The sequence below is a fragment of the Syngnathus floridae genome, chromosome 7 (assembly GCF_059516105.1).
Source record: "Syngnathus floridae isolate MCC-2025c chromosome 7, RoL_Sflo_1.0, whole genome shotgun sequence".
Classification (NCBI taxonomy): Eukaryota; Metazoa; Chordata; class Actinopteri; order Syngnathiformes; family Syngnathidae; genus Syngnathus; species Syngnathus floridae.
The window spans coordinates 4,187,098-4,259,186 of record NC_142419.1 but is presented as its reverse complement, the minus strand read 5'-3'; the positions used below and the strand labels follow the sequence as shown (position 1 = coordinate 4,259,186).

Genomic DNA, 72,089 nt, shown 5'->3' with positions numbered 1-72,089 from the left:
TTTTCCACCGATTCAACTCGTTCCAACTTTCAACTGTTCATCTTTTGCCTACCTATTCCACACCTTCCCACTTACCAAAATTTCCAAATTTTCAATTTTGAAATTCACACCAAATTTTCCCAAAATTTAGTTTTTCCCTTCTAATTTCTACATTTTTTCAACCGATTCAACCCATTCCAACTTTATTCACTTTGTTCACCTTATGCTTACCATATTCACCCCCTTCACCCCCACTTCCACAATTCAACCCTTGACCCCCACTTCCAGAGCCATCTTGGATTGACCCTGAAGTGCCCCAATGAACTCGGAATGAACCGGAAGTGCCCCAAATCAAACCGGAATTGACCCCAAATGAACAGGAAGTGACCTCAGGTAAACCGGAAGTGACCCCAAATCAAACCGGAAGTAACCTTTTAAACCGGAAGTGACCTTTTTAAACCGGAAGTGACCCCAAATAAACCGGAAGTGACCTCAGCTAGACCGGAAGTGCCTCTAATCAAACCGGAAGTGACCCAAATCAAACCGGAAGTGACCCCAAATGAACCGGAAGTGACCTCAGGTAAACCGGAAGTGACCCCAAATCAAACCGGAAGTGACCTTTTTAAACAGGAAGTGACCTTTTTAAACCGGAAGTGACCCCAAATAAACCGGAAGTGACCTCAGCTAGACCGGAAGTGCCTCTATTCAAACCGGAAGTGACTCAATTAGACCGGAAGTGACCCAAATCAAACCGGAAGTGACCCCAAATGAACCGGAAGTGACCTCAGGTAAACTGGAAGTGACCCCAAATCAAACTGGAAGTGACCTTTTTAAACCGGAAGTGACCTTTTTAAACCGGAAGTGACCCCAAATAAACCGGAAGTGACCTCAGCTAGACCGGAAGTGCCTCTAATCAAACCGGAAGTGACCCAAATAGACCGGAAGTGACCTTATTTCAACATTAACTGCCCTAAATAGCTACATTAGGCGCTAACTTTTGCATTTATTGTCCGATTGAACCCGTTTCAACATTTTGACCCCAAAAGTGAACCTCCTGAAGCCGTTTTTTTTTGTTTTGTTCCAAATTTCAAAAAATTTTGGCGCAATTGCTTTTTCTTTTAATTCCCACTCATTCTCTATAGGGATTCAAGATTTGCTCTAACTTCTACATTATTTAACCGTTTCAACCCATTCCAACTTTCAACTGTTCATCTTTTGCCTACCTATTCCACAACCTCCCACTTACCAAAAATTCCAAACTTTCAAATTTGAAATTCAACCAAATTCTCCAAAATTTAGTATTACACTTCTATTTTCCACATTTCTCAAGAAATTCAACTCATTTCAACATCATTCGGCATCATTCCCCAAGAAGTGATTCAAAGTATTCGCCTTCACACGCAATTTCCCCAGAAATTGCATTTTCTAGTTATTGTGTGAAGGCGATGGCCTTCACACATATGTTATTCTACACCATTCTCTATTATTATTATTCTTCTATTTTATTCCCGCCACTTTTTTGTCCCGCTTCTTCTTCCACATAATTCATCCGATTCACTCCGTTCCACTTTTGACGTATTCCAAATATTCACGAGATGAGCGCTTCCATTTTTCTCGTTCCGAAAATTTTCCGATTTCGCAAAATTCGCGAATTTACGACAAATTTTTCCCCATTCATTCTCAATGGCAGATTCGACATTTCACATTTACGTCATTCCCCTTTTAAATTCACCTCATTCAGCACATTCAAACCACATTCGGAATGATTCTCGACATTCCCAAAATTCCCAAATTCAAAAATTTCACGTTTTCACGTTAAAAATTTCGACAAAATTTCACAAAATTCCGTTTTCACCTCTAATTTGTACAATTTTTGACCGATTCAACCCATTCCAACTTTCAACTGTTCATCTTTTTCCTACCTATTCCACACCTTCCCACTTACAAAAATTTCCAAATTTTTTATTTTGAAATTCACACCAAATTCTACAAAATTTCGTTTTTCTACTCTAATTTCTACATTTTTCAACCGATTCAACCCATTCCAACTTTATTCACTTTGATTACCTCATCCTTACCGTATTCACCCCCTTCACCCCCACTTCCACTATGCTTACACAATTCAACCCTTGACCCCCACTTCCAGTGTGGCGGCCATCTTGGATTGAGCCTGAAGTGCTCCCAATGAACCTAGAATGAACCGGAAGTGCCCCAATTCGAACCGGAAGTGACCTTAGGTAAACAGGAAGTGACCTCAGGTAAACCGGAAGTGACCCCAAATCAAACCGGAAGTGACCTTTTTAAACCGGAAGTGACCTTTTTAAACCGGAAGTGACCCAAATAAACCGGAAGTGACCTCAGCTAGACCGGAAGTGCCTCTAATCAAACCGGAAGTGACCCAAATAGACCGGAAGTGACCCAAATTAAACCGGAAGTGACCATATTTCAACATTAGGTGCCTTAAATACCTACATTTGGGCTAACTTTTACAAATTTTGGCCGATTAAACCCGTTTCAACATTTTAACCCCAATAGTGAACCTCCTGAAGGCATTTTTTTTCCTTTTGTTCCAAATTTCAAAGAATTTTGGCGCAATTTTTTTTCTTTTAATTCCCATTCATTCTCTATTAGGATTCAAGATTTGCTCTAACTTCTACATTTTTTAACCAATTCAACTCGTTCCAACTTTCAACTGTTCATCTTTTGCCTTCCTATTCCACAACTTCCCACTTACCAAAAATTCTCTGCAATTTTGTTTTTCTACTCTAATTTCTACATTTTTGAACCGATTCAACCCATTCCAACTTTATTCACTTTGTTCACCTTATGCTTACCATATTCACCCCCTTGACCCCCACTTCCAGTGTGGCGGCCATCTTGGATTGACCCTGAAGTGCCCCCAATGAACCCAGAATGAACCAGAAGTATCTCAAATCAAACCGCAAGTGACCTCAGGTAAACCGGAAGTGACCTTAGGTAAACCGGAAGTGACCCCAAATCAAACCGGAAGTGACCCCAAATCAAACCAGAAGTGACCTTTTTAAACCAGAAGTGACCTTTTTAAACCGGAAGTGACCCCAAATAAACCGGAAGTGACCTCAGCTGGACCGCCTTCGGGTGGGGGGACGGGTCCTGACTGTTGTTTGTGTCTATGCACCAAACGGCAGCTCAGAGTACCCACCCTTCTTGGGGTCCCTGGAGGAAGTGCTGGAGAGCGCTCCTTCTGGGGACTCCATCGTTCTACTGGGTGACTTCAATGCTCACGTGGGCAATGACAGTGAGACCTGGAAGGGCGTGATTGGGAGGAACGGCCCCCCCGATCTGAACCCGAGCGGTGTTCTATTGTTGGACTTCTGTGCTCGACACGGATTTTCAATAATGAACACCATGTTCAAGCATAAGGGTGTCCATGTGTGCACTTGGCACCAGGACACCCTAGGCCGCAGTTCGATGATCGACTTTGTAGTCGTGTCATCGGATTTGCGGCCGCATGTTTTGGACACTCGGGTGAAGAGAGGGGCGGAGCTGTCAACTGATCACCACCTGGTGGTGGGTTGGCTCTGATGGTGGGGGAAGATGCCGGTCCGACCTGGCAGACCCAAACGCTCTGTGAGGGTCTGCTGGGAACGTCTGGCAGAATGTCCTGTCAGGAAGAGCTTCAACTCCCACCTCCGGCAGAGCTTTTCCCACGTCCGGGGGGAGGCGGGGGACATTGAGTCTGAGTGGCCCATGTTCCGCGCCTCCATTGTTGAGGCGGCCGACCGGAGCTGTGGCCGTAAGGTCGTTGGTGCCTGTCGTGGCGGCAATCCCCGAACCCGCTGGTGGACACCAGCGGTAAGGGATGCCGTCAAGCTGAAGAAGGAGTCCTATCGGGCCATTTTGGCCTGCGGGACTCCGGAGGCAGCTGACAGGTACCGGATGGCCAAGCGGAACACGGCTTCGGCGGTTGCTGAGGCAAAAACCCGGGCGTGGGAGGAGTTTGGTGAGGCCATGGAGAACGACTTCCGGACGGCTTCGAGGAAATTCTGGTCCACCATCCGGCGTCTCAGGAGGGGCAAGCAGTGCAACTTCAACACTGTTTACAGAGGGGATGGCGTGCTGCTAACCTCGATTCGGGACGTCGTGAGTCGGTGGGGAGAATACTTCAAAGACCTCCTCAATTCCACCTTCACACCTTCCATTGAGGAAGCAGGGCCTGGAGACTCTGAGGCGAATTCTCCAATCTCTGGGGTCGAAGTCACTGAGGTAGTTAAAAAAACTCCTCGGTGGCAAGGCCCCGGGGGTGGATGAGATCCGCCCTGAGTTTTTGAAGGCTCTGGCTGTTGTGGGGCTGTCATGGCTGACACGCCTCTACAACATTGCGTGGACATCGGGGACAGTGCCTCTGGATTGGCAGACTGGGGTGGTGGTTGCCCTCTTTAAGAAGGGGGACCGGAGGGTGTGTTCCAATTACAGGGGAATCACACTCCTCAGCCTCCCCGGTAAGGTCTATTCAGGGGTGCTGGAGAGGAGGGTCCGTCAGGAGGTCGAACCTCGGATTCAGGAGGAGCAGTGTGGCTCTCGTCCTGGCCGTGGAACAGTGGACCAGCTCTACACCCTCGGCAGGATCCTCGAGGGTGCATAGGAGTTCGCCCAACCAGTCCACATGTGTTTTGTGGACTTGGAGAAGACGTTCGACCGTGTCCCTCGGGACACCACAGGTTCTGTGGAGGGTGCTTCGGGAGTACGGGGTGCCGAGCCAACTGATAAGGCCGGTTCGGTCCCTGTATCACCGATGCCAGAGTCTGGTCCGCATTTCCGGCAGTAAGTCGGATTCGTTCCCAGTGAGGGTTTGCCCTTTGTCACCGATTCTGTTCATAATTTTTATGGACAGAATTTCTAGGCGCAGCCGAGGCGTTGAGGGGGTCCGGTTTGGGGACCTCAGCATCGCGTCTCTGCTTTTTGCAGATGACGTGGTGTTGTTGGCTTCTTCAGGCCGTGACCTCCAGCTCTCGCTGGAACGGTTCGCAGCCGAGTGTGAAGCGGTCGTGATGAGGGTCAGCACCTCCAAATCCGAGTCCATGGTCCTCGATCGGAAAAGGGTGGAATGCCCTCTCCGGATCGGGGATGAGATCCTGCCCCAAGTGGAGGAGTTCAAGTATCTTGGAGTCTTGTTCACAAGTGAGGGGAGGATGGAGCGCGAGATCGACAGGCGGATCGGTGCAGCGTCGGCAGTAATGCGGACCCTGTACCGGTCTGTTGTGGTGAAGAGAGAGCTGAGCCAAAAGGCAAAGCTCTCAATTTACCAGTCGATTTACGCTCCTACCCTCACCTATGATCACGAGCTATGGGTCGTGACTGAAAGAACGAGATCCCGGATACAAGCGGCCGAAATGGGTTTTCTCCGCAGGATGTCCGGGGTCTCCCTTAGAGATAGGGTGAGAAGCTCGGTCATCCGGGAGAGACTCGGAGTAGAGTCGCTACTCCTCCACGTAGAGAGGAGCCAGATGAGGTGGCTCGAGCATCTTATCAGGATGCCTCCTGGACGCCTCCCTGGGGAAGTGTTCCGGGCATGTCCCACCGGTAGGAGACCCCGGGGACGACCCAGGACGCGCTGGAGAGACTATGTCTCTCAGCTGGCCTGGGAACACCTTGGGATCCGCCGGGATGAGCTGGATGAAGTGGCTGGGGAGAGGGAAGTCTGGGAGTCCCTCCTAAAGCTGCTGCCCCCGCGACCCGACCCCGGATAAGCGGAAGAAGATGGATGGATGGATGGATGGATGGATGGATGGATGGATGGATGGATGGATGGATGGATGGATGGATGGATGGATGGATTGTCTCTCCTTAAAGTCAGACATTACAAAAATCATATTTCACAGCAATCCATTTTATAAATAATCTGCTTCAGATGAGTGACTGTAAAAACAGGGCAGGGAGTATACATATCTTCCAAGCAGTACATAAAACAGATAAAAGGAGCAGATATAGTAACTGAGTTGGTGAAAGATGAACAAAAAGTGACACATGTATAGCAACCAAGCTGAAATAGCTGCAATGACAAACGAGTTGGCTACTAGGGATGAGTGAGTACACCATTATCGGTATCTGTTCAATCAACTAGATTATCAACATCCGTACTCTGAATGGGGCTAAACCCGGAAGTGGGTGTGGTTCAACCCAGAAATAGGCTGATCCTGCCCCACGAGTTGTCTTTTTTGCCGGAAATGTATACGAGTTGATCGAGCTGACATAAAGCCACAACCTTCAACAGTGGAAGCCAAGTCAACTCCATCAATTTGCCTTTCAAGTCCTGGTTTAGCTGTCCTCTTGTGAGAGTGAACTTGAAGGGCGCCACGTGTGTAAAAAGTGGCAAAGCATTCTGCTATCCCACATGGCAATGTGAAGTTAGCTAAATTTCTGTGAATCCTCAAATGACGAACTAATGCAGGGATTGAAGCTATGGTGAAATTACAGTACTTGCATGAGTAATTCATTTTGATGGCAAGCAAACTGATTACTTCCTGTGTATTACTATTTTATTTTATTACTTTTAGTGATAGTAGGCCTACTTACCGAGTTTCTGGACGTCGCAACGTGTGCTTGGTGATGGAGCCGCCAGGAGGAAAATCAACACAGAGGCAGAAGGTGGAGAAAAAAAACAGGCGGGAAAATAATCTCCCGCGCGCAGCAGAAAAATATAAAATAACGACACAGTAACGACCGTCGTACTGTCGCTGCTAGTGCTTCAGTAAGTTTTAAAAAAAAGAGAATCTGGTCAGTTAAAGAAAAACAGCGCTCTCTCGGGGCCGTTTTCGCTGCCAAACTGAAACAAATGAATACAGACGACGCAAACACATAGAAACACAACAAAAAACACACAGCACAAAACAAAGCCTTGTGTAAGAAATGTTGTTGTGGGAGCTAGAGGTGCAATCTCTGTGATCGCGATTTGTCCCGTTTACTTTGACGTGATTGGCCATTCGAAGCAAGACCGTTGAACTTTCTTGATCCTCATTGGATAAATCACGTCACCCATGTCAGCCCGTGTACGCCAGTGAAAAAGAAAAGGGAAAAAACTTAATGTTGGGAATAAAACAATGCCATGGTAAGTCATTATGAGTTAAAACTCATAATGATTATGTGATAATTAAATGACAATCATTAATTTTATTATGAGATATTTTATATCTAATATGTATCTGTATACATATATATGTATATATATATATATATATATATATATATATATATATATATATATATATATATGTATATATATATATACATATATATATATACATATACATATATATATATGTATACATATATATGTATATATTTATATATATATATACATATATATATAAATTTAATTAGGAATTTTCAATGTTCATTCATCAACAACATTGACAATAAAAATACAGTAGTTTACCTTTCTACTTACAGTACTATACCGGCTATTGTGATTTTTTTACAGTAATGCTTCGACTACTGTGTTTTTCACTGTAATACTTATCCTACTGTGATTTTGTCATGTTTACAAAGTTTAACTGTAACAATTACAGCAAGCTAATGTAAAAATCATACACAATAAGGTCACTGTGTTTAATACAGTAAGTAACTGTGGATTTCACAGCCATTTTTAACAGTCGACATTGACAATAAAATTACAGTAAGTTTACATTACTATTTACAGTACTATACTGGCTATTGTGATTTTTTTACAGTAAAGCTTCGACTACTGTGTTTTTCACTGTGGTGTAACTGTAACAATTACAGTATTCTACTGTAATAATCATACACAGTAAGGTTACTGTGTTTAATACAGTAAGTAACTGTAGATTTCACAGCCATTTTTAACAGTGTAAATTAATAGTATAAATACCATACAGAAAATTTTGTATAAATCTTGAAAATATAAATATTATACGCGTGTGCGTGTAACATGTTAACAAGAAGTACTGGGCAGGCTAACGGGTTAGCGGAAAGATGCTAATTCGCGATCGTGCTAACACGCGAAAACGGACCTCTAAAGCAATTTAAACGAACATTTGGAGCAATACTACATTGTCCTAAAGGTTAGACACATGTGATCGTTCATTTCTCTTGTTAGGAAACCCACTTACATCGTCAAAGACTCCTGTACCACTGTAACAGACATGTACGCGAACGTAAAACAGGAAGTGGTATCGCCTGAAAACGGCCTCCAAAATAAATCACCCTACCTCAAATCAAAGCACGGCTGAATAACATAAATAACATGGAGAATTCTTAACACATACTGTGAATATGTTTTTAGAACAACTTTTATTATTATAAATTGTTTATAACAAGGTACAAGTGGAAATACTGTAAATATGTTTTGAGAACTATTTTATTATTATAACAAATTTTCTATAACATGGTACAACACTGTAAATATGTTTTTAGAACTCTTATTATTATAACAATTTATTATAAAAAGGTACAAATGTACGCACTGCAATTGTGTGGGCACTCCTTGCCTTCTGCTGGCGTGTGGGCAAGTTTTGTGCCATAATTCCTCAATTTAGAAGTTTTATTTTGACTTTTACATTTTTTTTTTTAATTTGGAAAACAAATCCGCGCTGCAGTGAAATCACGATAAACGAACCACGATGTAGCTAGGGATTACCGTACTGCAGATTCTTTCACTTTTATTACGGTACTGTTTCATTTTTTTACTATTATTACTGTTTTATCACTATTATTTTTTATTTGTTATTATTTTATTACGACCAAAATTCGGTTTACATCGCATACATAGGAACGGATCGACGTCGTAAACCGAGGACTCCCTGTTCAGCAGTAACAAATAAACTGTATGTCTGAATAAAAGTTGAAAACAAAGGAAAACAGAAATTTTACGAGTATAACATATGATTTGAATACAGCAATACCTATATAAACTGGAAGCTTGAATAAAAATGTATATTGATTGTTTCAAACACGGATGGCTCGATGGTGCACTGGTTAGCACGACCGCCTCACATCCCAAAAACATGCTTGGTAGGCCAATTGATGTTACAGGGTGATTGTATTGACATACTGCGCTACCCTGTGGCAGCCACAAAGCCCTCACCTATAATATGGCTGTGTCACGTGTGGTTACTCCAGTTGTATTTCCTACCTGCAGCACGAATACACATTACTGAGACATAGCTGGACTCGTGTCTTCCTTATCATGCACCACACTTTATAACATGGAGACAGAAGTCCAAGTTAGCAGTTTCAGTTAGCCTGTTAGCTTTAGCACCGCGTTGGTAACGTTAAGTTAATGATGGGTTCCAAGATCCCGCCTCCGGAGCCCATGAAGATGGCTGGGGACACTCACGGCAACTGGAAAAACCTCCGAGCAGAGTTTGAAGATTATCTGCTGGTGACCGGGCTCAACGAGAAGGAGTCCAAGCAGTGGCGCTGAGACGGCTAATGGGAAACGACTGCCTCCATATTTACAGATACAACCTGGGACTCAGTGCCGACCAACAGAAGGATGTGGGTGCTATTCTGGAGGCACTGGAGAGATACTTTACCCCCGCAATGAACGTCACATTCGAGAGGTACATTTTTGGAAATTTAAAGCAAGAGGAAGGAGAACCCATTGATGCTTTTGTTGCAAGGCTAAGAGAAAAGTCTGCCTCTTGTGAGTACAGACCTATAAAAGATGAACTCTGAAAAGATGAAAGATGAAGGCTTGTCCTTGGCATTGCTGATGGGGGCGCCAGATGTCGTTTACTAAGAGAAAATGATCTCAAATTGGATCAGGCAATCATGATCTGCCGTGCAGCCGAGGTCATGGACAACAAATTAAAGACTATGTCACTGGGACACTCTGGACCTGGAGAGAGCGTCAATGCCACACAGGGGGGACAAAGATATGGACGCAGGTCTGCCAGGAGGCCATCTGAGCCCACCAACACCAGGTCTTCCGGTAGGCCATCTGAGCCCACCAACACCAGTTCACAGCCCCAGGCCATGAGAGACACTGGGGAATGTAAGTACTATGGCACAAGGCACAAATGCGGGCGAGACCAGTGCCCTGCATTTGGTAAATCCTGCCGCTCTTGTGGCACTGCCAACCATTTTGGTAAAGTATGCATGAAGAGAGGTCAGCACGCACGCCAGTTGAACGCTATGGATGACCCGTCGGCATGGGAACAAGAGGTCAGTGATGGAGATGAGAGCGTGGGGGCTGTGAACACGCAAGGGAAGAAGTGGTTTGTCAATCTGCCATTGCAACAGGGGGTCCAGAGGTGCCAGCTCGACTCTGGTGCCACCTGCAATGTGATGAGCATGAAGGACAATATGAGACTGGCGCCCAGAACGACTCTTCAGAAGTGTCTCACCAGATTGAAGCTGTACAACAGTGAGTGGATGAACTCGCTAGGGTTGTACAGCACACGGTGTGTCATTAGGGGCAGAACACACAAGCTGGACTTTGAGGTTGTGCATACAGGCCAGAGGCCCTTGCTTTCAGGGGAGACATGTGAGAGACTGGGCCTGATACGATTCACCATTCCTGAGGAGCTAAATAAAGTGGAACATTGCAGGGAGTCCTGACCAAAGAATGTCTCATCAACACATAGCACGACGTGTTCACCAGCCCAGTTGAGTCCCTGCCAGGTTATGTTCACTTTGAGCTGGACAGCAGTGTGGCGCCTGTGCAGTGTGTCCCCAGGAATGTTCCAGTGTCCCTCAAGGCAGCTGTTAAAGCACAGCTCGATCAATACGAAAAGGACGGACATTTGGCCACAGTCACACAGTCCACAGACTGGATCAATCTGGTCATAGTGCAAAAGCCGGACAAGTTGAGACTTTGCATTGACCCAAAGCCACTCAACCAAGCCCTGAAACGGTCCCACTACCTTATGCCCACTTTAGATGACTTGCTGTACAAACTGCCAAAGACAAGTATATTCACGCTAGTGGATGCACGTGATGCATTCCTGCAGTGCTGATTGGATGAGGAGAGCAGCCGGATGGCAGCGTTCTGGACACCATGGGGCAGAAAACGGTGGCTGAAGCTCCCATTTGGTGTGTCAGTTGCTCCGGAACTGTACAAGAGAAAGCAACATGAGCTCCTAGCTGGATTAACAGGGATTGAGCCCATAGCCGAAGATATTCTCATAGTCGGCTGCGGGGATACGGACGTTGAAGCCAACTGTGACCATGACACAAACCTCATTTTCCTGATGGACAGATGCAGGGAACTTAAGCTCAGGCTGAGCCTGAAAAGGTTGTAGTTCAGAGTGAAGGAGGTCCGCTTTAACAACCACATACTGTCCGCCAGGGGCCTCAAGGCTGACCCTGAAAAGGTCAGGGCGGTTCTGGACATGCCGAACCCCACAGACGCTAAAGGGGTCCAGCGGTGTGTCGGATTTGTGAACTATCTCTCCAGATTTATGCCCCGCCTGTCAGAGGTATGTGAACCATTAAGGAGGCTGCTGGATAAAGATGTGCCGTAGCACTGGCTGCCAAAACATGATGCTGCCATGAAGGAAATGAAGACACTGGTCACCGCAGTACCGGTCTTGTGTTATTATAACGCCAACAAGCCAGTCACCATACAGAGCGACTTCAGTCAGACAGGCCTGGGCTGCTGCCTGCTACAGGAAGGGCAGCCTGTCACTTTTGCCTCCTGCGCCCTGACCCAGGCGGAACAAAACTATGCACCGATAGAAAAGGAGTACCTGAGCATCGTGTTCACCTGTCAACACTTCCACTAATACCTATATGGACGTGGTGATGTGACAGCAGAGACCGGCCACCGCCCGTTAGTGTCCTCAGCGCGCCTAAGCGCCTACAGAGCATGCTCCTGACACTTCAGAGCTACTGCCCTACGGTGGTGTACAAGCCAGGCCCTGAAATGTACATCAGTGACACACTTAGTAGAGCCACCACCCCGCCATGGAAAACAGACACACTGGACCGGCGAGAAATGGTCTGCAGCATGCAACAGGAGCAGTGTGACGCAGCGGCCATTCAGCAGGCAGACTACCTCAATGTCAGCAGCCAGCGCCTGGCACAGATCCAAGCACACACAGAGGAGGATGTGTGTCTCCAAACGCTCAAGGCAGTCGTACTGCAGGGATGGCCAGAACACAAAGAGGAGGGCCCCGTGCTCATCAGGGACTACTGGGCCATCAGAGATGAACTAAGGACACAGCATGGCGTGCTCTTCAAGAGCCAGCGCGTCATCATTCCGAAAGCTATGCGTCCGGAAATGCTGAGCAGGATCCACTACAATCATGTGGGTGCCGAAGCATGCTACAGACATGCCCGCGATACATTGTACTGGCCCAGCATGCAAAGAGAAGTCAAAGACTATGTACAGCAGTGCTCTGTGTGTAACGAGTACATGCACAAGCAACAGAAAGAGACCATGATGTCACACCCGCTCCCCACGCGTCCATGGCAGCTGGCAAGCATGGACTTGTACAGCTACGCAGCACAGAACTTTTTGCTTGTCGTAGACAACTTCTTCGACTTCTGGGAGATCGACCTGCTCCCCGACTTGTCGGCCGACACCACAATCCAACAAATCAAGGCACAGTTTGCACGTTATGGTGTCCCGGACAGGGCCATTTTGGATGTGGGGAGCCAGTTTGCGTGCAGCGAGTTCCGTACATTTGCGAGGGAGTGGGGCTTCGAACACGTCATGTCCTCACTGCGGCATCCAAAAGCTAATGGCAAAGCGGAGTCAGCAGTAAAAAATGTGAAAGGCCTGTGCAAAAAGGCTGACCGTGCCAAGGAGGACCCCTGGAAGGCCATTCTGCATTGGCGAAACACACCCACTGAGGGCATGCATTGCAGCACAGCACAGCGGCTCATGTCATGAAGGCTGAGAACCCTTCTTCCGGTGGCCGACCAGGTCCTTGCACCTCAGGTCATCACAGGGGTTCCCAACAAGCTAAGGGGGAAGCATCAGGCGGCGAAGTTAGTGTATGACAAATCTGCGAGGGATCTGCCGGAACTGAACATCGGCCAGCCCATCAGGATGAAGCCGCTCCCGGGAGACAGGACGGGCAGATGGAGGGGTTTGCCTGCAGCAGTTGGGACTCCAGTCTTATCTGGTCGACGTGGAGGGGACAACATATCGACGCAACAGAATTGATCTTCAACCAGCCGAGGCGACCCCTGCCCAACCGCCGGCTTGACCAGAATTGACCCCAGAGCAGCCTGTGAATGGAGTCGGCAACGGAGGCGGCTTTGGCAGTGCCGGAGAGTCTCCACTGTCTTCACCTGTCCCAAGGTCACCGCCGTCTTCTCCGCAGGCCAGAGACACACCACGCCGCGTGCTACAGGCCTTCTCCTGGAGTGGGAGGCTGATTAAGCCTCCTGACAGACTTGACCTCTAGGTCACACATGTACTGTGACACGCACACACACACATACACTCGAATGAAACATCCAAGGACTGAGTGCACTCTCAAACACACATGGACTGTGAATTCTGTTGAATTCAGGAAAAAAAAAGGAAGTGAGTGATGTAACAAACAAAAAAAGTGATGTCCTGATTTATTGTGATTTTGATGACAGGTGTGTTCTTATCCTGCTTCTATGTAGTGTCACGTTCTATGGCCATATATCTGATATTTGATGTTGAACCAAGTATTGCTATCTGAGGTTGAATCTGGTGTTACTAATATGTTGTTGGTCTACAGTTGATTTACAGGCAACATTGTTCCAGTGTGGATGGATACTTTACTAAAGGAAGGGAGATGTTACAGGGTGATTGTATTGACATATTGCGCCACCCTGTGGCAGCCACAGAGCCCTCACCTATAATATGCCTGTGTCACGTGTGGTTACTCCAGTTGTATTTCCTACCTGCAGTGTGACTACACAGGACTGAGACACAGCTGGACTTCCTTATCATACACCACACTTTATAACAATTGAGCACTCCAAATTGTCCCTAGGTTTGAGTGCCAGTGTGAATAGTTGTTCGTCTCTGTGTGCCCTGCGATTGGCTGCCAACCAGTTCAGGGTGTCCCCCGCCTACTGCCCGATGAATGCTGGGAAAGGTTCCAGCACGCCCGCGAGCCCCCGTGGGGACAAGTGGTACAGATGATGGATGGATGGATGGATGGATGGATGAATGGATGGATGGATGGATGGATGGATGGATGGATGGATGGATGGATGGATGGATGTTTTAAACACAGCAATGAGTTACGTGTTTTAACAGTTGGATACAACTGTAACAAGCAGCATAGTGGAACACTGGTTAGCATGTCCGCCTCACAGTTCAGAGGCGGCAGTCTCGATTCCACCTCCGGCCCTCCCTGTGTGGAGTTTGCATGTTCTCCCCATGCCTTTGTGGGTTTTTTCCGGGCACTCCGGTTTCCTCCCACATCCCAAAACATGCTTGGTATACCCATTGAGAAGTCCAAATTCTCCACAGGTGTAATAGTAAGTGCAGATGGTTGTTCGTCTTTGTGTGTCCTGCAATTGGCTGGCACCCAGTTCAGGGTGTACCCCGATGACTGCTGGGATAGGCTAGAGCACGCCCGTGGGGACAAGCAGTACAGAAAAAGGATGGGTGGATAACAGTAACAGTTTAGTATGCTTCCTAATACAGCATACAACTGGACGTTTGCATAACAATTAATATCAGTTTGTGCAATCTATTTGTCCAAGTGGAACATTTTACAGTCAAAAAACAACCATTTTGAATGAAATCAAAATACCCTAAACTTTCTGAAGGCAATATGATCGCGGGTGTTTTGTAGCGTATTAAATCTGATTTTGAGCGGAGGAGCCTTAACCCGATCACCAAATACTTCATCCCCATTTCCGCTCATGCAGTTTTGCTGTCTGAACCTTATTTTGAAGCTTATAAACGGAAGCTGCTTGCGTCATGCAGGCGGGAGAAACGCAGTTTGACAGTAGCACTGCAAGCGGATCCCGAGCACCACAGTCGTTCGAGTTTGGACAATCTAGTCAGTCCCTGTGAGCAACGTCCCCGAAACAGTATGGCGTCAGAAGAGCTTGCAAAGAAGCTACAGTCACGACTGGCCGCGTCGGAGGAGCCCGAGCAGAGGCCGGAGCCGGAGGAGACCATCGTCACGGACAAACAGCAGGAGACCGAGGCAGCTTGTGGCGACACTTCGTCCGAGCTGTCTGCTAAACTAAACCGACGGCTGGACATTAACGAGGGCAACGCTCCCCCCCGGGCTAGCCGCGTCTTCAACCCCTACACGGAATTCAAGGAGTTCTCCCGAAAGCAGATTAAGGAGATGGAGGTGATGTTTAAACGGTAAGAAGGAGATTGATTTAAGTACTGGCCTATAGTCCTATAGTCGACATTTGTCCACGAACACGCCGAAGTGTCGCCGTGTCGTGCGGATTGAAACGAATGAGCCGTGGAAGCTCGTGATGGGATTATGATGGAGATGCTGACGCGCAGCTTCCAGTTGAAAATACTTGGTTGTTTTGATCAAGTTGATGAATTCCTCATTTGCTAGAAGCAGGCCTATACACACGTGTAGCAAACGTGAAGCCTTCCCTTCCAGTATGTACTGTATGGTTTGGCCAATTGTGTCGCAGTTAACAGACTATTCCACTGATACCGTGTTTTTTCTTTTGTGGTACATTTTTGTTGGGGGGCAAAGTAAAAGTGCCAGCTGGAAAAAGACAAAAAAAAAATACATAACAACAAAAACAAGTTGACGCTTTTTTTTTTGCAGCAAGGCATTTGCTATATATTATATGGCATATAAATTGTTGGATTTTGTCCACAATTTAGGGAGCGCGCTATCTGCGCCTCACGGCAAAAGCCATTGCCGATCACCTGTTATCCAATTTACTCACTGCATGCTCGTTTGATTTCTTCAGATTTAGGAAAATGCTAAGACACTGAAGCAGAAATTAGACTTACACAGGTTGGTTGAGTTCAATCACAATTCTTGTTAAGAAAGCTCTGTTTTCAGGAAAGTACAATACAACGCTGGGCCCTTCGTGCGACCATGCTCAAGAGCAGAAAGTCTCCATTCAGAAAGGCAACGTTCAAGGTTCTTTGGTCATCTTATATTCAGTTGCACAGGCCAGTGTGGGCCAAGTTTGATGGGTGATGAGTCTTTTGGGTGGGGCAAGTTCGCAGTAGAGTTTGATTCCATGGGAGTGGGTGCTGGTTCGGTGAGAGCTGGTTCCGTGGGGTTGGGTGCTGATTATGGGCGATTCGATGTGTGGGGGCTGTTGTTTTCCTTTCCGTCTTTCAGCCTTGACCATCATCTTTGGCTTGGCTGTCTCCCTCTGGCACCTGCTGGTTTTATCTCTAAGTGACCTTCCTGTAAACATTCTCCTCCACTCTTGCACATACACTGTCGCACCTCATCCATTCATCATTCTATCAATTTTGTCATTTTGTACGGAATTATGTGAGCTTTTGGCTGTGACATCATCAATTTATTAATGTTCCCTGACTATGCAAAGTTTGTACCCACCAGTTACCATGTTTTTGTTTGTTCTTTTGATACTCCATGTACTTGCTTACGTCATCATATTCTTAGTTTAATCATGCTTTCAACCATATCTTTTCTTTGTTAGGTAAAATATTTCCCTTTGTCCAGAACGTTCAGTAGTAATCGAAAACTGGCGTCTAGCATTTGTCAAAACATAAGATACAATCAAGTACTGAACATTTTTAGACGACTTTGGCAATGTCCGTGATTTAGAAAATCATCAGGCATACATTAAAGAGTTTCTTAAGGGTCATTAAGCTATTCAGGCAATATATCAAAAAACATTTGTTATTTCAAAGTCCTCAGAAATATATATCAGATCATAAAGTTATAAAAACCTTTCTCATTACCACTTATCAAAAATGTCTATTGTAATTTCCGGACTACAAGCCGCGACTTTTTTCCAAAATTTTGGACCCTGCGGCTTAAAGTCAGGTGCGGCTTATATAAGATTTTTTTCGTGATTTTTGTGATGACTTGATCACTTTTACTCTTAACACTATTATATACAGTAAAAGCTACAAAACAAACTGACAAATAACTCGTTTTCAAATCAGACGAGTAAAAACTGGTCAAATATTAAAAAAAAAGATATTAAAAGTGAAGACAATTTGCAATTCTAGTAATGACACGAATTTGATGCACAATTTGTCTTCGCGGGCCACATAGAATGATGTGGCGGGCCGTATCTGACCCCCAGGCCTTGAGTTTGACACCTGTGCTCTAAACCCTTTCTCTTACTCTCCCATGTGACTCAGAGATTACACAAAGCAGTGGCGCTGTTTGGACCATCTGCATTGTATTAAAACCCAATCAATCAGCATTTAAATTTAATTCTTCTGACATTTTGAGTTTTGAGTTTTTCCTTGCCCTCTTGGGAGTTTAAGATCAGGGGATGTTTGAGAATATCTTTCGTTCTTCACATGTCCTGAGTGTTGTTGTTAGTCACCTAAATGTTGAACAGAGGCTGTGATTTACCGAAGTCAAATTCCTTGTTTGGCACGCTCAAACATGGCGAATCTTGAATCTTGAATTTTGCTCACCAAAAACAAGTTGTAATGAATGTGAACTTTTAATGCATTTTATTCAGGAGGTTACTTTGAACCTTAAACGGCGGCGCGGCGTACTTATGGATTTCTACGGCCTCTGGCCTCCAGGGGGCGCTCTAGCAGGAAGCAAGAGCGAGACAGGCGAAGAAGAGATAATGCGTCGAAGAAAACATGCTAGTTTGTGTTTACATTTCGCACATCACACAGAACGCAATCAAGACGGACATTACTGAAAGGAAGCCTTTACACACAAACCGTCATCATGGGGGACAAAAGAAATGCATATGATGCCGCTTTTAAGCCAAAGGCAGTCGATGTTGATGACATTATGTTGTCTACTCTGGAGCGTACTTATGGATTTTTACGGCCTCCGGTCTCCAGGGGGCGCTCTAGCAGGAAGCAAGAGCGAGAAGAAGATATAATGCGCCGAAGAAGGCGTTCTAGTTTGTGTTTTGATCGTCTCACACATCACGCACACACCCGCACTCACACAAAGAAGAGACAGAACGAGATCAAGACGGACGTTACTGAAAGAAAGCTTTTATACACAAACCATCATTATGGGGGACAAAAGAAATGCATATGATGCCGCTTTTAAGCTATACGTGTCGCTCGCTAGTTTAATGTGATTTAGCGCTTCGTGCATGAATAAGATTAGCATGAACAGACCCTCATCACACTCGAAGAAATGCATAAAAGCGACGACGAAAGAGAGACTGAGAAAGTGTGAGGCGAAGGATATCTAACGCTATTCCAATCGGACACTAAGGAGGAAGACTTCGATGGTTTCAGTGCACAGGAGGAAGATGAAGACGGCTCTTTTTTTATTTTTACTGGTATGTTTTTTTTAACCAGCCCTGTTAGTGCTGTGCTACTGTGTTGCTGCTGTGTTGCTGCTGTGTTACCGCCGCGTCTCAGTGGCTGTGCTGTGTTACTTCCGTGTTGCTGCGGTATTACTGCCGCGTCACAGGCAGTGTTTGGAAAGAAATGTTAAGGTATGTTATTAAAGCTTTAAAAAAACTTTGTGTCCAGTCTTTCTTTGCTAATAACTCGCGTGCACACTTACGCGTTGCTGCGGTACTACTGCTGCATCACAGGCAATGTTTAGAAAGACATGTTCAAGTATGTTATTAAAACGTTAAAAAGGCTTTCTATGTACTGTCTTTCTTTGTAAAAAACTCATGTGCACGTGCGGTTTATAATCCGGTGCGTTTTATGTAAGAAAAAAACTGAAATATCCCTGAATTTTAGCTGGTGCGGTTTATAATCCGGTGCGGTTTATAGTCCGGCAATTACGGTAGTTATGTCTTCTTTATGGATTTGGTGTGTAGGTATAATTATATGCTTAAAATGTTTCTTTTATTGATTTAATATGTGAATATACTTGTCTGCTTATGTACTTTATTCCAAGAGGTTTGAGCATATCTGTTTTTGTAGCGAGGCAGGACTTTTTGTATTTTGACCCCATTCCTTCAAAGTCTACAGCAGTTGCTCTTAACCTGGATTCGATCAAACCCTAGGGGTTCGGTGAGTCAGTCTCAGGGGTTCGGCAGAGCCTCTTCTGAAGAGGACCGAACACACCTGATTTATCGTGTAAATTCGTGATGACGCATATCTGAATTGGTCTCGCAAAGGCAACAGCAGAAGTCATGCTGATTTGCAGGTATGTAATTTGTTTTGAGTTCATACATTGTGTTGGTTTTGTTCTTTGAACAAGGGGATGTACATGCATAGTTCATTTTGTGCACCAGTAAAAACATTGATGTCTTGAATTTGAAACAGATTATTTTATTTTTCACCAAAGAGGGGCTCGGTGAATGCGCATACGAAACTGGTGGGGTTAGGTACCTCCAACAAGGTTAAGAACCACTGATCTACAGTGTACTCATCTAAACAATGTACATATATTGTTGTTTTTTTCCAGGCTTTTAGCATCCTCTTTTGGTGAAAAGTTGACACTGCACTGAAGGCAGTGAGTTTTTCTCAACTGACTTGCCATGATTTCTCACGTGATCATGTCGCAGTTTTTTTGCAGTCTCAGAAAGGTTACCCCTAGCATCTTAAAAACGTGTTTTCTGCATCCACAAGACTGTTTCAGAAAATGTGAATATTGTGATAAAGTTCTTTATTTTCTATAATATAATTAAAAAAACAAAAATGTCATACATTCTGGATTCATTACAAATCAACTGAAATATTGCAAGCCTTTTATTATTTTAGTATTGCTGATTATGGCTTACAGCTTAAGAAAACTCAAAAATCCTATCTCAAAAAATCAGAATATTTTCTCAAACCAAGTAAAAAAAAGATTTATAACAGCAAAACAAAATCAAACATTTGAAAATGTCCATTATTGCACTCAGTACTTGGTTGGGAATCCTTTTGCACGGATTACTGTATCAATGCGGCGTGGCATGAAGGCAATCAGCCTGTGGCATTGCTGAGGTGTTATGGATGCCCAGGATGCTTTAATAGCGACCTTTAGCTTACTTGCATTGTTGGGTCTGGTGTCTTTCAGCTTCTTCTTCACAATACCCCACAAATTCTCTATGGGGTTCAGGTCAGGGGAATTGGCAGGCCAATCGATGACAGTAATGCCATGGTCAGTAAACCAGTTACTGGTGGTTCTGACACTGTGGGCAGGTGTCAGATCATGCTGGAAAATGAAATCATCTCCATAGAGCTTTTCAGCAGACGGCATGTAGTGCTCTAAAATCTTTTGGTACACAGCTGCATTTACTCTGGACTAGAAACACAGTGGACCAACGCCAGCAGCTGACATGGCTCCCCAAACCATCGTTGACTGTGGGAACTTCACACTGGATTTCAAGCAACTTGGATTTTGCGCCTCTCCAGTCTTTCTCCAGATTCTGGCGCCTTGACTTCCAAATGAGATATAAAACTTGCTTTTGTCTGAAAAGAGGACTTTGGACCACTCTGCAACTGTCCAGTGCTTCTTTTCCATAGCCCAAGTCAGACGCTTCTTCTGTTGTGTTGAGTTCAGAAGTGGCTTGACCATGGGAATACGGCTATTGTAGCCCATTTCCCGGACACGTCTGTGAACAGTGGCTTTTGATACCTGGACTCCAGCTTCAGTCCACTGTCTTTGAATCGATATGTCGATATATAATCGATATGAGTCTTTTCAGTCTGGTTTTAGAGCTAATAATTCCACCGAGACAGCGCTTGCTAAAGTGACTAATGATCTCCTCATAGCTATGGATTCTAACACTTCATCGGTATTACTAGCTCAGTGGCCTAGTGGTAGAGAGCAATGCGTCCTCTGAGCTCTATAATGTTCCGTGTGGTGTCCCATAGAATGGACCAATTCTATTTAATATTTATATGATTCCGCTTGGGGACATAATACGTAAATATAATATTAGTTATATTAGTATTATATTTACACTTATTTAAGGAAACCACTATAGCTATAGATATCACTCAGAGCGATACTGTAAAGTCAAAGTCAGCTTTATTGTCAATTTCTCCACATGCCAAAGACACACAAAGAAACCGAAATTTCGTTCCCCCCTATCCCACGGTGACAAGACATGGCTCACAACAGACAAACAGTAAACAAGTATAACAAAAGCGTGCTGAATAAATAATGAATAAATAACACAACAATAAATAAATAAATAATTAATTAAGAGGAGCGCAAAAACGCGTACAGCAGACATTCCCGAAAATAGCGCAACAGTGCCGCACGCTGTTGTTGTAACTAATCTCGGGGGAATATTTGACCAAATGCTCTCCTTTCAAAAGCACATTAAGAATACAACCAGAATTGCGTCTTTTCGCCTTCGTAATATTGCTAAGATTCGTCCGATCCTCTCGACCGGTGATGCGGAAACTATTATACATGCGTTTATTACGTCACGCCTGGACTACTGTCACGCATTATCCTCTTGTCTGCTGCTGCAAGGCTGCTCTCACGGACAAGAAAATTTGATCACATTACCCCAATATTAGCCAACTTCCATTGGCTCCCGGTCCATTTAAGATGTGACTTCAAGGTTCTTCTATTAACCTATAAATCATTGCATGGTTTAGCGCCTTCATATCTCGTCAACCTAGTTGTTCCTTACGTTCCATCTCGTAACCTCCGTTCGCAAAACGCTAGTCTTTTAATGACCCGAGGGCCAAAAAAATGTCTGCAGGGTCTAGAGCATGGGTGGGCAATTAATTTTTACAAGGGGCCACATGAAAAACCTGAGTTATGTCAGAGGGCCACACCAACGATAATTTAAACCTGCTCAACTTTATTCCATTGTAAAATGCACTAATTTATTTATTTTAAATAGCTGGTACTGGTAATTAGAAGACTACAATTATTCTGTTTATATTACGCTGTAAAATTGTGGTGTATAGGTCAAATCAGTACAATTTATTCTTAACTTCTTTAACTTTTCCTCAAACTGTGAATTACAACACATTTATAGAAACATCAATGTGTCCTCAACCCGCCTTGTTACGGTACGTCGGGAGAGTGACACATTCTCAAATGCGCTCTTTTTCTCCGCGCATATCAGTGCAACAGAGTCCAATAAGCACTCCTTAATAAACTCTCTGTCAGTAAACGGCTTACTTTTTCTGGCAATTTTGCGGGAAATGACAAAACTTGTCCTGACCGCTGCATCTCTGTGGGTGTGAAGTTTGATAAAAAGTCCTTGTTGGGCTTGCAGTTTTGCTAGCAATGAATCAGCCTCTGTTGCGCGCTCTTTATTAGACAGATTTCTGTATTTTTCCTCATGCTTGGTCGTGTAGTGGCGACTCAAATTATATTCTTTAAACACAGCGACCTGTGTGCCACAAACCAGGCACACGGCTTTACCTTTCAGTTCTGTAAAGAAATACTTGGCAGTCCATGTCTTGTTGAAAACACGGCACTCGTCAACTTTTCTTTTCTTCGCGTCAGCACACATTTCTCAGGCAGCATTACTTCGCGCTGTTCACCTACACGCACAGCTCACATGCACGCACGCTACACGGAAGTGCAACGCCTTTCAAAATAAAAGCAGCACAGTTGTATTGCATGTACGACACTGTTTTTTTTTTTATTTATTAAGTTGTAATCAAATGTAATTTATGATTGCGGTTCGGACAGAGACGCACAAAGGGCCGGATATGGCCCGCGGGCCGTATTTTGCCCGGGTCTCGTCAAGAGCATTTTCTATTCGGGCTCCAGAGCTTTGGAATGCCCTACCAATGGATATTAGGACTGCTACCTCAGTAGAAAAATTTAAGACACGTTTAAAGACACATTTCTATGATATGGCCTATAATTAACCTGTAGTGGCCGATTTGGCTGGAGTTTGTGTTATCACAACCCCCCCCCCCCCACCCCTCCTGGGGAGGTCAAAGTCAAAGTCAGCTTTATTGTCAATTTCTCCACATGCCAAAGACACAAAGAAACCGAAATTTCGTTCCCCCCTATCCCACGGTGACAAGACATGGCTCACAACAGACAAACAGTAAACAAGTATAACAAAAGCGTGCTGAATAAATACTGAATAAATAACACAACAATAAATAAATAAATAATTAATTAAGAGGAGCGTAAAAACGCGTACAGCAGACATTCCCGAAAATAGGTGGTTAGGTGACAGCGGCTCTCTGGATTCTCGTGGACCAATCAAGGGAACTGCAGCAGATTACCCTCCTCGAAGACACTGCCAAGACAATCGAGGGCACCTCCGGCAGCTCTTCATTATGTGCCCTCTCTGCATCCATTGCAGCCTGGTGATCTTGAAAGGGGGATCCTCCCATCTGTGGTCCCTTCCCAAGGTTTCTCATTTTTCCCCTGGTAGGGTTTTTTTGAGTTTTTCCTTATCCTTTTGGGAGCTTAAGATCAGGGGATGCTTTGAGAATAATTGTCAATTTGTTTGTCTATGTGAAGCCCTTTGAGACTGCTTGTTATTTAGGGCTATATAAATAAACTTGACGTGACTTGAAGCTCCCCCAAATTCTGAAAGCGACTCTTCTTCACAATGCTGTTAAGGCTGCGGTCATCTCTCTTGGTTGTGCACCGTTTCCTGCCACATTTCCCCCTTCCAACAGACTTTTTGTGGATGTGCTTTGAAACTGCCCTCTGTGAACAGCTTGCACTTTGAGAATTTTCTTTTTGTGTCTTACCCTCCTGATGGAGGGTGTCAATGATGGTCCTCTGGACAGCAGTCAGATCAGCAGTCTTCCCCATACTTGTGATTTAGTTTACTGAACCAAGCTGAGTGTTTTTCAAGGCTCAGGAAACCCTTGCAGGTTTTTGTGAGTTAATTAGACCATTCAAGTGATTAGTTGAATGGTCTACTAGTATACTTTTTCACGATATTCTAATATTTTGAGATAGGATATGTGAGTTTTCTAAAACTGTATGCCATAATCAGCAATATTAAAATAATAAAAGGCTTGCAATATTTCAGTTGATTTGTAATGAATCCAGAATGTATGACATTTTTTTTTAATTGCATTACAGAAAATAAAGAACTTTATCACAATATTCAAATTTTCTGAGACAGTCCTGTATTTTTAGAAATGACCTCATTTTTAATTTGATGATTTTCATCCAGTATTTTGTTTCTCATGCGTCGCGGGATGACTCAAATTTGACAGCCCGAAAAGTGTTGTAAGCTGGGCACAACACTTAATACGACCTATACTACATAATTCTGAAATAGTGAAGGACATGCAAACAAATTTAATAAAAATTGAACATGGCGGAAAAATTAGCCACTACGGTAAATATTGAGTAGAGTCTACTCAATATTTACCGTAGTGTCTAATCTAAGAGGGTCTATGAATATTTGAGCTCTATTGACATGGACTGACTACTAGAAATGGTCGTATTTTGCTTCCTTTTTCTAAACAATCGACAGCCCCTAGGTTTCAAACACTGTTGGTGTTTATATCAATATTATTCACACAAGTACATCCACACTTTTAACATTTTTCAGATTAATAAATTACCGTAATTTTCGGACTAAAAGTCGCTCCGGAATATAGGTCGCATTAGCCATAAAATGCACAATAATGTGAAAAAAAACATATAAGTCGCTCCGGAGTACAATTCATTAAATACATTGACCGTCCTTTATGGAAACGATGCCGCGTATGCGCCGCGCCTCTGACGTCTAAATAGTCTAAAGATTCCACAGACCCATATAACGACATATAAAGTATATCTCAAATAACTATCATATAAACAACAATATTATGAAACCATCTGTCACTCCAAATCATTAAATCCATCGATCAAATTCCTCGTCCTTTGTCAACAAGGCCGTGCGTGCGCCCTGACGTCAGCGTCGTCGTTATTCCATTGATGTCGTATATAACTATATTATAGCGTTAACAAAGTACAAGGAAAGACGTGGGTTTGGTAAACGTCTCTCTATTTAACAAAACAAGAGTTCAGCGATCCAACAAGTACTGAACTGTAACGATAAAAACATATACAAGTTGCTATACAAAATAAAATATATCAAATAACTATAACATAAATAGTTCACCACCACACGGCCCCAAGCACCGGCGTCGACTTCCAGGTGTGTGGCGGCGTGGACTTCCATCCCCGGAGGTGGCACTTCCAGCCACGGAGGTGGAAGAGAGATCCATAGAATAGGACCGGGCGTGCGTAAAAGCCATGTCTGAGCCCCATCCACCGTCCCTACACAGCCACCCGGCCGAGCGCTGGCCCACGACGTCCATCCGCGGAGGTGAAAAAGAGCTCCGTAAAGTAGGACCGGACGTGCGTAAAAGCCATGTCCGAGCCCCATCCACCGTCCCTGGATAGCCACCCGGCCGAGCACCGGCCCCCGACTTCAATCCACGGAGGTGAAAGAAAGCTCCGTAGAGTAGGACCGGGCGTGCGTAAAAGCCATAATAGTTTTTCAAACCTTCTGTGTCACTCCAAATCATTAAATCCTTCAAACTCTTCGTCCTCCGTGTCACTTACAAACAAAGCCGCTAATGATGCCGGTAGTACGTGGGGCCCTTCGTCGTCCCGTAATCGAATCTTTGTCCTTTATGTAAACAACCGCCGTGCCGCGCCACTGACGTCACTTGAAATTCAAATTACAGTAATCCCTTGCTACATCGCGGTTCGTTTCTCGCAGTATAACTTTTTTTCTTCTTTTTTTTTTCAATTTTGAAAATTTGTGAAAAAATTCACATATGTCACTCCCCCCCATCCAAACTATGAAAAAAAACGCGATTTATAGTCCGAAAATTACGGTATTAATAAATACATAGATTATTTAATTCATTTGACCTAGAGAATGTTAATGCTGGTATCTATGAGTCGTTCTTTAACCCAGATACTAATTACAGTCCCCTAAAATCTGTTGAATTGTCATGCGAATATTTTTCTGAAGATATGTTTAACAAACTGTGCAATACTCCTCCTGGCCACTGCCAAACAAATGTATTCTCCACTGTCCACTTCAAGGTACGGAGTATCTCTAAAAATCATGATGGTCAATAATAGTTTTTCAATAATAGCTCTTACTGAAACCTGGATGGTTGATACATCTAGCTACCCTCTGCTCTGCCTTCAACACCATTGTGCCGCAGCGACTCCGCAAACTCGACAAGCTGGGCCTCAGTACCTCCCTCTGCAACTGGATACTGGACTTCCTCTGTCAGAGGCCTCAGGTGGTGCGTGTTGGTGACAAACTCTCCGCCAGCATCACGCTGAGCACGGGGGCCCCCCAGGGCTGCGTGCTCAGTCCATTGCTCTTCACCCTGCTGACGCATGACTGCACTGCGACCTACAGCGACAACCGCATAGTGAAGTTTGCTGACGACACAACTCTGGTGGGTCTCATCACGAAGGGCGACGAGACTCGGTACAGGTCGGAAGTTGACCTTCTGACCACGTGGTGCAGGGACAACAACCTCCTGCTGAACGTCAATAAGACCAAGGAAATCATTGTTGACTTCCGGAAGGGTCGCACGACACACCTGCCGCTGATCGTCGACGGTGCTGTGGTGGAGAGGGTGAGCTGCACCAAGTTCCTGGGGGTGCACATCAGTGAGGACCTCTCCTGGTCCGCAAACACCTCGTCACTGGCAAAGAAAGCTCAGCGCCGCCTGTACTTCCTGCGGAAGCTCAGGCGTGCATGTGCTCCTCAGGCAGTCCTGTCTACATTCTACCGTGGCACCATTGAGAGCGTCCTCACCAGTTGCATCGCTGTCTGGGGTGGTAACTGCACTGAACAGAACTTGAAGGCCCTGCAGCGCATAGTGAATACGGCTGGTAAGATTATTGGTGCTTCGCTCCCCTCCCTGAAGGATATTTACACCTCCCATCTCGCCCGCAAGGCAACCTCGATTGCCAGAGATGTGAGTCACCCGGCTCACTCTTTGTTTGACCTTCTGCCCTCTGGGAAGAGGTACAGGAGCCTGCGCTCCCGCACCACCAGACTCGCCAACAGCTTCTTTCTCCAGGCTGTTAGGGCCCTGAACTCGCTACCCCCTTCTGCGTAGCGTGCGGCACTGTTGCGCTATTTTCGGGAATGTCTGCTGTACGCGCACTTGCTCCTTTTTTTTTTTTTTGCTCCTCCTATTTATTTATTTATTTACTTATTTATTGTTGTTATTTATTCATTATTTATTCAGCACGCTTTTGTTATACTTGTTTGTCTGTTGTGAGCCATGTCTTGTCACCGTGGGATAGGGGGTGTTGGATTTTGTCCACAATTTAGGGAGCGCGTTATCTGCGCCTCACGGCAAAAGCCTTTGCCAATCACCTGTTATTCAATTTACTCACTGCGTGCTCGTTTGATTTCTTCAGATTTAGGAAAATGCAAAGTCACTGAAGCAGAAATTAGACTTAGACAGCTTGGTTGAGTTCAATCACAATTCTTGTTCAAAAAGCTCTGTTTTCAGGAAAGTGCAATACAGCGCTGGGCCCTTCAAGAGCGGAAAGTCTCCATTCAGAAAAGGGCAAAGTCCAAGGTTGTTAGATCAGTTTTATATTCAGTAGCACATTGTGGGCCGGGATTGATGGGCGATGAGTCTTCGGGGTGAGGCAAGTTCGAAGGAGAGTCTGCTTCCATGCGAGTGGTGCTGGTTATGGGCGATTCGGTGTGTTGGTGGGGGCTGTTGGTGTGTGTGTGTGGAGGGGGTTGTTGTCTTCCATCCCGTATCTCGGCCTTGGCGATCATCTTTGGCCGAGTTCTCGGGTGGCTCCTTCTGGCACCAGCTGGTTTTATCTCCACGTGACCTTCCTGTGAACATTCTCCTCCAATCTCGGACATACACTGTCGTACCGCATTCAACCGTATCTTTTTCTTTGTGAGGCCAAGATATTTCCCTCTGTGCAGAACGTTCAGTAGTAATCAAAAACTGGCGTCTAGCATTAGTCAAAACATAAGATACAATCAAGTACTGAACGGTCAAGACGACTGTGGCCGTGTCCATGATTCAGAGAAAAAACATCAGGCATGCATTCCACAGTTCCTTAAGGGTCATTAAGGTATTTAGGCAATATATCAAAAGTCATTTGTTATTTCAAAGTCCTCAGAAATATATATATCAGATCATAAAGTTATAAAAACCTTTCTCATCACCACTTATCAAAAATGTCTAGTTATGTCTTCTTTATTGATTTGGTGTGTAGGTATAATTATATGCTTCAAATGTTTCTTTTATTTATTTAATATGTGAATATAAAGCTGACTTTGACTTTGACTTTGACTACTTGTCTGCTTATGTACTTTATTCAATGAGGTTTGAGCATATCTGTTTTTGTAGCGAGGCAGGACTTTTTGTATTTCGACCTCATTCCTTCAGGGGGAATGAAATTTCGGTTTCTTTGTGTGTCTTTGGCATGTGGAGAAATTGACAATAAAGCTGACTTTGACTTGACTTTGACTTTGACTCTCTTTCACTACACTCCTATACACTCCTGTAGACCAAACAAGCAAGGTGGAGGAGTCTCACTGTATGTGATTGATAACTTCAATTTCTCTCCCAGAAAGGATCTAAGTGTTAACTTTGATATGACTGTAGCAGAATCTGTTTATAGAACTCTCATCTTGCTCACTCATAAACAACAAAAATGTGATAATTGGATGTATATATAGACCACCAGACTCTGATAAAATCACCTTCAATGAAGCCCTCAACTCTACTCTAGAAATCACAAACAAAGAAAACAAATTTTGTGTCCTTCTTGGTGACTATAATATTAATTTGCTTGAAACTAAGCAGTCACATACAGCAGACTTCCTTAATACATTATATTCCAGTAACTTTTTCCCTCTTATCAACAAACCCTGCACGATCACAAGCTCAACGACCACTCTCATTGACAACATTTTATTTAATTCTCTAGACTACAAAATAACATCTGGCCTGTTGTTTTGTGATGTATATCTGATCATCTTCCTGTCTTCCATTTCATCCACAATGATAGTGGTCCAAAAATCAAAGGTCATACTGGTGATCAAATGAAATTCCGCAAATTTATTGAGAAAAACATTGTATCTTTTATATCTATCATTAGCTCTGTGTCATGGGATGAGGTTATCCTGTTGCAAGATGTCAACAAAGCCTATCACTCTTTTCTAACAATACTCATAAACGCATTAGCGTCCTCATTTCCTTTGATTTATAGTCGTAAAAATAACTCTAAGGGGAAACCATAGATAACGGATGAACTAAAAAAATCTTCACGTAAAAAAAATAAACTATATAGAAAATCCATTGCAAATCCCACGCCTATAAATATAGAAACATACAAGAAATATACCGTAATTGCCGGACTATAAGCCGCGACTTTTTTCCAAAATTTTGGACCCTGCGGCTTATAGTCAGGTGCGGCTTATATAAGATTTTTTTCGTGATTTTTGTGATGACTTGATCACTTTTACTCTTAACACTATTATATACAGTAAAAGCTACAAAACAAACTGACAAATAACTCGTTTTCAAATCAGACGAGTAAAAACTGGTCAAATATTTCTAAAAAAAGCTATTATTAAAAGTGAAGACAATTTGCAATTCTAGTAATGACACACGAATTTGATGCACAATTTGTCTTTGCGGGCCACATAGAATGATGTGGTGGGCCGTATCTGGCCCCCGGGCCTTGAGTTTGACACCTGTGCTCTAAACCCTTTCTCTTACTCTGCCATATCACTCAGAGATTACACAAAGCAGTGGCGCTGTTTGGACAATCTGCATTGTAATTGTACTAAGTTCATCTTGTTTTTCCTTTTTTTAATCACTTCACTGGTTTCTTTTAAATCAAACAAGTTGTTTGATAACTTGTTTGATATAAAAGAAACCAGTGAAGTAATCTGCATTGTATTAAAACCCAATCAATCAGCATTTAAATTCAATTCTTCTGACATTTTGCTCACCAAAAACAGGTTGTAATGAATGTGAACTTTTAATGCATTTTATTCAGAAGGTTACTTTGAACCTTAAACGGCGGCGCGGCGTACTTATGGATTTTTACGGCCTCCGGCCTCCAGGAGGCGCTCTAGCAAGAAGCAAGAGCGAGACAGGCGAAGAAGAGATAATGCGCCGAAGAAGAAGTGCTAGTTTTTGTTTACATTTCGCGCATCACGCGATCAAGACGGACATTACTGAAAGGAAGCCTTTATACACAAACCGTCATCATGGGGGACAAAATAAATGCATATGATGCAGCTTTTAAGCCAAAGGCAGTCGATGTTGATGACATTATCTTGTGTCTACTCTGGAGCGTACTTATGGATTTTTACGGCCTCCGCTCTCCAGGGAGCGCTCTAGCAGGAAGCAAGAGCGAGACAGACGAAGAAGAGATAATGCGCCGAAGAAGACGTGATCGTCTCGCGCATCACGCACACACCCACATTAACACAAAGACAGGAAGCTTTTATACATAAACCGTCATTATGGGGGATAAAATAAATGAATATGATGCCGCTTTTAAGCTATACGTGTCGCTCGCTAGTTTAATATAATGTAGCACTTCGTGCATGAATAAGATTAGCATGAACAGACCCTCTTCACACTCGAAGAAATGCATAAAAGCGACGACGAAAGAGAGACTGAGAAAGTGTGAGGCGAAGGATATCTAACGCCATTCCAATCGGACACTAAGGAGGAAGACTTGGTTTCAGTGCACAGGAGGAAGATGAAGACGGCTCTTTTTGTACTTTTACTGGTATGTTTTTTTTAACCAGCCCTGTTCGTGCTGTGCTACCGTGTTGCTGCTGTGTAACCGCCGCCATTACCGCCGCGTCTCAGTGACTTTGCTGTGTTAATTCCGTGTTGTTGTGGTATTACTGCCGCGTCACAGGCAGTGTTTGGAAAGAAATGTTAAGGTATGTTATTAAAGCTTTAAAAAAAAGCTTTCTGTGTCCAGTCTTTCTTTGCTAATAACTCGCGTGCACACTTCCGCGTTGCTGCGGTACTACTGCTGCGTCACAGGCCATGTTTAGAAAGACATGTTCAAGTTTGTTATCAAAACGTTAAAAAGGCTTTCTATGTACTGTCTTTCTTTGTAAAAAACTCGTGTGCAAGTGCGGCTTATAGTCCGGTGCGGCTTATGTAAGGAAAAAAAAGAAATATCCTTGAATTTTAGCTAGTGCGGCTTATAATCCGGTGCGGCTTATAGTCCGGCAATTACGGTACAAATAAATTTACAGTATTACTAAGGAAAACCAAACAAATTTACTATGCTGATAAATTTACTCAAGCCTCTGGTGACATCAAAACATGGAATCTTATCAACCGTTTATTACATCGCAAAAAATCTAAAACATCTACCCCAAGTGAGATGCTGGGGAAGAATGGAGCCCATTCTAACCCAATAGATATTTCTAATGGTTTCAATGATTTCTTTGTAAATGTTGGCGCTACCTTGGCATCTAGCTTCTCAACCTCTGATACAAGCCCCTGTTGCCTAATTAAAGGGCAGTTTCCTTCACTCTCCATTCTTGACCCTCCTAGTGTTGAGGAAGTATACAGCATAGTCATGAGCTCAAAAAACTCGTCCCCTGGCCATGACGAGATCAGAAGCATACTTATTAAGACAATCATTCATTCAATAATAATCCCACTAATACACATTTTCTCCTTATCTTTAAAATTTGGCAGTGTACCCCAAGAACTAAAAATTGCTAAAGTCATTCCTATTTTCAAAGCTGGTGAGACAAATGAATATGGTAATTTTCGGCCTATATCCATCCTTCCATGCTTCTCCAAGGTTCCAGAAAAATCAGTTTATTCATGATTGGCAAAGCACCTAGAAACAAACAATATTCTCTACAAGCATCAATATGGTTTCCGCAAAACGTTTTCCACTGAGCATGCACTGCTTCAGCTTGTCAACCATATCTCAACAGCTCTTGACAATAAGAAATTCGCTCTTGGTGTCTTTCTAGATCTAAGCAAAGCGTTTGATACTGTCGACCATAAGATCCTTATTGCTAAGCTAGAGAGATATGGAGTGAACGATTCTGCCCTGAAATGGTTCACAAACTACCTCGCCAACAGAGAACAATATGTATATGTATAAATGGTTGTTCTTCCAACAGATCTAAAATACTATTTGGGGTCCCGCAGGGCTCAATATTGGGTCCTCTATTATTTTTGGTGTACATAAATGATTTCTCCATGTCTTGTTCTAATTTTCTCCCTCTGTTATTTGCGGACGATACCAACATCATTGCCACCCACAATGATTTTAATTCCCTCATTGCAAGTGTGAATGCTGAGTTGTCCGCTGTTACAAAATGGTTCAAAACAAATAAGTTGACACTCAATATAAAAAAAATTAACTTCATGATCTGCAATATAAATAAATCTTACCCCAAAGAACAAACCAAAATTTATATAAACAATAACGAAATCCAACAAGTTACTAGCACCAAATTCCTAGGAGTTATAGTCGACGAACACTTAAACTGGTCTGAACATATTGATTTGGTTTGCAAAAGATCTATGAAAATGCTAGGTATTTCACGAAAGGTTTGTCCCTTGGTCCATCCTTCTGCTCATCTCACTCTGTATTATAGCTTCCTGTTTCCTTTACTCAATTACTGCAACATAGTCTGGGCAGCCACATATCCAACATACCTCAACAAATTACTCATCATACAAAAGAAGTTCCAAAGAATGAGCTCATTTTCAAATAGATATAGCACCACTATTTAGAAATTATTCACTACTGTCAATTGATAAAGTAAATATTCATCCAACCTGTCTACTCATCCATAAATACATATATAGGAAACACCGTCTTCCAGCCGCTTTTCATAATTTCTTCACACTTGTATCAGACATTCATTCATATCCAACAAGACAGAGGAACAATCTCCATCCACCTTCCTGCCGAACATCACGCCATCAATATAATATCAACTTTAGAGGGCCCTCACTCTGGAATGAGCTACCAATCCATATCCGATCCATATCTTCACAGGCTGCTTTTAGAAAGCACCTGAAACACCTCCTTCTCCACTCATGATCCTACCAGTCCATAATTACTCCACTGCACTCAGCTGATCCATACTAAGAACATCAACTTAAGCAACAATTTATACTCTGATTTTTCCTTGTTTTGTTATTTTCTGTTTGCAGTTCTTCTGTTCCCTTTTAGTTATTCCTACCTGGTGTCTCTTTGATTGCTTCAACATCGCTAAGTGTTTATTTTGTTTCGTTTGTTTCTTATTTTGTATAGTGTATCTGTTTATGTATGTACATATACATACACATTTGTATACATATATGCTTATATGAATATGATGAATTAATATTTAGCTTGTTATGCTTTTGTTTATTTACTTATATTTTTCAAACACTTGAGTGACATTTGACTACACAGCACTTTGTTTGTTTGCACTTTGTATATATATATAACAGGAGTGGAGCTCTCTACAAGCCCTAGGCTTCGTCTCCCTCCTTGCACTGTTATTGCTGTAATATGTGCTAAACAATAAACCAAACCAAACCAAACAAAATACAAGTGCGATTTTCGCATGTTATTGTTATTTTTTTTATTTTTATTTTTTTTATCATGGCTGATCAATTGTAAATATTAAATTCTGCATGTGAATTGTCACATTGCAAAACCATGGATACGTATCCGATCTCTGATGACATGTGATTATGGATTTTGAATTTTTTTTAATTGAACTTAAGCAGGCGCATACGTGGAAAAAAAAATCTGAATTGAGCTGCAGTGCGAACGTAGCCTCAGATTTAACGTCAATGAAAAGTTATGAATCGCCCTGCCTCAATGTTTACTATATAATTTAAAACTGAACTCCATTGCTTCTTGTACATTCTGCAACCATAAGAGTAGGAAAGGGGTAAAAGAGGAGTGACAGAAGTTGACTGTGTTTTGACATGTGCAAACACCTGTAATGCTTCACCAGTACGGTTTAATTATTAATAGTGAACAGTACTGTACTGGGTGTGCTGTTGTATGCTTTGGAAAGCTTCGCTAGTCACATACCAACATGAATCACCTGATGAAAATGTAAGCAATAGACAATGGGAAGAGTATTTATCAATCCATAATTCTGAGCATGTTTTGGATTCCACTTTTTTTTTTAAATAATCTGGTCTATAGTGATGAAAACATTCATTGAAAGTGCTGTTCAAGGTTAAAATAATGTCAGTAACCTTTGAACAGTCACATGGCAGTACAATTAAAAAAAAAAAAACAACTTCGTCTGATAAAATAGGATATTGTTTGTGCTGAGAAAATTCCTTTGCCTCTAAATTAAGCCTTGGTGATGAAACATTGTTGCAAGTGAGCAAGAAAACTCCACATTGATCAGTTTGTTAGAACACTTCATGAGTGATGCAAACAATCAGCTAACAGATACACGTAGTGTATGTAGGTGTGGAGTTCAATCGTTCGGCTTTTTAAATGAAAGTTCAGATTTGGTTCTAAAAATGCACATAGCATCAAGTGTCACTAACAGAACCTAAGAATAAACTGAACCTGATTGTAGATGAAGTCACACCCGTCTAATTGATTCTAAAAATGCCCATAATCATGCCGCCAAAGAAAGCAAGTGCGAGCAGTAAAGCTATTCTAAAACACAAAGACGCTCTTAAAGCAATTCGACAGTGAGCGCCCGGCGCGCTGCAGTTGCGCGATCGGACCAAATTAAGCTCCCTGCACACTGAGGTCCGCTTAAATTTTGGAAAGTCCATCAACACTTCAAAAATATTTTCTAAATTCCAGCGACGGCTCTGTCGACCAGCGCGGTGCAGTTGCGCGGTGGGCGACGCGCTACGGTTGCGCCTTCGGCGGTGTGCTTCAGTTGCGCGATCAGACAAATATGCGCAAATGAAAAAAGGCTTAAAAAAGGCGTGGTTTTTTTTTTTTGTCTTGAAAAGATTAAAAAATTTTCCATTATTTGTAATGGGAAAAATATATTCGGAATTCGACCAATTCGCTATTCGAACCGCCTTCTGGAACAGATTGTGGTCAAAACCAAGGTTTGACTGTATTTTTGCTATTGTTAAAATCACACTTACGTGTGAACTTGAAATGACAATAATAACACATAGTGAAAGCCAAATTGAGCAAATTGGCTATTTCAGAAGTGTGTGTCAAACTGGTAGCCCTTTGCCTTAATCAGTACCCAGGAACTAGCTCTCGGTTTAAGAAAGGTTGGTGACCCCTGTTCTAAAAGCTACCTGTGACGCGGCACTAATATCGCAGGAACACGGAAGTAACACAGCACTCATCGGGCTGTATAAAAAAACCATACCGGTAAAAGTCACTGAGATGTGGCGGTAACACAGCAGCAACACAGTAGCACAGCACTTAGAGGGCTGGTTAAAAAAACATACCAGTAAAACTAAAAAAAAGCCAGTAAAAGAGCCGTCTTCGTCTTCCTCTTGTGCACTGAAACCATCGAAGTCTTCCTCCTTAGTGTCCGATTGGAACAGCGTCAGATATCCTTTGCCACACACTTGGTCAGTCTCCCTTTCGTCGTCGCTTTTATCCATTTCTTCTAGCATTTTCCATGATGAGGGTCTGTTTATGCTAATTTTAATCATGCATGAAGCGCTAAGTTATATTAAACTAGTGAGCAACACCTATAGCTCCAGAGTAGACGTGACCGGGAAATAAAGAAAAGGGTGACGCAACACAATGTTGTCAACATCAACTGCCTGTAACTTAAAAGCGGCATCATATGCATTTCTTTTGTCCCCCATAATGACGGTTCTTTCTTCATTAGTTATTTATGTTATATATATATATATATATATATATATATATATATATATATATATATATTTTATATATATGTATGTAAAATTCCAACAGTTCATCTTTCAGTAAATAAGGGTTCAAGGGTTTTCTTATTCAGCTCTTCAGAAACAAAAAAGGAGAAGAGTTTTCAGGGTTACATGTTTAAACATTTGCTTGATATATATATATATATATATATATATATATACACACACACACACACACATATATGTTAATTATAACGTGAAATAATATGATGTGTTAATAATTTCACACATAAGTCGCTCCTGAGTAGAAGTCGCACCCCTGGCCAATCTATGAAAAAAACTGCGATTTAGAGTCCGGAAAATACGGTAATCGTATATGAACAAGAGCAATAAAACTGTACAAAATGCACTGTAAAGGTGTCCACTTGTGAGAGGAAAGCAGCGACTGTGGTGATGGCCAAAACAAACCCGAATTTAAATTACCATTTATCATTCCAAAAAAATATTGTCCAATTTTTTGTCATTGGATGATGACTTAATATAATTACAGGCCTATGTGATGATATTGTAACAAACTAACTACTTTCTAAATGCATCATGTGACTCGCGCAATGGCAGTGGTGGGCAAGAGTGAGTTAGAAAAAAAAAAATCAAGAAATAGGAGTTGGGCTCTGTGTGTGTACACTAGACTGACCAGGGCAAAGAACAGATCTCCTAGACCAGTGGTTCTTAACCTGGGTTCGATCGAACCCTAGGGGTTCGGTGAGTCGATCTCAGGGGTTCCGCAGAGCTCCTTAGTATGGCAGTTGTTTTGACAAATGTTGAATTGTAACAAGCCAACAGCTCCTATCAAAGATTACAGTGGATAGCTGAATCTGGTATGAGCCAAAACTTGAGAAGGCCATACTGATTGTTTTCCATCTGACGTTTCTAGTATGTGAAAAACGCCCTTGTGGACATTTAATAGGCCTTGAATGAAACAATGACATGTTTTCTGGTGGCAGCTGATAAGTCTACAAGGTCAACAAGCCAAATCAGTACATATGCGTGCTGAGCAGTTGCTGAAAGCTTCTAAAAATACATGTATTATCAGACATGTGGCTCATGGCTCACCCGATTGGTGAAAACAGTTGTCTGCTTGGCTCGACTTTGTAATATCAAGTTTGAATGCATCTTTGTTTGGGCAACAGTCCTATTCCAGTTTAGGTTTATTTTGCTGTGACTGAATGAAACACACATACATGAAATGTGAATTTCCCCTTGAGGAATTACAGATTGTGGCAGATGTGCAACCACGAGACTTTACACAGATCTGATTGCATTTTACAGACTCTGTTGTCATGGTACCAGTTTTTTCTACCATATACCTTGTATCTTTTCTTTTTTTTTCTTAGTATTTTCAAATATTCTTTTTCAGGGGGGTGTTAATTAGCAATTAGCAAGGGTCGACTGTTCAGTGGATAAACAAGCTCTTTAAATACTACACTGTTCTTACCGTGTGTTAAAAAACTTACTGATCAGTGATGGGCTCCATAATCTTTATGTAAAGTCGAGCAACTACCATTCTGTTTTTACCACTTTGTGATTGATATCAAAACCTGGATACAATTTAACCTCTTAGAACTCCACAATAGTGATCTCCACCCTTCTTTCCGCTGTGGACTGCTTCATAAATAATGGCTTAAAAAATATTGAATATTTTAAATCAGACAAAAATATTTTAATGGATAAAATAACACATCACAAATTAATTAAATAACTATTTTACTCACATTGGCCATTACCTAGCAAAAGAATTTCCTGATCCAACAAATAAACATGAAACCAGTAAATGTATAAAGATTAACCCCATAACATGTTCCTTATGGCTGTAAATAAAACTGAAATATTAAATATTGTGTAAATATTAAAACATAAAAAGTCCAATGACTGCTTTAACATCGCTATGATACTAAAAAAACATATTATAGAATATATAGTCTAACCGTTTACACACATTTGCAACCAATCTTTCAAAACTGGCATTTTTCCAACAAAAGTGGAACAAAAGTTGTCCCAATCTACAAAACGGGAGACAAACATTTATTTGCTAACCACAGGCCAATATCATTGCTGCAACAGTTCTCAAAAATTCTGGAAAAGCTATTTTCTCAAAAACTAGACTAAATCACTCTTACACAAACTCTCTTGCACCTAACATCCAACAAGTAGGGTCACCACTTCCGGTCCTGCATGATTCACATGTCTCTCTGGGGCACCACACCTGATTCAAATGATCAGATAATCTGCGAGGTCTGCAGAAGCTGGATAAGGATCCTGATCATTTGAATCAGGTGTGTTGCAGTAAGGAGACATATAAAACCTGAATCACCTGGGGGTATTCCAGAAAGCAGGTTCAACATCCCTGAACTCTGAGTTAACTTACTCTGAGATGGGAGACTCTGAATATTCGGTTCCAGAAAAAGTTAATTCAATCAACTCTGAGTATGTTCACCTGGAGTTACGCGCGTGCACAACTCCTACAAAAAGCCATTATCAGTCGAGCACCTTATTTTACTTTATTGGAGGTCCTTACGCAGGCCTACGGCGAGTATGAACGTATTTTTTTGCCGCAAATTTAATACGGCTGCAGTAGTGAAGAAACTTCATGGGAGGAAATTGCTGCTCGATGCGCAAGTTTGAATGTACTATTTATGATGTAACATCTAACCATGAGATCGTAGCATAGCCTATAGTTATGAATTTAAGTCGGAATGAAATCTTATTTTCTATCTGGATTCTCATGGACCAATTCAGGATGAGGGAACTGAAGCGGATTACCCTCCTCGAAGACACTGCCAGGACAATCGAGGGCACATCCGGCAGCTCTTCGCTTTGACTTGGACATCCACTTTTTTATTGATTTTCATATTACGTATTTTATGTGCCCTCTCTGCATCCATTGCAGCCTGGTGATCCTGAAAGGGGGATCCTTCCATCTGTGGTCCCTTCTCAAGGTTTCTAATTTTTCCCCTGGTTGGGGTTTTTTGAGTTTTTCCTTGCCCTTTTGGGAGCTTAAGATCAGTGGATGCTTTGAGAATAATTGTCAACTGTTTGTCTACGTGAAGCCCTTTGAGACTGCTTGTGATTTAGGGCGATACAAATAAACTTGACTTGACTTGACTTGATTTTCATTTAGGTGCAATTCAACAGGAGAAAGAAATGACTTGGAAGCAGCTCAAAATGAAACTTAAAAACATTAGTCAAAGATGTAAGGCATGTTTTGCTAGGCTGTGATTGCACCTCTTTGATTTTAATTTTATTATTTTAAATGGACTCGCGCTGTTAAACCAGGGCAGTATTAATTTAAATTGAAATATTAATTCAGTGCCTACATCAAATACCGTATTTGCCGGTGTATTGGTCGACCTTTTTCGATCCAAAATCGACCGAAAAAAATCGACCTCGACTTATACACCGAGCCATAAAATTTAACTTCGTATTCATCGCTTCAAATGTGATGGTAACCAAGGCCGTTTCCCATGCATCTCATTGTGCGTGGGTGTGCGTCCGTCAGGCTCATCAAACAGCGAGAAACTGAATAATTATAAAGCGTTCGTCGCATTAACACGCATCCTCAGCAACAATTTCAAATATTCTCACCTCAATAACGGACATCGAAAGCCAGGCAGCGACGATGACTGCTAGGGTGAAGTACTGGGTATTGAGCGAATGTGCGAGTCATCGCGCGTCAAGCAACGACAATAACTACCAGTACTTAAACATTCAATCGCCATGTCTAAATGAATGTCGTTGGCACTTTGAAAATATTCGCCAAACTTGGCCAGACTTCCAGGGGAAGAGGCCGAATTTTCACTTGTTCTGGCCGACCGGAGGAACCAGCCGAGGCGGACACTTTACGGCGGTTGAGTCGTTGGCACTTAAAAAATATTCGCCAAACTTGGCCGGACTTCCAGGGGAAGAGGCCGAATTTTCACTCGTGGTGGCCGACACGAGGAACCAGCCGAGGCGGACACTTTACGGCGGTTGAGTCGTTCGCACTTTGAAAATATTTGCCAAACTTGGCCAGACTTCCAGGGGAAGAGGCCGAATTTTCACTTGTGGTGGCCGACATGGGGAACCAGCCGAGGCGGACACTTTACGGCGGTTGAGTCGTTGGCACTTAGAAAATATTCGCCAAACTTGGCCGGACTTCCACGGGAAGAGGCCAAATTTTCACTTGTTCTGGCCGACATGGGGAACCAGCCGAGGCGGACTCTTTATGGCGAAAGAGCCGTTGGCACTTAGAAAATTTGAACCGGGCGGCGTGCGCGAGTGCGCGGCCCGCTGGAAGTCGAATGAGGCGCCGCGATTTCATCCGCAGTGCTTCTAAAGTGCAGATCCGCTCGGCCGGAGCTATTTTCGGCCACCCGGTGCGTGTGCACGGCCTCCCGGATGTGCCGGGCGGCATGCGCGAGCTCGCCGGCTGCTGGAAGTCGAATGAGGCTCTGCGATCTCCTCCGCGGTGCTTATAAAGAACCGGTCCGCTCGGCGGGAGCTATTTCCGGCCACTTGGCGCGTGCACACGGCCTCCCGGTGGTGCCGGGCGGCGTGCGCGAGTGCGCTGGCCGCTGGAAGTTGAATGAGGCTTCGCGATCTCCTCCGCGGTGCTTATAAAGTGCCGATCCGCTCGGCTTGGAGCTATTTCCGGCCTCCCGGTGGTGCCGGGCGGCGTGCGTGAGCTCGCCGGCCGCTGGAAGTCGAATGAGGCTCCGCGATCTCCTCCGCGGTGCTTATAAACAGCCGCATGCGCACGGCCTCCCGGAATTTGAACACATTTCGTCAATAAATTTCGCATATTTCTGATTGAATTTTGAAGTTTAATATAATGCAAGAATTGAGCTCGACTTATACAAAGGATATATCATAAAATCGTAAATTTCCGTCGAATTTTAGGGGGTCGACTTATACACCGAGTCGACTTATACACCGGCAAATACGGTAGTTTAAACCCCAAACAAAATGTTTTCCAACATCCTCTCAGTTAATTCTACACTTTGTGGATTAATACTTGACAAAAATGCAATTGTTTTATACTTATTGTAGTAATTTAAAATGTGACGCTGTAGCCAACACCAACACTCATTAAAATACAATTTTCAAACAAACGCTGAGTTCTGCTCAGCCAACAGAAAAAAAGTAATGCTCTGCATCCCCGATATTATAAAGAAAATGCCATTTGCAAAAAAACATAGTGCTATGCATTAAGGTTGCTCTGATATTAGTGCTCGTTCGGGGTGTGTGGGAATCGAACTCATGATGCCCGCACACCATCAGGTATCCCACGGCAAGCAAAGGTTATTGAGAGAAATTATACTGTTCAAAGAAAGCAGTAGCGTTCGAAAAGATATTCTTCTAGAAATGATGAAACATCTAATCTGGATCAGACGATTCTGTCGCGACGTAAAGCGTTTGGAATTATTACGGCTTCCATGTCGATCTGATTTTGAATTAACGGCCAATCCATGATTAACTGCTTTCTTTGTGTGGGAGGGAGATTGAAACTCTGGGTCTCTTACAGTAAACTTGCCAGCAAGCAGGTTATGTTCACAGAGTAAGTTACCACAGTAACTGACCCAGAGTTTAAGTCAGCTCTCTTTCTGGAACGGATAACCCTCATTCCCTCATTTCCAGGGTAACTTACTCAGAGTTTTCACATAACCTACTTTCTGGAATACCCCCCGGTCCTACAAGTTTCGACACTTACCTTGATACTAACAAGTCTGTAACCTTGGAGTCATCCCCAGTCTCACACACACCTGTTCTTTGCCTTCCAAATCACTAAAATGCTTCATCTTCAGAATAATGATCTCATTTTAGGTTGAACTGTTGTTGTCCTGTATGGCATGACTCACAAGCAATTTGTGTCCAAAATTGATAACCATTCGGCCAATTTCATTTGTGTAGTTTTTATTGTTTTTGTCAAATTTTGTACTGGACTTCAGATTCAGATTCAGCTTCACAAACAAAACTGACTTGTGCTTTCCAGGTATGACACTGGTAAAGATGGATTTATCGACCTAATGGAGCTCAAGCTGATGATGGAGAAGCTTGGTGCTCCACAGACTCACCTGGGCCTTAAGAACATGATCAAAGAGGTGGATGAGGACTTTGATGGTAAACTGAGCTTTCGAGAGGTGAGCATGCTTGTACACATGGATATTTGTATTTGCTTTGCCATCGAGTCACACCCTAAAACATGTTTCATGACCAAAATACAGGTTTTTTAGAGGTGTAACAAAAACCCAATTGGAATTGGAAAAGGTCTGACTTGACGAATCTACAATCAAACCTCTACATACGAATTTAAGTAGTTCCAGGACCTACTTCATATGTTGAAATACCGTAATTTTCGGACTATAAGTTGCTCCGGAGTACAAGTCGCACCAGCCATAAAATGCCCCAAAAAGTGAAAAAAACATAAGTCGCTCCGGACTATAAGTCGCATTTTGAGGAGGCAATTTATTCGACAAAATCCCACACCAAGAACAGTCATGAACGAGCAACAACAGGCTAAACGATAGCAACAACAGGCTAAACGATAGCAACAACAGGCTAAACGATAGGTATGCTAACGTGACAAACACAAACAAAGAGCTGAGAACAGGCCTGACGTAACATATAGAGTTATTAAAGAGAACTATTACATAAATAACATGTTTATAAAACCATCTGTGTCACTCCAATTCATTAAATCCATCGATTGTTCTTTGTCAACAATGTGTGCGCGCGGCTGACGGCGCTTGCAATTCAAAATATTACACAGGCCCTTATAACGATATATAAATTATATTTCAAATAACTATTATATAAGCAGTATTATCAAACCATCTGTGCACTTTAAATCATTAAATCCATCGATCAAATTCCTCATCCTTTGTCAACAACGCCGCGTGTGCGTCCTGACGTCAGCCTCGTCGTTATTCCACAGATCTACTATATAACTATATTGTAGCGTTAACAAAGTACAAGGAAAGACGTGGGTTTGGTAAACGGCTCTTTATTTAACAAAACAAACTTCCAAGCGTGTGGCGGCGTGGACTTCCAGCCACCGATGTGGAAGAGAGCTCCATACAATAGGACCGGGCGTGCGTAAAAGCCATGTCCGAGCCCCATGCACCGTCTGCGGACAGCCACCCGGCCAAGCGCCGGCCCCCGACTTCGATCCACGGAGGTGAACGAGAGCTCAGTGTAGAGTAGTACCGGGCGCGCGTAAAAGCCATAATAGTTTTTCAAACCTTCTATGTCACTCCAAATCCTTAATTCCTTCAATCTCTGCGTCCTCCGTGTCACTTAGAAACAAAGCCGCTAATGATGCCGGTAGTACGTACGTGGGTACGTATGTCCTTTATGTAAACAACCGCCGCGCCATGCCACTGACGTCACTTGAAATTCAAATTACAGTAATGCTTTGGTACATCACGGTTCTCCAAACTTTCTTTCTGCTGCTCGATTACTGTTTTCGGCTGCATATTTTACAACTTGAAGTTTGTTACCTGCAAAATATGAGTTTCTTTTTGGTGCCATTTTTCTTAAGCCCTTCCCATTTAGAGCGCCCTCATCCAGTTTCGTCTGAAAATGTTTTTTTTTCAGATGCAGTTTTTTTGTTTTGTTTATTTGGTTGTTTCATCAGTCAAAATCTGCTTCATTGTCGAGTTCTTCATATGCCAAGACACACAAAGAGATCGAAATTACGTTTCCACTATCCCACGGTGACAAGATATAGTACAGAATATGCATACAAGTAAACAACACAAAAAAAAACAAGAAGGCACAAACAATGAATAAATAAGAGTGATGAATAAATAATAAATAAACAAATAACATAATAAATATAAGAGGAGCAAAAATGGAGCAATTGTGCATACAGCAGACAGTGGACTTGGATATGTTCGCTTTAAAGTGTTAATTGCTTTATTTGATTTTTTCTCTATTTTTTATGTTTTGAATATGTTGAAGATAAAGCTAAAAGCATGTGAAGTGATCAACTATACTAAAAATAACATGTGAAGTGGTCAACTATACTTGTAAGTGATGTGTTAATGATCAAGTAAAAATTTGTGGGAAAAAAACCCCCTAAAACACTCCTGAGTATAAGTCGCCCCCCCCCGCCAAAACTATGAAAAAAAACGCGACATATAGTCCGAAAATTACGGTAGTTGTACTATGTTGGATCAAATATTTCTGTAAGAATACACTGTGATTCATTTAATTTGTTCCACAGCCCCAAAAAAAACAATGATTACACCTTAATAAATACTGCAAATAATTACACAACGTAATAAAACAAATGCATTATATCAGAGAGATGTAAAAAGAAAGAAATTACAAAGAAATAATCCAAAGGTTTTTTTGTCACTGTACCTTAGAGACACATAGAGAGATACATACTTAACTTACAGTATGTGAACTTACACTTAACAGCTTTTTTTAATTTTTATATTTCATGAATTTTTTTCTATTTTAAATTTTTTATTATAGTTCAATTTACATAACGTTAACAAAACACAATATATGGCGTTCGCCTTCTCACATATGATCGTTCCAGTGATCGTTTCGCCAGCAATCTTCTTGTCCTTTATCCATACAAGCAAAAGGCGTTCCATCTCTTCCAGGGTAGGGCTGCGATGTTTAGAGAGGATGGTGAGCCCCTTGGATGACTTAACAGCTTTGAGGGCTTCCTTCTGCTTAATGATCACACACACACTCTGCGCTCATGTTTTCTGAGCTCTTGTTTCCATTTATTAGGAAATCATCACCTTGTTCCTTTTTTCACCCCTACTACTTTTTGCATTAGCCTTCTTGGGACGCTGACGTCATTCCGACGTGCTGCCGTCTAGCGGGCTAACCATGATGACGTCGTATGTTGGGAATTACTTCGGATGAGTCAAATTTTTTATCAGATTTCACATCGTATGTTGAAAAACTCTTACGTTCAATCGTATATCCACACAAGACTTTTATCAACCTTTATTGTAGTTTTATACACTTTATTGTTTTTTAAAACACTTTTGTAAAAATTTTAAAGTCAAATTGACTTTCAGAAACATTCTTACTTATTTAAATAAATAAAAAGATAAATATAAATAAGAGTAAATATATTGTTACAATATCCACATGAGACTTTTATGAACCTTTATTGTAGTTTTATACACGTTCTTGTTTTTTAAACACTTTGTATTTTTAAAAACTTTTGCAAAAACATTCTTTCTTATTTAAATAATTTTATTTAAATAAATAGGAAAATAAATAAAAGAAAATATGGGAAGACAAAGCCCCGTGCTCCAAGTATGTATTCGTGTGTGTGTGTGTGTGTGTGTGTGTGTGTGTGTGTGTGTGTGTGTGTGTGTGTGTGTGTGTGTGTGTGTGTGTGTGTGTGTGTGTGTGTGTGTGTGTGTGTGTGTGTGTGTGTGTGTGTGTGTGTGTGTGTGTGTGTGTGTGTGTGTGTGTGTGTGTGTGTGTGTGTGTGTGTGTGTGTGTGTGTGTGTGTGTGTGTGTGTGTGTGTGTGTGTGTGTGTGTGTATATATGTATATATATATATTTGTGTGTGTGTGCGTGAGTGAACGAGTGCGTGAGTACGTGAGTGCGTGAGTGCGTGAGTGCGTGAGTGCGTGAGTGCGTGAGTGCGTGAGTGCGTGAGTGCGTGAGTGCGTGAGTGCGTGAGTGCGTGAGTGCGTGAGTGCGTGAGTGCGTGCGTGCGTGCGTGCGTGCGTGCGTGCGTGCGTGCGTGCGTGCGTGCGTGCGTGCGTGCGTGCGTGCGTGCGTGCGTGCGTGCGTGCGTGCGTGCGTGCACATAGACAAAAATTATCAATTATTCTCAAAGCATCCCCTGATCTTAAGCTCCCAAAAGGGCACGGAAAAACTCAAAAACCCCTACCAGGGGAAAATGAGAAACCTTGAGAAGGGATCACAGATGGAAGGATCCCCCTTTCAGGATCACCAGGTTGTAATGGATGCAGAGAGGGCACAAGTAATACATAATATGAAAATCAATGAAAAAATGGATGTTGGAGGTGCCCTCAATTGTCCTGGCAGTGTCTTCAAGGAGGTTGAGCTGCAGGTTCCTCATCTTGAATTGGTCCCCGAGAATCCAGCTAGTCGCTATCAGCTTTTGCGCCACCTAAACCCCTCCCCAGCCAGGGAGGGGGATGGGGAGAGAGAACAAAAACAAACTCCGGCCGAATTGGCCACTACAAGTTAGTTAAAGGCCATCTCATAGAAATGTGTCTTTAAACGTGTCTTAAATGTTTCTACTGAGGTAGCATTTCTAATAACCCCTGGTAGGGCATTCCAAAGCTCTGAAGCTCGAATAGAGAATGCTCTAGAACCTGCAGACATTTTCTTGGCCCTCGGTGTAACTAAAAGACTAGTGTTTTGCGAACGAAGGTTACGAGACGGAACATAAGGAACGACTAGGTCGACGAGATATGAAGGCGCTAAGCCATGCAGTGATTTATAGGTTAGTAGAAGAACCTTGAAGTCACATCTTAAATGGACCGGGAGCCAATGTAAGTTGGCTAATATTGGGGTAATGTGATCAAATTTTCTTGTCCGTGAGAGCAGCCTCGCAGCAGCATTTTGTACTAACTGTAGACTTTTGATGAGGGACTTAGGAAGACCAGAGAATAATACAATATTAATTACAATATTAATATAATAATAATAGTCAAGGCGCGACGTGACAAACGCATGTATAATAGTTTCCGCATCCCCAGTCGAGAGGATCGGACGAATCTTAACAATATTACGAAGGTGAAAAAATGCAATTCTGGTTATATTCTTAATGTGTTTTTGAAAGGAGAGCGTTTGGTCAAATATTAGCCCGAGATTAGTTACAGTATCACTCAAAGTGATAGTACGGTTATCTATAGTCAGTCCCGCGGATCTGTCATCGATAACGGCATATATAATTGGGTGTCATCCGCGTAGCATTGAAAACTAATATTATATTTACGTATTATGTCCCCAAGCGGAATCATATAAATATTAAATAGAATCGGTCCGAGTACCGATCCCTGTGGGACACCACACGTAACATTATAGAGCTCAGAGGACGTATTGCCATGGACCACTCAGTGCGTCCTGTCTGATAGATAGGACTAGAACCAGCCTCGTGATGACCCTGAGATACCAACACAACTTTTAAGACGTCCTAATAAAATATCAAAGTCTACAGTGTCAAAAGCAGCACTAAGATTGAGTAGTAACAATACAGACGACGTATTTGAATCTATAGCTATGAGGAGATCATTAGTCACTTCAGCAAGTGCTGTCTCTCTGGAATGATTAGCTCTAAAACCAGACTGAAAAGAGTCATATCGATTATTAGCGACCATGTAATCAATAAGATGCTGCGCTACTACTTTTTCAAGAAGTTTTGCTATGAATGGGAGGTTTGAAACTGGCCTATAATTACTGAGACAGTCCGGGTCAAGATTTGCTCGCTTAAGTAACGGTTTAATATTAGCGGTTTTAAAGGCTGTTGGCACTATCCCAGAGGACACAGACAGATTGATTATATTTAAGACGGACGGTCCTAAAATTGGAAATAATTCTTTAAGTACCCCTCCGTGAGTCGTCACCTTATCGTGGTGGAGGGGTTTGCGTGCCCTTATGATCCTAGGAGCCATGTTGTCAGGGGCTTCATGCCCCTGGTAGGGTCACCCATGGCAAACGGGTCCTAGGTGAGGGGCCAGACAAAGCATGGCTCACAGAAGCCCCTTATGATGAGAAAAATAAATGGACTTCATTTTCCCTCGCCCGGACGCGGGTCACCGGGGCCCCCATTAGGAGCCAAGCCTGGAGGCGGGGCTCGAAGGCGAGCGTCTGGTGGCCGGGCCTTCGCCCATGGGGCCCGGCCGGGCACAGCTCGAAAAGGAAACGTGGGTCCCCCTTCCCATGGGCTCACCAACTGTGGGAGGGGCCAAAGGGGTCGGGTAAAGTGTGAGCTGGGCGGCGGCCAAAGGCAGGGACCTTGGCGGTCTGATCCCCAGCTGCAGAAGTTGGCTCTTGGGACATGGAATGTTACATCTCTGGCTGGAAAGGAGCCCGAACTGGTGTGCGAGGCAGAAAAATTCCGACTAGATATAGTCGGACTAGCCTCCACGCACAGTTTGGGTTCCGGTACAAGCCCTCTCGAGAGGGGCTGGGCTCTCTTCCACTCTGGAGTTGCCCACGGTGATAGGCGTCAAGCCGGTGTGGGTATACTTATTGCCCCCCGGCTGGGCGCCTGCACATTGGAGTTCACCCCGGTGAACGAGAGGGTAGCCTCCCTCCGCCTTCGGGTGGGGGGACGGGTCCTGACTGTTGTTTGTGTCTATGCACCAAACGGCAGCTCAGAGTACCCACCCTTCTTGGGGTCCCTGGAGGAAGTGCTGGAGAGCGCTCCTTCTGGGGACTCCATCATTCTACTGGGTGACTTCAATGCCCACGTGGGCAATGACAGTGAGACCTGGAAGGGCGTGATTGGGAGGAACGCCCGCCCCGATCTGAACCCGAGCGGTGTTCAATTATTGGACTTCTGTGCTCGACACGGATTTTCAATAATGAACACCATGTTCAAACATAAGGGTGTCCATGTGTGCACTTGGCACCAGGACACCCTCAGCCGCATTTCGATGATCGACTTTGTAGTCGTGTCATGGGATTTGCGGCCGCATGTTTTGGACACTCGGGTGAAGAGAGGGGCGGAGCTGTCAACTGATCACCACCTGGTGGTGGGTTGTCTCCGATGGTGGGGGAAGATGCCGGTCCGACCTGGCAGACCCAAACGCTCTGTGAGGGTCTGCTGGGAACGTCTGGCAGAATCTCCTGTCAGGAAGAGCTTCAACTCCCACCTCTGGCAGAGCTTTTCCCACGTCCCGGGGGAAGCGGGGGACATTGAGTCCGAGTGGACCATGTTCCGCGCCTCCATTGTTGAGGCGGCCGACCGAGGCTGTGGCCGTAAGGTCGTTGGTGCCTGTCGTGGCGGAAATCCCAGAACCCGCTGGTGGGCACCGGCGGTAAGGGATGCCGTCAAGCTGAAAAAAGAGACCTATTGGGCCGGTTTGGCCTGCGGGACTCCGGAGGCAGCTGACAGGTACCGGATGGCCAAGCAGAACACGGCTTCGGCGGTTGCTGAGGCAAAAACCCGGGCGTGGGAGGAGTTTGGTGAGGCCATGGAGAACGACTTCCGGACGGCTTCGAGGAAATTCTGGTCCACCATCCGGCGTCTCAGGAGGGGCAAGCAGTGCAACTTCAACACTGTTTACAGTGGGGATGGCGTGCTGCTAACCTCGATTCGGGACGTCGTGAGTCGGTGGGGAGAATACTTCAAAGACCTCCTCAATTCCACCTTCACACCTTCCATTGAGGAAGCAGGGCCTGGAGACTCTGAGGCGAATTCTCCAATCTCTGGGGTCGAAGTCACTGAGGTAGTTAAAAAAACTCCTCGGTGGCAAGGCCCCGGGGGTGGATGAGATCCGCCCGGAGTTTTTGAAGGCTCTGGCTGTTGTGGGGCTGTCATGGCTGACACGCCTCTACAACATTGCGTGGACATCGGGGACAGTGCCTCTGGATTGGCAGACTGGGGTGGTGGTTGCCCTCTTTAAGAAGGGGGACCGGAGGGTGTGTTCCAATTACAGGGGAATCACACTCCTCAGCCTCCCCGGTAAGGTCTATTCAGGGGTGCTGGAGAGGAGGGTCCGTCGGGTGGTCGAACCTCGGATTCAGGAGGAGCAGTGTGGCTCTCGTCCTGGCCGTGGAACAGTGGACCAGCTCTACACCCTCGGCAGGATCCTCGAGGGTGCATGGGAGTTCGCCCAACCAGTCCACATGTGTTTTGTGGACTTGGAGAAGGCGTTCGACCGTGTCCCTCGGGAGGTTCTGTGGAGGGTGCTTCGGGAGTACGGGGTGCCGAGCCAACTGATAAGGGCGGTTCGGTCCCTGTATCACCGATGCCAGAGTCTGGTCCGCATTTCCGGCAGTAAGTCGGATTCGTTCCCAGTGAGGATTTGCCCTTTGTCACCGATTCTGTTCATAATTTTTATGGACAGAATTTCTAGGCGCAGCCGAGGCGTTGAGGGGGTCCGGTTTGGGGACCTCAGCATCGCGTCTGCTTTTTGCAGATGATGTGGTGTTGTTGGCTTCTTCAGGCCGTGACCTCCAGCTCTCGCTGGAACGGTTCGCAGCCGAGTGTGAAGCGGTCGTGATGAGGGTCAGCACCTCCAAATCCGAGTCCATGGTCCTCGATCGGAAAAGGGTGGAATGCCCTCTCCGGATCGGGGATGAGATCCTGCCCCAAGTGGAGGAGTTCGAGTATCTTGGAGTCTTGTTCACAAGTGAGGGGAGGATGGAGCGCGAGCTCGACAGGCGGATCGGTGCAGCGTCGGCAGTAATGCGGACCCTGTACCGGTCCGTTGTGGTGAAGAGAGAGCTGAGCCAAAAGGCAAAGCTCTCAATTTACCGGTCGAATTACGCTCCTACCCTCACCTATGATCACGAGCTATGGGTCGTGACTGAAAGAACGAGATCCCGGATACAAGCGGCCGAAATGAGTTTTCTCCGCAGGATGTCCGGGGTCTCCCTTAGAGATAGGGTGAGAAGCTCGGTCATCCGGGAGAGACTCGGAGTAGAGTCGCTACTCCTCCACGTAGAGAGGAGCCAGATGAGGTGGCTCGAGCATCTTATCAGGATGCCTCCTGGACGCCTCCCTGGGGAAGTGTTCCGGGCATGTCCCACCGGTAGGAGACCCCGGGGACGACCCAGGACGCGCTGGAGAGACTATGTCTCTCAGCTGGCCTGGGAACACCTTGGGATCCCCCGGGATGGGCTGGATGAAGTGACTGGGGAGAGGGAAGTCTGGGAGTCCCTCCTAAAGCTGCTGCCCCCGCGACCCGTCCCCGGATAAGCGGAAGATGGATGGATGGATGGATGGATGGATGGATGGATGGATGGATGGATTCTTTAAGTAGTTTGGCTGGAAGCGGGTCGAGTAAACATGTTGTTTGTTTAGCCGCACTAACCAATTGTGTAAGCCTTTCAAGGGACACGCTTTTAAATTTTGAGAGGGTTATTGCATGATCCCCAGCGCTAGTAACCGGCGATTGGAATGGCATTCTTGATCTCGTCCCTAATGGACTCAATCTTTTGAGCTGAAAATTTCTTAAACTCGTCAGCCGAGTGGAAGAAGCTATCAGGGGTCGGCTGGCGTAGAGTTAGCTTTGGCACTGTCAAATAGGTATTTAGAATTGTTTTTATTGAGATTAATGACGAAAAATAAAGAGTTTTTGCTACGATAAGCGCATCCATATATGTATCTCAGGAGGCTGTCCTTCCATGCCTGATGGAAAACCTCAAGTTAGGTTAAACACCATCTGCGCTTATGCTTTCTACATAATTGCTTAAGCGTTCGTATTTCATCTGTGAACCACGGAGTTGGCCATCGCGAGGTTCGATAACCGAATTTTGTCCGACATCCGAAGCAAAAATATCTCCAATTTTTCGTTCGAATATCAATTAGTTCGAGAACCGGGACGTTCGAAAACCGAGGCTCCACTGTGTGTGAGTGTGTGTGTGTGTGTGTGTGTGTGTGTCTGTGTGTCTGTGTGTGTGTGTGTGTGTGTGTGTATATATCAGTGACGTGCGGTGAGGTTCATGACTGGGGAGGCACTGACGTCACCCCCCCCCACCCCCCGAGTAAAATTTGTCCAGTACCTAACCGTGTCACAAAAAGTTTGGGGAACGCTGCTCTAGTGTGGCTTATTCATTATTTAATTTGAACTATTTTATCATATTTTTCGGACTAAAAGTCGCTCCGGAATATACGTCGCATTAGCAATAAAATGCACAATAAAGTGAAAAAAACATATTCAAGATTCAAGAGTTTTTATTCGCCATGTTTGAGCGTGCCAAACAAGGAATTTGACTTCGGTAAATCACAGCCTCTGTTCAACTTTTAGGTGACTAACAACAACACTCAGGACATGTGAAAAATGGCAAATAGTCTCAAACATCCCCTGATCTTAAACTCCCAAGAGGGCAAGGAAAAACTCAAAACTCCAGCTAGGGTAAATGAGAAACCTTGAAAAGAGACCACAGATGGGAGGGTCCCTCTTCTAGGATGACCAGGCTGCAATGGATGCAGAGGACACATTGTACAAACGGTGTAGATCAGGGGTGGGCAAACTTTTTGACTGGTGGGCCGAATTTGGTTCTAAATTTTGATCGGGGGGCTGAACCAGGAGCAGATGGATGTCGTGTTTGTGTGAAGTAATAGAAATGACATGTAAAGGTCATTGCATAAAAGGTTTGTACTTTTAGTAGGTAGTAAAGCATGGATATTAAAAAAAAGCTTTTTTAAAACAAATGCATTTATTAACAGCATTAAAAAAAGATTTCACCAAAAAACTACTATCAGTGATTCTCATTAAATACAACACTGTTATTATGAATAATAGTTTCCATCACTTCAGCGCCTGCCGGTCAGATTTATGAAATATGTTTATCTAATGAGGCGAAATCACATCAAACGGCAAACATTCTAACCAAATACATCATGGTCTGGAGTAAAATTTGTTGTGGTAATTCTTAGGATAGAGCCGAGGTGTCGGTCCGTTAACCTGGAGCTGTGACGGGCTTTGTTGACGTTCATGTGGCAGAACGTCTGCTCACACACGTAGGTCAAGCCAAATTGTCCTCTCTTTTTTTTAAACACTCGGCACTCAGTGTCCACCTTTCTTTTCCTCGGGCCACTCATTTTAGTGGAAAGATTCCAGGGGAAGGTTTGTGGGTAGCATTCACGTAAAACTGTATCTGAAAGCTCAGCGCGCGAATTACGAGAATGCTGACGTCATTCGGCAGTGATGGAAATAGAGCGCGGAGTGCGCCGGGTCCGTACTACTTAGTACGTACACGCACTTGTGAGTGTGCACCGAGCTTTCTGACACGGCTTCCGGGAGTAACTAATTGCAGGGAACATGACCGAAAAAAAAGTTCAATAATACAATTTATTCAGGTTTGGCGGGCCGGATTAAACGGCCCCGTGGGCCGGATGTGGCCCGCGGGCCGTAGTTTGCCCATGTCTGGTGTAGACAATTCAAAAAAGGAGTGGAGAGCAGGATGTTATTACACAGTAATGACTCTGAGACAAAATGGATTACGTCCGCCTGCTGAGGTCTACGAACCGGACGGTGCGGAACTGCTGTGTGCTCGTGTTCACCGAGACCTGGTTGAGTGACAACATTCCGGACTCTGCCGTGCATCTGGAGCGGCTAGCGTGCTATCGGGCAGACCGTGCCATTGTACGAGGGGGAAAGTCGTGAGGAGGTGGAATATGCGTCTACATCCGAAAAGAATGGTGCCGGGACTCTGTGGTGGTATGTAAGCACTGCTCGCCACTTGCGGAGTTTGTGATCATTAAGTGCCGTCCTTTTTATCTGCCGAGGGAATTTACCGCGATTCTGCTGGTCGCGGTATACATCCCGCCTTCCAACATCGAAGGCGATAGGATCGCGGCGCTTGGTGAACTGTACCAGGCTGTCAGTGAACAGCAAACAGCGCACCCTGACGGTTTCACCATCTTCGCTGGAGACTTCAATCATGCCAACCTGAAGCCTGTTTTCCCGAGGCTTCACCAGCATGTTACTTTTCCGACACGTGGAGACAGCTTCCTGGACCTAGTCTACTCGGCGCAAAAGGGAGCTTTCAAAGCCACCCCCCTCCCCCATCTGGGGCTTTCTGACCATCTCACGTTTTGCTTTTGCCCGCATACAGACAATTGGTAAAGGCATCCAGGCCGGTTCGGAGGCGGGTTCGGGTGTGGCCTGAGGGTGCCTCCGATGCACTTGGTGACTGCTTCGACACCACTGACTGGGACTTGTTTAAGCAGGCAGCCACCTACAACGATTGGACGGACATAGAGGAGTATACTGACTCTGTTACCTCTTACATCACGAAGTGCATCGATGATGTGACTTGCTCGAAATCCGTCGTCACTCGCGCGAACTGGAAGCCGTGGCTGACGGGGGCTGTCCTCAGACTGTTGAGGGCCAGGGACAAGGCTTTCAGAGCAGGGGATGAGGCTGGCTTGAGGAGAGCGAGGGCCGACCTGTCCCGAGGCATCAAAGAAGCGAAGAAGGCGTTCTCGTGCAAGGTCTCCACCCACTTCAAGGACAGCAAGGACTCACGTAGCCTTTGGCGGGGCATTCAGACCATCACGGACTACAAGCCCGCGCCGAGGAGCTGTGAGGGCGACGTCCATCTGCTGAACGATCTGAAGCGCTTCTTTGCTCGCTTCGACGCCCAGAACAGCACTTGCCCGCTGAAGACCACTCCCCCCCCACACGAGCAGCCCCTGCGCCTCTCTGCCGACGGTGTGAGGAGGGCGCTTGCCGCTATTGACACCCGTAAGGCGGCGGGCCCTGACAACATCCCGGGTCGAGCGCTGAAGGACTGTGCTGGGGAGCTGTCGGGTGTCTTCACGGACATCTTTAACGTTTCCCTGCAGCAGGCCATCGTCCCCTCGTGTTTCAAGGCTGCCACCATCGTTCCTGTGCCGAAGAAACCTGCACCGTCCTGCTTCAATGACTACCGCCCCGTGGCACTGACGCCCATCATCATGAAGTGCTTTGAGCGGCTTGTCATGTAGCACATCAAGTCCGTTCTCCCCCCCACCATTGACCCTTTCCAGTTTGCGTACCGTGCCAAGCGGTCCTCTGAGGATGCCATCTGCTCTGCCCTCCACTCGGCCCTCACCCACCTGGAGAGAAAGGACTCATATGTGAGGTTGCTGTTTGTGGACTTCAGCTCTGCCTTCAACACCATTGTGCCGCAGCGACTCATCTGCAAACTCGACGAGCTGGGCCTCAGTACTGGACTTCCTCTGTCAGAGGCCTCAGGTGGTGCGTGTTGGCGACAAAATCTCCGCCTGCATCACGCTGAGCACGTGGGCCCCCCAGGGCTGCGTGCTCAGTCCATTGCTCTTCACCCTGCTGACGCTTGACTGCACTGCGACCTACAGCGACAACCGCATAGTGAAGTTTGCTGACGACACAACTCTGGTGGGTCTCATCACGAAGGGCGACGAGACTCGGTACAGGTCGGAAGTTGACCTTCTGACCACGTGGTGCAGGGACAACAACCTCCTGCTGAACGTCAATAAGACCAAGGAAATCATTGTTGACTTCCGGAAGGGTCGCACGACACACCTGCCGCTGATCGTCGACGGTGCTGTGGTGGAGAGGGTGAGCTGCACCAAGTTCCTGGGGGTGCACATCAGTGAGGACCTCTCCTGGTCCGCAAACACCTCATCACTGGCAAAGAAAGCTCAGCGCCGCCTGTACTTCCTGCGGAAGCTCAGGCGTGCATGTGCTCCTCGGGCAGTTCTGTCTACATTCTACCGTGGCACCATTGAGAGCGTCCTCACCAGTTGCATCGCTGTCTGGGGTGGTAACTGCACTGAACAGAACTTGAAGGCCCTGCAGCGCATAGTGAATACGGCTGGTAAGATTGTTGGTGCTTCGCTCCCCTCCCTGAAGGACATTTACACCTCCCATCTCATCCGCAAGGCAACCTCGATTGCGAGAGATGTGAGTCACCCGGCTCACTCTTTGTTTGACCTTCTGCCCTCTGGGAAGAGGTACAGGAGCCTGCGCTCCCGCACCACCAGACTCACCAACAGCTTCTTTCTCCAGGCTGTTAGGGCCCTGAACTCGCTACCCCCTTCTGCGTAGCGTGCGGCACTGTTGCGCTACTTTCGGGAATGTCTGCTGTACGCGCACTTGCTCCTTTTTTTTTTTTTGCTCCTCCTATTTATTTATTTATTTATTTATTTATTTGTTGTTATTTATTCATTATTCAGCACGCTTTTGTTATACTTTACTTGTTTGTCTGTTGTGGGCCATGTCTTGTCACCGTGGGATAGGGGGGAACGAAATTTCAGTTTCTTTGTGTGTCTTTGGCATGTGGAGAAATTGACAATAAAGCTGACTTTGACTTTGACTTTGACTAAGAGTGGTGTGAGTTCATCAGAGCAACAGCCTGGGGGATACAAGTCGCTCCGGAGTATAAGCCGCATTTTGGGGGAAATTTATTCGACAAAATCCAACACCAAGAACAGACATGAACGAGCAACAACAGGCTAAACAATAGGTATGCTAACGTGACTTAAATACAAACGAAGAGCTGAGAATGGGCCTGACGTAACATTCAGAGTTATTATAAAAAACTATTACATAAATAACACATTTATAAAACCATCTGTGTCACTCCAATTCATTAAATCCATCGATCGTTCTTTGTCAACAATGGGTGCGCGCCGCTGACGGCGCTTGCACTTCAAAATATTCCACAGGCCCATATAACGAAATATAAATTAGATATCTAATAACTATTACATAAATAACACGTTCATAAAACCATCTGTGTCACTCCAATTCATTAAATCCATCAATCGTCCTTTATGTAAACGATGCCGCGTATCCGCCGCGACGCTTACGTCGGACTCGTCGTGAGTTGCAGTTCTAAATATTCCACAGACCCATATAACGATATATAAAGTATATTTCACATAACTATCATATAAACAACAATATTATCAAACCATCTGTGTCACTCCAAATCATTAAATCATCGATCAAATTCCTCGTCCTATGTCAACAACGCCGCGCCTGCGCCCTGACGTCAGCGTCGTCGTTATTCCATTGATGTCGTATATAACTATATTATAGCATTAACAAAGTACCAGGAAAGATGTGGGTTTGGTAAACGGCTCTTTATTTAACAAGAGTTCAACAAGCCAACAACTACTGAACTGTAATGATAAAAACATATACAAGTTGCTACACGAAATAAAATATATCAAATAACTATAACATAAATAATTCACTGCCACACGGCCCCAAGCACCGGCGTCGACTCCCAGGCGTGTGGCGGCGTGGACTTCCATCCCCGGAGGTGGCACTTCCAGCCACGGAGATGGCTGGGACCTCCGTAGAATAGGACCGGATGTGCGTAGGAGCAGTGTCCTTGCCCCATCCACCGTCCCCGGACAGCCAGCTGCCGAGCACCGGCCCCTGACCTTCAGCCACGGAGGTAGAAGAGAGCGCCGTAGAATAGGACCGGGCGTGCATAAAAGCCATGTCCGAGCCCCATCCACCGTCCCCGGACACCCACCCGGCCGAGCGCCGGCCCCCAACTTCCATCCACGGAGGTGAAAGAGAGCTCCGTAGAGTAGGACCGGGCGTGCGTAAAAGCCATGTCCGAGCCCCATCCACCGTCCCCGGACAGTCACCCGGCCGAGCGCCGGCCCCCAACTTCCATCCACGGAGGTGAAAGAGAGCTTCGTAGAGTAGCCATAATAGTTTTTCAAACCTTCTGTGCCACTCCAAATCATTAAATCCTTCAAACTCTTCGTCCGCCGTGTCACTTACAAACAAAGCCGCTAATGATGCCGGTAGTACGTGGGGCCCTTCGTCATCTTCGTCATCCCGTGATCGAATCCTTTGTCCTTTATGTAAACATCCGCCGCGTCGCGCCGCTGACCTCACTTGCAGTTCAAATTACAGTAATCCCTTGCTACATCGCGGTTCGTTAATCACGGTTTCAGGGTTTTTTTTGTGGGGGGGTTTGAAAATTTGTGAAAAAATTAACATATGTCGCTCCTCAGTATAAGTCGCCCCCCCCACCCAAACTATGAAAAAAAACGCGATTTATAGTCCCACAAATACGGTAATTAAAATCTCATAACAGCAGTCTTCACACATAAAAACACTCAATAAAGCACATGGAATAAAAAACTTGTTTTCGATTGTGCGTACCACTCCGTTTGGAAAGACATGCTCCTAAGTCCCGTTGTCCGAATCAAACCTTTTAATTCCGGAGTTGCTCTTCCTTTACTGATGACCTCCTGCTTCGACCGAATATCCATCGTTGAAAATCGTTCAGATATGTAATCCTCCATTGTAAAACGAAATGTAAACACAGAAAAAACAAAAAACTAAAAAACAAAAAACAAATGGACGACTGCTCCTCAGTTGTTCACTGTAAATTTGAACTGGAGATCTCTTATTCTACAGGTAGGTGCATGAAGCATCCCGGGATCACGAGCACCCTCTGCCATAAGGCTGGAGAACCTTTTTGCGTAGCCTCCGTAAGATCTCTTTTCAAAGCCATTAAACACGACGTTACAGACAGATGACAAAAAACACAAAATATTTTATACACCAGCTTAACTACGAAAATTAGTTAATATAGCCACAGTGTTTGAACACTTAAACAGCGACATAAAGACAGAGAGCGGTTCAGTCTAACTCAGGGGTGGGCAAACTTTTTGACTTGCGGGCCGAATTAGGTTCTAAATTTAGACCGGGGGCCGAACCAGGAGCAGATGGATGTAGTGTTTGTGTGAAGTAATATAAACGACCTGTAAAGGTCATTGCATAAAAGGTTTTGGCCTTGAGTAGGTAGTAAAGCAAGGGTATTCAAAAAAAGTTTTTTGAAAACAAATGCATTTATTAACAGCATTAAAAAAAAAAAAAATCCCTAAAAAACTGCTATCAGTGATTCCCATAAAATACGACACTGTTATTATGAATAACAGTCTCCATCACTTCACTGCCTGCAGGTCGGATTAATGAAAGATGTTTATCTTATGAGATCACATCAAACGGCAAACATTCTGACCAAATATATCATCTTGAAGAATCGGTGAAAGCATACCTCCAAATAAAGTAATCAAAACGGCAACACGGTGAGGGGTATCTGAAAATCAGAGCAGAGTTTTAACTCACAAACACCTGGTAACAGAGGTGAGGAAACGGGAAACACTTCCTTAAAGTAAGCCTTAAGAACTTTACAGGTTAAGATTAGTCACAAACAGGTGGTGCATCAATGTCCTTGAGTATCCTGCATTGTTTGAAAATGAGAATGGTCGCTAGTTTCAATCCCTGCTATTTGTACAGATCATATTCAAAATGCATTTTTTTACAACAAACTTGAAAGCCTCCCCTTCATTTTCAGTGGGAACAGTGTTGTTGGTCTCCCTTTTTTTGCTAGTGTGTCATAGTCTGGAGTAAAACTTGTTGTGGCAATTCTTAGGAGAGATCCGAGGTGTTGGTCCGTTTACCTAGATCTGTGACGGGTTAATGTTGATGTTCATGTGGCTGAACGTCACGTCGCGTACGTCGAGCCAAATTGGCCACTCTTTTTAAACACTCGGCACTCAGTGTCCACCTTGCTTTTTCTTGGGCGACTCTTTTTAATAGAAGGATTCCAGGGGAAGGTTTGTGGGTGGCTTTAGCGTAAAACTGTATCCGAAAGCTCGGCGCGCAAATTACAAGAATGCTGTCGTCACAGCCCACGCTCTAAATTCGGCACTGATACAAATAGAGCGCGAGTGCGCCATTTCCGTACTACTGAGTACGTACACGCACTTGAGTGTGCAACGAGCTTTCTAACTCGGCTTCCGGTAGTAAATGCGCAGGCGAGTGGTTCCCCATCTACTGGGGAAACGCAGTCATTGCAGGCAAAATGACCCAGAAAAAATGTGTAATAATACAATTTATTTAGGGTTGGCGGGCCGGATTAAACGGTCCCGTGGGCCGGATGTGGCCCGCGGGCCGTAGTTTGCCCATACCTGGTCTAACTGCATAGCTTGTCAACATAGGCAGCCGTGTGATTACGCAATCCTCAAAGGAGGCTAGACAGGACGTTGGCTCCTCCGAGCGAATCGTCTTCGGTTTTAAAATAACTATAAAGATTCAGAGATTTTGGATCAAAATGATATGAGATTAAAAGGAAAATGACTTTATAGTGAAAACAATTGAATTTGTTTTTCCCCTTTTCATGATGGCAGGGGAGGCGTAGCCTCCTCTGTCCGCACGTCCGTGTGTGTGTGTGTGTGTGTGTGTGTGTGTGTGTGTGTGTGTGTGTGTGTGTGTGTGTGTGTGTGTGTGTGTGTGTGTGTGTGTGTGTGTGTGTGTGTGTGTGTGTGTGTGTGTGTGTGTGTGTGTGTGTGTGTGTGTGTGTGTGTGTGTGTGTGTGTGTGTGTGTGTGTGTGTGTGTGTGTGTGTGTGTGTGTGTGTGTGTGTGTGTGTGTGTGTGTGTGTGTGTGTGTGTGTGTGTGTGTGTGTGTGTGTGTGTGCGCATATACAGGGAGTCCTCGGTATGCGACGGTCTTGAGTTGCGTCGTTTCGTGTTTACGACACACGTCTCACTTGCAGTATTTAAAGCAGGGGTGCCCAAACATTTTCAGCTCGCGAGCTACTTTTGAAATGACCAAGTCACAAAGATCTACCCACTAAAAAAATAATTTACTATGTACACACATATATATATATACATAAACATGTATATATATACGTATATATACTATATGTGTATATATATATATATATATATATATATATATATATATATATATATATATATATATATATATATATATATATATATATATATATATGTCAACGTGAAAAAAAAGTCCTCCCATTCCCTATGAAATTGATACTTTTTAAAGTCTTTTTACTATGTCCAGCTGCCCTTTTTATACCCTTTCTTAAATTTAAGAGAAAAAACAGGGATCTGACAATTGGAGGGAACTCGCGAGCATTAGTGTTGTGTTGTTAGCGCCGTTGTTTGCGTACGCGTCAAGTGCGAAAAACCCCCAAAAACATTTTAATGTCACGCGATCGACCAGTAGTGGCTAGGCCAGACATGGGCAAACTTTTAATCCGGCCCGCCAAACCTGAATAAATTGTTTTATTAATTTTCTGGGGGGTCATTTTCCCTGCAATTACTGTTTCCCCAATAGATGGGGAAGCGCCCGCCCGCGCATTTACTCCCGTGAGCCGTGTCAGAAAGCTCGGTGCACACTCACAAGTGCGTGTGCGTACTCAGTAGTACGGACGCGGCGCACTCCGCGCTCTATTTCATCTATCGGTGCCGGATTTCGACCGTAGACTGTGACGTCAGTATTCTCGTAATTCGCGCACTGAGCTTTCAGATACAGTTTTACGCTAATGCTACCCACAAACCTTCCCCTGGAATCCTTCCATTAAAATGAGTGGCCCGAAGAAAAGAAAGGTGGACACTGAGTGCTGAATGTTAATAAAGAGTCGAAAATTTGGCTCGACCTACATGTGTGAGAAGACGTTCAGCCACATGAACGTCAACAAAGCCTGTCACAGATCTAGGTTAACGGACCTCGACTCTATCCGAAGAATTACCACAACAAATTTTACTCCAGACTATGATGCATTAGCAAAAAAGCGAAACCAACAATACTATTGATTTCTTTATTACTTTATTTAGATGTATTCTTTCACTGATTCTTCAAGATGATGTATTTGGTCAGAATGTTTGCCGTTGGATGTGATTTCGCCTCATCAGATAAACATATTTCATAAATCTGACCTGCAGGCGCTGAAGTGATGGAAAATGTTATTCATCATAACTGTCGTATTTCATAAGAATCACTGATAGTAGTTTTTTGGTGAAATATTTTTTTAATGCTGTTAATAAATGCATTTGTTTTCAAAAAGTTTTTTTTAATATCCATGCTTCAGTATCTACTAAAAGTAAAAACGTTTTATGCAATGACCTTTACATGTCATTTATATTACTTCACATAAACACTAAATCCATCTGCTCCTGGTTCCGCCCCCCGGTCAAAATTTCGAACCCAATTTGGCCCGCAAATCAGAAAGTTTGCCCACCCCTGATCTACACCGTTTGTACAATGTGTCGTCTCTGCATCCATTGCAGCCTGGAAGAGGGACCCTCCCATCCGTGGTCTCTTTTCAAGGTTTCTCATTTACCCTAGCTGGAGTTTTGAGTTTTTCCTTGCCCTCTTGGGAGTTTAAGATCAGGGGATGTTTGAGACTATTTGCCATTTTTCACATGTCCTGAGTGTTGTTGTTAGTCACCTAAAAGTTGAACAGAGGCTGTGATTTACCAAAGTCAAATTCCTTGTTTGGCACGCTCAAACATGGCGAATAAAAACTCTTGAATCTTGAATATGTTTTTTTCACTTTATTGTGCATTTTATTGCTAATGCGACATATATTCCGGAGCGACTTTTAGTCCGAAAAATATAATAAAATAGTTCAAATTAAATAATGAATAAGCCACACTAGAGCAGCGTTCCCCAAACTTCTAGGCGATCAACCGGTCGATCACGATCGACGTATCGGGCACCCCTGATTTAAGGCCTTTTTTCGACCTAAGCGGTTTTGCGTCGTAAACCCTATCTTTAACGGAGAGCGTGGACACCCTGCGTGAGGAAGCTCATTTCGGCCGCTTGTATCCGGGATCTTGTTCTTTCAGTCACGACCCATAGCTTGTGAGTATAAGTGAGGGCAGGATTGTAGATCGACCAGATCTTTTGACTCAGCTCCCTCTTCACCACAACGAGCTGGTACAGAGTCCCCATCACAGCAAATGCACTGCTCCATCCTGCCCTTGCTTGTGAATAAGACTCCAAGATAATTGAACTCCTCCAGTTGGGGCAGGATGTCATCCCCATCCCAGAGAGGGTGTCCACCCTTTTCCAACTGAGCACCATGGTCTCAGAATTGGAACCGCTACGCTCTAGTGAGTGTTGAAGATCACGGCTTGAAGAAGCCAACAGGACAAGGACGGGTGTTTCAGAAATGTTTTGAATTGATTGATTGAACATTTATTGATCCCCGGGGGTGGGGAAATTTAGGCCCCAGCAGTATCCATACCACAGAGCGGGTATACAAAAGACACAAAGATGGCATGAGCGCAACTCAATAGGCTCTCATATAGGCTCAGTATAGAGAAGGATTCGCCGAAAGACTTTGTTTCGTTGATGGTTCAGTTCCTTAAATCTATAGAAATGACGGACACAGTAAAGCAGTAAGCTTGAGATGAAAAATAAAATAAACTGTATTTCATTGCGTGTCTATGCACTCGTTTTCATAGCATTAGCGTCAGTCTTTCTGCTGATTTTTAGCACTGTGCGCTCTGTTTTCAATTGTTGTTGGTGTATTTTGAGTAGTTGTATCAGATGAATTGCATCGAAGGTGCTGTATTATTCTTGGGGAACATAATGTGTTAAATGCATTTGTCAGCTTCTCGCTAACGCTAGCATTAGCTTACTGGTTAACTTGACATTTTGAAGAACGACAACCGAGATTTACCATAAGCTACACGAAAACTGAAACTTTGTTCATCCCCCTCCCAGTTTTTGTTGATCTTTCGAAGAGCAGCAGCGGGGGAGCTGCAAGAAGAGAGTGGTCTTATGGCACTGGCCAGACTGTCTGAAATCAACGTCTCCACAGAGGGAGTGAGTGGGGCCAAAGACTTTTTTGAAGCTAAGGTACGTTGTTTTGTGCTCTGCCAGGTAATGCAAATTAAGTAATCAATTATTATGGGTAAGTTCTCCAGAAGGATAATCACGTTCCATGCTCAAATGCTGACTCGTGTGTCATTGTTTTCTTCCTTTTACGACTATTGTCGGAGTTCACTGCCTTCAGTATAGCAGACTTACTGCAGAGATAAAAAACAAACAACTTGACTCAGATCCGGCTGTCGTTTGTGTGTGAATATTTGAGTGGTGAAAAACGGCCGTCGCAACCTCTTCCTGTTCGTGTCATAGCAACACACCCATTCAATTGAGACCTCTTGCAAGTAGAGGTCGACTGATAATGGGTTTTTCTATAACCGATGCCAATATTTAGAGGTCAGGGTCAACCGATGACCGACAGTTAACGTTACACAGGTTTAATAAGGAAAATTGTGATGTCTGTGTGATGTTATTGGTCAAACGCATCACTTTATTACGCTAATTAAGTCTACTTTTACCCACAATGCACAATAGATTCTTGAGGTGAATTTTCATTAATACAAATAAGTTGAATGGAAAACTGGCGCACGGTGCTGTATGTATGAGCGGGTGCAGCGTTTGACTCATGAAAAATAAAACAACATAACATTGGGACTAATGACGTTATGTAAAGCAAGCAGTCTCCTGATAGCTTTTGACTACAGTCCTTCAAGTTAACTGCAAGTTAGCAAATCTTCAACCAGCTGTCGCTGCCAGTTCCAGATGGTTTTATGCTATTCGTTATTTTTCTTTCACTAACTGAAGTAACACTTAATAGTTTACTCGTAACATAGTACAGTAAATGTATGACCACAGGACTTTGAAATATCATAATGTAAGCCTTAACTTTCTCCCAGAACTGTTGTTGAGTACGTATTCCAAACATTTTGGTTTGTGGTCGTTCACTAAGTCAGCCGGCAACATCAGTGGAACATGCACTATTTACACGGGGCTGCCCGCTGATGTGCCTGGCTTTAAATCAGTGCTACAAAATACAAATATCGCAGATGCTGATGAATTAAAGGTATAACTGCCATTCGGCAACAGTTTGGGACCTCTAGTGTTAAAAAATACCAAATATTGACTGATATGTTTTGTTTCACCACTACTTGCTAATCTTAAAATGCATCAGTTGTTGCCAAAAATTGCCAGAATGTTAATGCAACATATATTGAGTCTAACACTGTCCTTAATTCATAAATTACCACAAAGTGGTAATATAACAAAATTATCACAATAAATTGCCATAAGGTATCACTCACTATCTAGTAACTACACCTGATTTTTAAAGCCGATGAGTATGTTGAGCCGCAAATACCAAGTACAATTTTTTCTCTGAAAAGTAAGCTGTGTCAAGCTTGATGATCTTTTTTAATTGGTAACGAACGAAAAATAAAATATGTAGATAAAATATTTCATGGTATCTGCACGGAGTATTTCCTTTGTGTAGCCTTTAAACCAGGGATGGGCAATTAATTTTTACAAGGTGCCACATGAAAAACCTGAATTGTGTCAGAGGGCAACACCTACGATAACTTAAACCTGCTCAATTTTCTTCCATTGTAAAATGCACTAAATTATTTATTTTAAATAGTTGGTACAGGTAATTAGAAGAATACAATTATTCTGTTTATATTTATATTAAGCTATGTGAAACTGTGGTGTATAGGTCAAATAGAAAAACAGTCATTAATCACTACAATTTATTCTTAACTTCTTTAACTTTTCCTCAAATGACAAAGCCGCTCCATCTCTGGGTGTGAAGTTTGATAAAAAGTCCTTGTTGGGCTTGCAGTTTTGCTAGCAATGCATCAGCCTCTGATGCGCCCCGTTTATCAGACGGATGTATTTTATTTCATGCTTGGTCGTGTAGTGGCGACTCAAATTATATTCCTTAAACACAGCGTCCTGTGTACCACAAATCAGGCATACGGCTTTACCTTTCATTTCTGTAAAGAAATACTTGGCAGTCCATGTCTTGTTGAAAACACGGCGCTCCTTGTCAACTTTTCTTTTCTGAGGGTCAGCACACATTTAAGATTCAAGAGTTTTTTATTCGCCATGTTTGAGCGTGCCAAACAAGGAATTTGACTTCGGTAAATCACAGCCTCTGTTCAACATTTAGGTGACTAACAACAACACTCAGGACATGTGAAAAATGGAAGATATTCTCAAACATCCCCTGATCTTAAACTCCCAAGAGGGGAAGGAAAAACTCAAAACTCCAGCTAGGGGAAATGAGAAACCTTGAGAAGAGACCACAGATGGGAGGGTCCCTCTTCTAGGATGACCAGGCTGCAATGGATGCAGAGAGGACACATAGTACAAACAGTGTAGACAAAAAAGGTGTGGAGAGCAGGATGTTATTGCACAGTAATGACTCTGAGACTCTAAGAGTGGTGTGAGTTCATCAGAGCAACAGCCTGGGGGAAGAAGCTGTCTCTGTGTCTGCTGGTTTTAGTGTGCAGAGCTCTATAACGCCGTCTGGAGGGGAGTAGTTCAAACAGACTGCAACCTGGGTGAGAAGGGTCTGTTGAGATGTTACTTGCACGTTTCCTGGTCCTGGACAGGTACATGTCTTGGATAGATGGGATGTTGGTTCCAATTATCTTTTCTGCAGTCCTTATTGTCCGTTGCAGTCTGTGCTTGTCTTGTTTGGAGGCTGATCCAAACCAGACAGTGATGGAGGTGCAGAGGACAGACTGGATGATGGCAGTGTAGAAGGTCTTCAGCAGCTCCCGCGGCAGGTTGAACTTCTTGAGCTGTCTCAGGAAGTACAGCCTCTGCTGGGCCTTCTTCCGGACAGAGTCTATGTGGCCGGTCCATTTCAGGTCCCGAGAGATTGTGGTTCCCAGGAACTTGAAGGTGTCTGTTGAGAGAATAGTATTACTGCGGATAGTGATGGGTGAAAGTGGTGAAGGCCCTCGCCTGAAGTCCACTGTCATCTCCACGGTCTTGAGCGGGTTCAGCTCCAGGTGGTTTTGGCTGCACCAGTGGACCAGCCGCTCCACCTCCTGTCTGTACGCAGTCTCATCACCGTTCTGGATCGGTCCGATGAGAGTGGTGTCGTCTGCATACTTCAGGAGCTTCACAGGAGAGTCACCTGCGGAGAAATCATTGGTGTAGAGGGAGAAGAGCAGTGGGGAGAGGACGCACCCCTGAGGGGCTCCAGTATTGGTGGTTCGGGTGTCAGATGTGATGCTCCCCAGCCTCACACGCTGTCTCCTGTTGGTCAGGAAGCTGGTGATCCACTGACAGGTGGAGGCAGGCACCGCGAGCTGGATGAGCTTCTGTTGGAGGATGTCAGGAGCGATGGTGTTGAACGCCGAGCTGAAGTCCACAAACAGGATCCTGGCGTACGTTCCTGGGGTTTCCAGGTGGTGCAGGATGTGCAGTCCCATGTTGACCGCATCATCCACCGACCTGTTTGTCCGGTAGGCAAACTGGAGGGGGTCCAGCAGGGGGCCCGTGACATCCTTCAGGTAGTTCAGCACTAACGTCTCAAAAGATTTCATGACCACAGATGTCAGTGCAACAGGTCTATAGTCATTCAGACCTGTGATGGCGGGCTTCTTGGCCACTGGAACGATGGTGGAGCTCTTGAAGCACGAGGGCACCTCACACAGCTCCAGGGAACGATTAAAGATCCGTGCAAAGGTGGGCGCCAGCTGCTCAGCGCAGACTTTCTAGCAGGAAGGTGACACGCCGTCTGGGCCCGGTGCCTTCCTGATCTTTTGTCTCCGGAACATCTGGCGCACTTCCTCTTCGCGGATCTGGAGTGCGGGCGCGGCCTCTGCATTTCTCGGGCAGCGTTACTTCGCACTGTTCACCTTCACGCACAGCTCACATACACGTACGCTACACGGAAGTGCGACGCCTTTCAAAATAAAAGCAAAACAGTTGTATTGCACGCATGACACAATTATTTTTTTTTTAAATTAAGTAGTAATCAAATATAATTTACGATTGGCCTCATGCGGGCCGGACAGGGACGCACAAAGGGCCGGATGTGGCCCGCAGGCCGTAATTTGCCCAGGTCTGCTTTAAACGGTGCACAGTTCAACTGCTGGGATAGCTAAAGTATACATACTGTAAATATGTTTTTAGAACTCTTTTATTATTATAACAACTTTTTATAACAAGGTACAAGTATACATACTGTAGATATGTTTTATTACTCTTTTATTATTTAATTTTTTATAACAAGGTACAATACTATAAATGTGTTTTGAGAACTCATTATTATAACAGCTTTTTTTTTTAATAACAAGGTACAAGTGTACGGACTGCAATTGTGTGGGCACTCTCTGCCTTCTGCTGGCATGCCGGCAACTTTCGTGCCATAATTCCTCAATTTAGAATTTTTTATTTTGAATTTTTTATTTGTGGGGGTGGGGGGTAGCCGCGATGTACTGAAGCTGCGATAAATGAACCACGATGTAGCGAGGGATTACTGTGCTTGTTACACGTAATAAATATAACTTAAAAAATCGAGAATGTAGGCTGTGACAGTAACAAAGTGAACTATATTTTTTCAGAGCACACTGGAAGAAGGTTTGATTTAAAGCCTAGATCATTTTGACCTGGTGTTGAAAAAGTTTGTTTCAGTTCTCATGTCACACTTCAAGACCATCGTTTCAGAGAAGATACCCTTATCTATTCAATATGCGCTACCAACTATTACAAACTGGGGATATTTTAAGAGCTACTGAGGATTTTCTGATCCTGCCATATTTTCCTTTTGACCCTCTTAAGCACTCTCACACCTCATATTATGCCCTTCTATGGAAATAGGCAAGGAGCTTATGCTGCCGACGAGGTGGACTGCACTAAGATTATTTGTAAAGAACATGTAGGACTAGCATTTCAACTACATACATAGAAATAAATCATGATTACCGATGTTTTAAAACTTCTTCACCGATAGCAGGGCAGGGTAATAATATACAGTACTGGGCAAAATCTTAGGACATCGTGAGCTTTAGATGCTTTGCACAGAAGGCTGGCAATAATGACAATTATGCAACAAAGTTTTTGTGTTTGTGTGTGTCACCAGATGCAGGCACTGTCTGTGGGCAGCAAGTTTGAGGCTGAGATCCGCGAGGAGAAGGAAGAACGCAAGAAACAGGAAATGGAAAAAAAAGAGAGGCGAGCCGCTTTCAAAGAGCTGCAGTCGGCTTTTTGCTCATGACGCTGTACAGGAAAAGGATGGCAATCCTGAAAACGCACATTCTGTTAGTCAGATTTTCAAAGTACATTTACATTACTTATATTCTTAAATGATAATGCTCAGAATTTGGCACTTAATCACAAAGTTAGGTAAACACTCAGTATTATTATGATAAATTGTGTTTAACAATGATAAATTGTGTTTAAATGCACTACATCAAACAGAAAAACCAGTAGGGACCAGGAACCAGTCCAAATGTGTGTGTGTGTGTCCACGTGCCATTGCATTACATTTTCACCCTAAAGTCAAAATATTAATTTTGTGGTGTAATCTGTAAACCCTGTATAGTATATGCTGTCGTGCATCCTCTCATTGTCTTCAATGTAGTCTTGATTCGACCGAGTCTGTCAAGTTTGATGTTCCAGGATGGTTGTTTCACCCTCACTTTTTTGTTTAAAATACTATTCAAATCTGTGTATATTAGAGAGACATTTGGTGTGCGTGTTGTGTGACTAATATATTTCATACATAATTGCATGACAATATTGCCTCATTGGGCTGGAAGAGGGAAAAATTCATGGATAAAACCTCAAACAAAACTACCCCGACCTGAGTCATTATTTGACATAAATCACTTTTTTGCCTAAATCATCTCATGACACTGACCTCCTCTGCTCAAAGCGCCTACTACATCATGCCATTCCACCCATGACATAAAATTATTGATATTTTCCATATTTGGTTCTGTGTTTTCTAAGAAAACTAATAAAAAATAATGACTCAGGAGGTTATTTTAAGGTGACTACAAATGAAAATAGCCTGAAGCAGCTGTGAAGAATTAGTCCAAATTATACTGTTTGGCTAATGTGAGAAGTATTTTTGTTCTATACCTTCCATACTGATCTAAAGATTCAGATTAGCTTTCCTTAAATAAGTATGTGCCATTTCTTTCTCAGTGACATAACAAGAGTGTCAATGTCCTACCTTAGCAAACAAAATGAAGCACAGAAAATCTTGCCTTTAAAGGGGAAGTCAAGTTAAAAATGTTATTTACAATACGCTCAATGCGCCCCCAAAAGGACAGACTTGCAGTATAACCTAGACTGAAGTCTGCTTCCCTGACTTCCCCCCCACTTAAAACACTGTTATCAGTGCATTTTTGTATGCAGAGAGTGAACATCACTGGCAGCATCGACCATTCATGATGCAAATGAATCTTTCAGTAGCAGTATTGCTCAGAATTTGGCACTTCATAACAGTTACGTAAACACTCACATCACGAGTGCTGGCTGTTGTTACTTAAACTGACCATTCTGTTTTCAAATTTGCCTCCCAAGGCGTGCTAGCTATTGTACAGTAAACAGCATTTTTCTGTCACCTTGATGTGTTGGTCATGGCAGAGCTGTGACAGCCAAATTCCTCTTGCAAAACACATCGGTAGCAATTTGCATCCATTAATACGTTTGAAAAGTTGAAGTCCACAACAGCTGGTGGAGGAGAAATTAAATGGGCTTCAAACATACGGTACTTAAAAATCCACTTAAGATGGACTTTTCCAGAGGAGCTACTATTCAATGCGAGAAGTAACGCCACACCTTGTAATGTGTGTTTTAGTATTGATGGTGCTAGTTGCGAAGTGACAGTAGTGGATGGCATTTACAGCTTGGATAAGTCTCCACTGAAGGATCAGCTACCATATACGTACATGGACCGCCGCTGTTATGGAGCATGCAGTACAAATGTTTTCTCATTTTGTGTTTGAAGTAACTGGTGGTTTTTTGTTGTTTTTTTTGTTCTGGCTCCCAAATTATTGTAGTTTGGAATCTGTAGTCAGGAATCTGATATTGTTAAAAATGTATATATATATATATACATATATATCAGTCAGCACTGATTAATCAAATCTGTCGCACACTTTTTACTTTTTTCTAGCTTCTTGAAATCTGCTGGGATCGATCAATCGGAGCCCATGGCAATTAAGGACGGAGTAACTGCACTTGACGATCCCAAAGTCTAAAAACGTGTGACTCTGACTAGAAAAAGTCTGATTTGTATTTTCCCTCATGTAGGCAGCGCTTCATCACCAAGCTGCTAAATTATCTTTGAAAATTAGTGTGTGTTTGTGTGTGTTTGCGATGTGTGCATCAGCCATAGCATAATCCAAATACCTCACAGCAGAGCTGGTGTTTCCATTTCAGTTCGTCTGTTGCTTGAAAATGGCGGCTTGAGTCTTTGGTAGAGAAACTGCGTGTGAAGTACTATTATGTAAATTAGCTGAGCTGTTAGTCACAATCCAGTAAAACCCAGAATGGTTTGGTCATGGCCCAGAAATAGGCAGCTAAAGAAAAAATATTGATTGTCTCGCTGTGGAGACCCAGCACAATGTATCCAAATAAAATAAAAAATAAACAGCTTGACCAAGATGATTTGCGTATTTAGAGAGACAAAAAATTGTTGGTTGGTACACATTTAAACTACACACATTCCTAATAGTGTTGTTTGAGCAATTTTGAACCATCGTTGGAAGCGTAAGTAATGATTTACGTTTTTTTGTGTGCTGAATACACACAAAAATAAGAATTACAGAATAGACAAAAAATATGTTAAACAATTATCTTGAAATGTGTTATTGTAATTTGCTGTTTTTGCAACCCTCCAGCACCACCCACCCCTTATCCCACTCTCCTCCAGTCATTGCTGCAGTAATGTGTGCTTTAAAATCATGTCGAAGTAAAAGTCACAATGTAATGCATGACAGAAGAGCAATCAAGTATAAACACCGATGTCATCGAAAATTGAAGAAATACATAAGTAATTGCTCAAGAGATCTGATCTAGGCCCTTTATTCTCTCTCTCCTACAAGTCGCATATTGTAGCCTACCTGTATAGCAATGACTACTGTGTGTATCACTTACCCTCTTGAGTATTTTCTTGTTGAAAAGTGACCATGTATTTTTTCATAGATACAATGGTATATATAATTTGTTTTAGTAGAGGCTTATAAGTCTCCAAGCATAAATATGATCAGTGAAATATATTTTTGCGCTTCTGAAAATATATTCTGTAGTCACAGTTGCTAAAATAAAATACTAAAACATGACGTGAAACAGTCTCATTGATAGGAGATAGATTGGGAAAAATCCTTGAATTCTGCCTCACTATCTAGCAAGCATGAGGGAAGACAATTTCTGTTATGAGTCATCCAGTGTCCATTACCGTAATTTCCGGTGTATAAACCGCACCGGTGTATAAGCCGCACCAGCTAAAATTCGGGGATATTTTAGTTTTTTTATTACATAAGCCGCACCGGACTATAAGCCGCACGTGCACACGAGTTTTTTTACAAAGAAAGACCGTACACAGAAAGCCTTTTTGAAGTTTGAATAACATGCTTTAACATGTCTTTCTAAACATTGCCTGTGACGCAACAGTAGTACCGCAGCAACACGGAAGTGTGCACGTGAGTTATTAACAAAGAAATACTGGACACAGAAAGCTTTTTTAAAGTTTTAATAACATACCTTAACATTTCTTTCCAAACACTGCCTGTGACACGGCAGTAATACCGCAGCAACACGGAAGTAACACCACTAATAGGGTTTGATTAAATAAAACATACCGGTAAAAGTCACTGAGACGCGGCGGTAACACAGCAGCAACACGGTAGCACAGCACTAACAGGGCTGGTTAAAGTAAAAGTAAAAAAAAGAGCTTCATCGTCTTCGTCTTCCTCCTGTGCACTGAAACCGTCAAAGTCTTCCTCCTCAATTTCCGATTGGAATAGCGTTAGATATCCTGTACCACACACTTTCTCAGTATCTCTTTCGTCGTCGTTTTTATCCATTTCTTCTAG

At 43.8% G+C, this 72,089-nt stretch overlaps 4 protein-coding genes across 6 annotated transcripts in view; 2 read left to right on the top strand and 2 right to left on the bottom strand.

Annotated features, from left to right (window-relative positions):
* Positions 1 to 6,997, bottom strand: part of LOC148394822 (uncharacterized) — a 13,015-nt gene extending 6,018 nt beyond the window's left edge. Inside the window, exons 1-2 of the mRNA XM_088381356.1 lie at positions 6,924 to 6,997; positions 6,535 to 6,704 (exon numbers count right to left, since the gene is read on the bottom strand). Of these exons, the coding sequence (XP_088237482.1) occupies positions 6,535 to 6,704; positions 6,924 to 6,997 (244 nt within the window). The remainder of the gene's footprint in view (positions 1 to 6,534; positions 6,705 to 6,923) is intronic.
* nlrx1 (NLR family member X1) overlaps positions 1 to 8,145 on the bottom strand; it is a 56,242-nt gene extending 48,097 nt beyond the window's left edge. Inside the window, exon 1 of the mRNA XM_088381959.1 lies at positions 8,088 to 8,145. The gene's annotated coding sequence lies outside the window, so the exon portion shown is untranslated. The remainder of the gene's footprint in view (positions 1 to 8,087) is intronic.
* A 6,687-nt stretch (positions 8,146 to 14,832) lies between these two features.
* On the top strand, positions 14,833 to 71,336 carry efhd1 (EF-hand domain family, member D1). 3 transcript variants are annotated; one of them, XM_088381974.1, is made up of 5 exons: positions 14,838 to 15,241; positions 15,915 to 15,995; positions 41,730 to 41,877; positions 62,926 to 63,060; positions 68,123 to 71,336. In XM_088381974.1, exons 1-5 carry the CDS (start codon positions 14,958 to 14,960, stop codon positions 68,255 to 68,257), a joined length of 783 nt encoding a protein of 260 aa, XP_088238100.1. In that variant the 5' UTR covers positions 14,838 to 14,957; the 3' UTR covers positions 68,258 to 71,336. The 3 variants fall into 3 exon arrangements, with proteins under 3 accessions (XP_088238099.1, XP_088238100.1, XP_088238098.1); XM_088381973.1 differs by lacking the exon at positions 62,926 to 63,060 and having other exon boundaries at positions 14,833 to 15,241; XM_088381972.1 differs by lacking the exon at positions 15,915 to 15,995 and having other exon boundaries at positions 14,841 to 15,241.
* Positions 41,888 to 55,718, top strand: LOC148394820 (uncharacterized). The gene is made up of 2 exons (XM_088381961.1): positions 41,888 to 53,095; positions 53,220 to 55,718. Exon 1 carries the CDS (start codon positions 47,465 to 47,467, stop codon positions 49,196 to 49,198), a length of 1,734 nt encoding a protein of 577 aa, XP_088238087.1. The 5' UTR covers positions 41,888 to 47,464; the 3' UTR covers positions 49,199 to 53,095; positions 53,220 to 55,718.
* Positions 71,337 to 72,089: the final 753 nt, after the last annotated feature.

What these genes read in the sequence shown, in the direction of transcription:
- efhd1 (XM_088381974.1), top strand. Translation starts at nt 14,958, where the DNA reads ATGGCGTCAGAAGAGCTTGCAAAGAAGCTACAGTCACGACTGGCCGCG. An exon ending in ATGGAGGTGATGTTTAAACG is followed by an intron (nt 15,242 to 15,914) that starts GTAAGAAGGAGA and finishes CTCTGTTTTCAG; the next exon opens with GAAAGTACAATACAACGCTG. An exon ending in AAGACTTTTTTGAAGCTAAG is followed by an intron (nt 63,061 to 68,122) that starts GTACGTTGTTTT and finishes GTGTGTCACCAG; the next exon opens with ATGCAGGCACTGTCTGTGGG.
- LOC148394820 (XM_088381961.1), top strand. Translation starts at nt 47,465, where the DNA reads ATGATGAGAAAAATAAATGGACTTCATTTTCCCTCGCCCGGACGCGGG.